The sequence below is a fragment of the Dermacentor variabilis genome, chromosome 9 (assembly GCF_050947875.1).
Source record: "Dermacentor variabilis isolate Ectoservices chromosome 9, ASM5094787v1, whole genome shotgun sequence".
NCBI lineage: Eukaryota > Metazoa > Arthropoda > Arachnida > Ixodida > Ixodidae > Dermacentor > Dermacentor variabilis.
This window is the reverse complement of record NC_134576.1, coordinates 91,309,100-91,360,724: the sequence shown is the minus strand read 5'-3', so window position 1 is coordinate 91,360,724 and position 51,625 is coordinate 91,309,100. Positions and strand designations below refer to the sequence as shown.

Sequence of the window (51,625 nt, the reverse complement as noted above, 5' to 3'; positions counted from 1 at the left end):
AAGTATCAGCTAGGTGTTCAGCCGTTTCCTCCTCCTCTCCACATACACCATATAAGGTTTCTATCCCTCTGTACTTGACTCGGTATGTCAAAGTCCGCAATACGGGCCGCCCTGGCTTCATACAACCATTGGGCTTGCCCTAGAATTCTTGTGGATATTTTCTTTGGCAATTTCCTGCTTGAAAGTTCTGTATGTTCCCAGTGCTAATTTCGTATGCATCCCTATATATATTTTCCATAGACCCTTCTTTGTTTATTTAACCTTTTTCTATAATTCTTGATTTGCCCCCAAGCTGCTGTTCAAATATTTGCTCAACAATTTTGTGGTTCACTTGCACCATTCTGTGTCAACATTCTTCATGTACAAGTAACTGAACACTTTCACAGCCCACCGCTTTCCTGCCATTACTCTCAATCGCTCTTTAAATTCTATCTTGCTGCTAGCTTCCATGGTCTCCAATGATGTCCATCCCAGGTCGGCTTGTACCACCTGATCTGGTGTGTTCCTACCCATGCCATGTTGCTTAATTTCCAACCTTGCTCGAACCTCTGATCTCATGCAGTGCAGAACCACATTGCGCCGAAGGCCAGACTAGGAACCATCAGACCTTTCCAATTCCCTCACACAACTTCATACGTATTGTAATTCCACATTGCCCTATTTTTCATCACAGCTGCATTCCTGCTACCTTTAGTTGTTACCCATTTTTCATGTTCCATTAGGTACCCAACCCAACTGTTTATTCATACACCAAGATATTTGTACTGATCCACTACCTCTAGCTTAATCTCTTGTATCCTACACTTGCCGCTCTGATTATCATTAAAAATCATGACTTCAGATTTTTTGTTACTAAACTTCAAATCGAATCTCTCTCCCGCTTTACCGCAGATGTCCATCAATCCCTGCAAATCTTCCTTGTTGTCGGTACATCAGTCCTGGTAATGCCTGTTCAATCCATTCTCCTTGCTTGAAAAAGGAAAGGTTGGAGCCGAATCTGCTTCTCTCTTAATTTGGTCTCTGATCCTTGTAGATACAACATCCCCATTTTATAAGCACCTTGTTACTTTTATAGATATCTTTTAAAATATTAGTTATTCCATCTTCCACGTCTAGTGTGCCCAGTATGTCCCACAAATCCTTTGGATTACACTGTCATCAGCTCCCAATTGATATCCAGGAATGCCAGCCATAGGAGTCTGTGTTCCTTTTCTGCTATTTTGTCAATGACAATAGATTGTCATCTAACCTCCTTTGTTTCCGGAACCCATTTTGTAGTTCCCCCAGCACCTCCTAGCTCTCCACCAATGCTTGCAGTTGGTCCTTTATGATCTGCATCACCACCCTGTAAATACCTGACGTCACTGCTATGGAACGGTAGTTGTTTTTGTCAGCTTTGTCCCCCTTATTCTTATAGATCATGCTCATTTTGCTTAGTGTCCACCCATCGGGAGCCTTACCGTCCATTATCGTTTTGCTCACTACCTTTCTTAATGTTTGCTTAGATTTTGGGCCCAATGTCTTTATTAACATAATTAAGATGCCATTAGGACCTGTCGACATGCTAATAGGAACCCTCTTCTCTGCCTTTTCGTACCCTAGCTTTCAAGTAGAGCCACTGCACTAACTGGTCTATCCTCGTCTGATAAAGTACATGCAACACTTCTTTGTTCTTTAAATTTTTCTGTCATCCTTGTTTTTACATGCTTCATTGCCTGATCCCCTTCTAGCTGACCACCCTGTGCTGCAATTCTAAACCTCTGCTCTAGGCTAGTCTTATTACTCAAGGAGTTCAGATGTTTCCAACATTTCTCAGCTGCTTTTCTATCCTTTTTTTTAAGTTCTGACAACCACTGGGTACCCTTTCTTACAGTCTTCCCATTGACCAAATGAGATGCTTCCCTTCTACAGTTTAAGTTATCCCATTTTCTGTCTACATCAGCTTCTGGTTCACCCCTCTGCTTAGAATATGTGTTCTCTAGCGGCTTCCTGACATTTTTCTGTGGCCTTCTTAACCAACTCATCCTACTAGCTCTTGGGTTTGCATCTTCTTTCCCATTTGGGCCTGACTTGTAAGTTGGCAAGCTCTAACTCAAATCGCCCAGCTAAATTTGCATATGTCCATTCTGTTTTAGTATTCTCAGAAATTACTTCCTCAATTTGTCAGATTGCTATTTCTAGTCGCTTTTCTGAGTAAAATATCCCACCTAGCTGTTCATCTTGCCTCCTTTCTACTTTCATTTCTCTTATAAAACTCAGCCTGATATGTTTGTGATCACTACCTAGACTTCTGGAGCCATATTCGTGTATGTTCATTACCACTAGCCTATCATACACCCTATGTGACATTAGTGCATAATCTATCGTTGACTGCAGGCTCCATACCTCCCATGTACCTTTCACACTTCTCAGCACTGTTACAGTCATGCCTTTCACACACATCCAGTAGCATGTTGCCTGTTGAGTCTGTGTACCCGTCCATATCTTCGATGTGCACATGCATGTCTCCTAATTTAATTACCTTGCACCCTCCTTCTAGCTTATTAATGTCATCTGGTGTGCATTTTACCATATTTTGTTAACTTTTTGGCATTCGCTCCTGTCCACAGGTATACAAAGTCAAGAAATGTCAACTCCCCTGCCACTTTCCCCTTTTAGGCATAAATGTTCCCTGCATTCCTGTATAACCATTTGCAATTCATGCTTTTATGAATCAATGCTCCAATTTCACTACCACTTTTGCTGACCTTTATCCTACTGCAACATTTCTACGCATAGTCAGGATAGCAGGATGGTTGCTCCATGTCCCTATATACCATCAGCTGCTCTTGCCTTAGCTGCTTTTCTATTCCTTCCCACTTCAGCCCATTCCTGCGACCTTGCATGTTAATACAATGGAATCTCGATAAATGGAAATCGCTTAAACGGAACTGCCTCTTAAACAAAACACCATCCTCATGGTTGGTTGGTTTTGTATTCATGCAATTGTATTCAGCTTTGTATCTCAGTAAATGAAACTCCTGATAAACGGAGCCAATTTTCCTGGTCTTTTGAGGGTTCATTTAAAGAGAATCCACTGTATACCCTATGTTTGAACTAACATGGCACTGGTTCTTACGTCTATTTCTTCTCATACTATGTTCCTTGAATCCTTCAATGTGCGTTAATCTGGTGCCATCTCATAGCCATTGTTGCTGCACTATGCTTTTCTTCTCACACTTTTGTCGTGCCCTCCTCCTCCGCTTTCCGCCACATGGGTCCATTGCGCGCTCCTCCTCTGCCTTCCTCCTCAAGTCTTTCATCCCCTGCTGCGCTCTGCGTTTGCTCTTTCACCCTTCACTGTGCTCGTTAGCTCGGTTACACCGATGTTCGCTGCAGGAATGGGCACCGAAGAGCTGCACTCTAAAAAATTTGAAGGATGCTTAAGCTTTGCCTTTAAGAGTGCAACGCGACAGCATTCCAAGATCCCTGACCGCTTCGCGTGCTTCCCGGAAACTGCAGCTTATGCAACTGTAATGCTTACCAAGAAATGCTGGTGGTGAACGCTACGCACAAAGGCGAGCTTTCTGGTAGAAATGTGGCCTCTTGCGTGGGCCAATCCCGGAGATAGTGCCAAGACACGTCAAAATAGTTACATCATTTTCAGGTTTCTGTTATTGTTTTGCACTTTTAATATTTCAGTTTGAGAAGATTTAGTATCAAAGGCATGCACTGTAGTTTTGGGCTATCATTCTCAAAATTCCGCGGAAGAACTTTGTCAAAAATGTTTGACAAGGTGGAAGCAACTTTAGCGATAGAATCGTGTGGCAATAAACCCACATATACCCCATGTTATATATAGCAAAGCAAGGCATATACATGTATCTAAATACATACAGCAACTTTCGTTCACGGGACACAGAACGCCGATGCCAGATTTTCTGTGACACGGGACCCCTAACAGTATCACGTTAAAAGGCATCAGCTTGTGCAGCATGAATGCAGCAGCCATGAATAAATGCAGATGATGCCAATCTAGCCAATGATATGGCATGCTGCGGGTCACGTGCTTCAGTTGACAAATGAAATAACACTATGGGACTTCTTTCAGAGGCGGAATTTCTTTATAGCCAGTGTGGGGCGGGAAAATGAAGAGAGGCGACTCTTTCAAACGATAGAGAGGTCGCCACACCTGGTCGCCATGAATGGACACCACTGCGGCAGTCTGCGCGTCGTGGCAAAATTGCTTTTTTTTTTCCGCAAATGTCAACTCATATTTAGCTGACACTGGTGCCGAAAATTCACATTACGGCTAAAATTTTTACATACCATGCAATAAATTCGGTGAAATTGTAAAAAATTTGGCACAGACACTTAAAGACTGCTTATGTGTGGGAAATGCAAAAGTATTTTACTGTTTGTAGACCTTACTCATACACTCACGACGTGGTGCCACCTCTTCCCCATTGGCTGCACTGTCGCATGCTTAATGTACTCAGCCAGATGGCTGCAATGTGACGTGTGCAATGATGCACACACTAAGCATGCCTTTAGTCTGCCCGAGCAGTGGGGCTGCCATGGAGTCGGGGAAGTGTGCTCGTCCCACACCCAGACTGAAATGCACCAAATTTTCTTTTCAAATCCATTAATTTATTTTGTTTACAGGAACCCCCCTGAGAAAGTTGATGTCAGTCCGAGCATTTCTGACCTGTCTTTACTCTTTGTGCCATCGCTCATTTTTGGTACCATATTTTAGTGACGCCATCGTATTTTCGTGTAATCGGGCATATAATGCTTTCACATTAACAGTCATTGAAGATTCCAAAAATACCATTTTTAATATATCTATATCTTGGTTTCTAAAGCCTGTCCCCCTCCTTAATCTTAGTCTCATTCTTGTGCTGTTTTCAACAGTCTAAAATTCATCATATGTAGAAATACCAAAATTGATCAATCCATACATGAGCTTGCCCAAAAGTATTGGTGAGCTAGTTGCTTGGCCATTATAGATTCAAAAGCGGTGCACTTGATGAGACATACGAACAAAAGTTAGGCAACATGTTACTTTCTCGTAACATGTGACGCCAAAAGCCTGCTGCACACTTGGTAATCCATTAGGTTATACGATCGGATGGGTCAGACTTCTTGCAAGGCATAACGAGCCACAGTGTGAAGTAAACGTGTGGCAAGCTGTTGTCTGCAAGCTTTGGTCTCCTGTCTACATTGGCGTCTCGCATTGTTGTAATGCTGCTTTTACAATTCAGCTTCTTCGGCTTATTTTCAATGCTTCGCGCACTCGTACCGCGAGTTCAGACTCGCATCCAGCGACTTTTCTCTTCGACTTTACGTTGCATCCTCTTCATTTTGCTTCACTTTGCTGAGCGCTTGAAGCTTCTGCCTTGAGGGGACATGAGCCATTGCATTTTTTGCTTGCTTATGGGGGTATGAGCCTTTGCTTACGATGGTATGATGGATGAATGGATGGAAAAGCTTTATTCAGATCCATTAGGTCGCGCTAGTTTCCTAGCCCGAAGCGGGCTGCTCCCACATTGGGAACAAAATGCTAATCCTCTCGGCCGCTTCGCGGGCCCATTGGACTGCCCATGGCTGTTCTTCTAATGTGAGACTGCGTAGAGCTGCATCCCGCCGCTCTTCAGTGTTGTCTGCCATTGCATTTTTGCTTGCTTACCGGGGTGTATTAGCCATTCAAGATGATGATATTTTTTATACCACTCGATTAGACCCGACACGTTTTAGGTACGAGCCATTGCAACGAACCATTTAAGGCTTTTGCCTTAATAAATCACACACACGTGTGTTTGTGCCTATTATTCGTCTATATCTCAATGTGTGCGCTACCGCTGAATCTATATTCTATTCAGATTAATGGATCTGGGAACAGCATTCGTAGAATCATGTGAGGAAAAAGAGAAATTCTAGACCAGACTGAACAGTATTGTCTAATACAGGTTGATTCATATTTGTCACTTCCTATGAATAGCTTGCCAGGTTGTTCATTCAATTTTCGGTTAGATTTAGCTTGGTCTTCTGGACATCTGGACTGATAAATTGCACACATAATTGTGGAGTTACAAGTCAAATCACAAGGCAATATCTCATATGGCCTGGACTGGAGCATCCACCTGGATCACTAACACTATTTAGAAATGAGAGGTGAAACTCAAATTTCACTGCCTGGATAGGTTACCGAAAAGGAGTAAATGCCGACAACCAGATTATGGCTCATCTTTCTTAATGTTTCAACCATATTTCAACCAATTTAAGCCCTCTCTGTAAATGTCAATAAAAATGAGTTTATAACGTAATAATAGTACTTTTTGTTCAATCAAGATCAAATTTGTAGCACTTTCTTCAGAAGAAATAAGCTGTGTGCAGCCATGCATCTTATATGCAATTGTGAGTGACAGCAGCAGAACGACATATTGCTTGCCTGAAGGCACAATATTCTTTAGCTTTTGCTTTAGTATAATCATCAAAAGAAGGTTGCCTTCAGTATGCAATGTGCATGTAAGAAAAGAGGAAAAATACAGATGTCCGTACAATATGTACTTACTGTGTGTGTGTTTGTGTTTTTTTTTTTCTGGATTCAGTGTCAAGAAACATGAAACAGCGTTGAAGAAATTCTTCATATGCAGTGAAATGACCTCAACGAATTACACGGATGATATAGAGGCTTATGCAAATGTCAACAAGGATCTCTTAAGGCCTCAGACATAGAGCATAACAAAATGATTTTTATTCAGAATGTACAGCTGCTTGTCGTTCTTTAGGAACCCAAATCTAAAATGCACTTAAAGGCAGTACAGTCAGTGTATGGCATAGAACCAAACTAGAGATGCCCATTTCTGGTACCACTTTAAGTATGTACAATACAGTAGAGGCTGGAATGAAGCAACTTAAGTGTTGCTACAAGCTTATCATAAGAACCATACATTCATGGCATCCTCAAAGAACAACAGTACGTGATACAACTGAATACTGGTAAGCGCAATTCCAAGAATGGAATAAAGAATAAAATTTAGTTGCGAGTTAACGCTTGTTCTGTGCTCCTGTGTCTACCTTCTCTCCCGTCTTGGAATTGTGCTTACCGGTATTCAGTTGTTAACCATGAACCAACTAGCCCAGCAACAAATTTTGTTAAGTGCATGAAACATGTTTGCTAAAGTAATGTAAACAATACTGACCTCTCAAACATAAAAAAAAATAGAAAGAATGATTCTAGGTAGGGCTATTGTTACTAAAGCAATGATAATGAATATCGCTTATAGAGTCAGTGAAAAAAACAAATGCCATTCTATGAACGAAGTTCACAAACGGGACATACTATACAATGCAAGAAGGTGTTATGCTCGAACTCAAATAACAGATTTTTGATAGATCCAGAAATGTCCAATCCTTGTGCAGTGGCTGCAACCCCTTAAGTTGATTGAATTGCTTTCTCTAAACACCATGATATGCAAGATAAGTGTAAAGCCATGCATTGCTAACATGCCAGCACAATCATGTAATGTAACAATAACCATGATGCTGAAGGACATTGAACAGAATCATTACATCAGGCCATATCTACCATAATAAATCTTGACTTCTCTCCCTTCATAAAAATCCTAAATAATCAGTATTTCTGTTTTAAAAAAAATTATGCACTTCATGGTATCACTATTGCAAGTGAAAACAGCAAACGCATTTCAGTGTTTCTTGCACGTGTGTTACTTTGGGCACATTAGCATTCTGTGTAGTCACCACAATATCCCAACCACCACGCACTGGTCTTCTCAACAGACATACACAGGCCATAGAAATTATTCAGAAATGTGTGTCCCTGAACTCTTTAAAAAAGAATGTTAAAGCTTACCTCTTTTCCTATCCTAATAATCAATAGGTTGCGTATACTGAATTTTTTATGATCCTAGGGTTCCTTATTTGTACAAATTTTCCTTTAAGATTGTAAAACCTTGTTACTTTTTCGGTTGTTTACTTTGCATAAAACTGTGTTGTGCATGTAACGGTAGTGTATTATGTTCTTTCTGTTGCTACATGCTCTGAGTGCGTGTATTCGAATGCTTGGGTCCCGTCAGGCAGAGCACATATGCCTTTTTCACAACTGCAAGCCCATCAACCGATCATGCGTTGACCAAACGTAGAAAGTATGCATATACATTAGGACATGTCACAATAAAGCTGTATGATGACAAAGTAAACTTACAGGGTCACTCAGGAAAAGACCTTGATAGTATCACTGACAGTATTAATGCCCTTGTAAGGTGAATTAGCCTTCAGGGTTTTATTGTAAGGTTAAACCCTGAGCACATGCACCAATAACACGTGTCACCCCTTACAATGGATGGCCCATATATGCTTGGGAGATATATGACTTTTAGTAAGGTTAACCACAGTGCACAATACAACCGATACGCAATGTTTTCCCTACTTCAGCCATAGCCACAGCTGGGCTACAGTATGTATGTACAGTCAATCCCGGATACATTAAATAATTACATGTATTTATACAGTTGTAACAGTTGTAAAACGCTTTTGAAAATCCCAATGCAAAACTATAGCAATGTATTATGTGTACATTCAACTGCGCTCCACCACAGCGCATTCAATATGTAGAATGTTGCATGGTGAACCTGCAAGTGTTCACTCCTAACGGAGAAGCAATCCTCTTCACGAGTCGTCGGAAATATTCAATGCTGACCCATTTGATATTGAAACGGCACAGCTTTGGCATATGCTGGTAAACAAGAGATTGAATCTGAAGGGCTGTACACGCCATGGTGAATAAAATGAGCCGGATGCTCCTCAGTTTTGCTCGTGACGCATATGGATGGCTCATGCAAACTGCATATGGGCCAGAGCAGATCACCACTGCTTCTAGAACATGAACGGCTTCCCATTCCAATACATGCGCCACAAGAAAATGTGTATGTCACTTGATCTTTTCACCGAGGAGCACCTGGCGTGGGATGCTCAATTGGAGATGCTGCGCCGCTGGGTTTGCCTACTTGTAGACAAGGGCTACAAGCAAGCGGTCTTCTAAGATTCCACAAGTGGCCAAAATAAATCTGACCCCAACCTTCATTTGTGTGGATCTTTACATTACAGATTGAATTAAAAAAAAAAATATTGTGGGGTTGTCCATGCCAGAATCACGATCCGATTATGAGGCACGCCATAGTGGGGACTCCAAAAAGCTGGACCACCTGAGAGGTTCCTTAACGTGCACCTAAATCTCAGTACACAGGCGTACCACACAGACACAAACCCTATTCGCACTTCGTGGAAAGACCACTGCAGCAGTGGCGTGCAAGGCTCGTTGCTGTACGATGCAGGGGACTGTGTTGAACCAATTTCAATCATGCTGGTATGGTTACACATATTTAGAAATGGATTCTTAGTGTTCTGCAAGCTGAAAGCCACTTTGGAAACTAACAGCATGTGTGTAGTGTTGGCAGTCACTGATGCAAGGGCCGAAGAGGAAGGGCTGAGAACGAAGGGAAGCACCGGCTACGAGGTGTCGGAGTGCTCAGCGGCATGCGACAGACGCACGCACTTTTACAGCGGTCGAGAAATGAGGACGACTACTTCGAAAAAGAAGTCGGTTCCAAAATCCGACACGACAGTCTGCCTGGCATGTCCGCATAGGACAATCGACCATCAAACAATGTTTAAACAGTGTTTGTTGGTATTGTAATGAACACACACAGTCAGGCATGCTCATGTGTGGTTTGCAGTACAAGTGGGCCGATGGTAGCACAACACGTGTCAATACAGGCAAACTTGAAATACTTGAAAAGTTCGACATTTTGTCAGTCACACCGTTTCATTGTCGTGGCAAACACTTTCTGAATGTTTCGATCATACACCACGCCTTTGAAAAAAAAAATGTTCATTAGTGCCTTCTACTTCAGCTGGACAACAACAATTGTAAACCAGAATGCTAGAAATATATTGATCAGTAATATAAATGTGGCGAATGAGTTTCTAACTTCATAAATGTGTAAGTTTTTTCCACTATATCTGCGACAGTTGAAAAACACAATGGTTGATTTCGTGTGGAATAACCCAGTATTAATAGATAATAGTTGTTATAAGAACATTGGCACTTGAACTAGGATTCACAATTATGTCAAGCGCAAACTGTGCCATCGATGTATGGATAAATTTACAGAAAAGACAAGAAATTTAGGACATGGTACTGTGTCCTGGTTTTACTTGTACACTTGTTTTTCTTTTTACTACCTTTTACATCATCTGCGGTTTCAAGAAACTTATTTACACAGTCCTGAGTACATTTTAGGCAATCCACCTTCAAAGTAAACCAAGCCTTCAATATTCAGGCATAGGTGTGAAGTTACATTAATTAAAAATTTGCATTAAACTTCCCTTTTGGTAGTCTTACAAGAAACTTCAGGGAGCCAGAAATACTTACCTAATCACTTAATTCTATGAAAATCAATCACTTGATCAACAAAAAAAAAACTGAAAGCTGCCCACCTCTATGTCTTCTTCCCTATGTGACAGGAGAAGTGCCTGGTGAGGTGATCATTCCGCAAAAAGAATGCATTGCAGTGCACGCAGCAAAAGTGACGCTCTCCAATGTGGTTGCAAGGATGCCGTGTCATGTGGGTACTCTGCGTGAATGCTTCCGAGCACAGGTGGCACTAGTAGGGACGCTTGCCAGTGTGGCAGCGCGCATGCGCTTTCAAGTGCCAATTTTGAGCAAATGTGTTTGGGCAGAGGTGGCACTTGAAGGGGCGCTCGCCTGTGTGTATGTGCAGGTGTTGTTTCATGCTGGACTTGTTTTCGGTCTTGTAACTGCACAATCGGCAGGAAAGCATCGAGCCATACGCGTCCAAAAGTGACCGGTGCTGCTCCAGTTGCCCGAGCGAGCGATACAGCGCCGGGTACCCTGCTGGCAAGGAATCTGCATTGTCACAGGGAGCAAGGGAAGGCAAGATGAACAATGTGTCACATACTTGATTGAGCTGGAGTGGTACATCTAGCAATAAAGAGGGACTGCCACACTTCAGGCAAAATTCGTGATTACCTTGTACTACCCAACCCACGTATTACTGTCATGACAACAGCGTACGGATTCTGTACACGTCTAACACAACTTCCTATTCATAACCATCCTTATTACATATGAACCTCTGCTCACAATACATGGCGGTTAGATATGGCATGCAATTTTTATATTATGCTTAAATGATTGAATTATTTTGTATGTGTATCACAGCAATGTGCACTCACCTACTTAACTAAGTGTTACATACTCTCACTGCAAAGTTATACAATGCAGCACAACAAAAGCATCAACTGATATTTGAACACATTAAGCATTCAAAATAAAATATGAATATGAATGAAGGAAATTAAAAGGAAACAAAATGAAAATGTAAGAAAAAGAAGCAACAGCATTTTTATGGATTAGAATGGGACCACATTTGCAGGTGGAAGTGAATACAGCCACATTTCTGTGCATAAAGCTAAGGATTCTTTTGCTCCATTAGTACACTGTAGGCATATTTGCTGATCATTTCAGAGCACTGCATGGGCCATTTTTAATGAATTGAGCCTAGCCCAGTGATGCTAAACCATGCCTGTATGTCGCCTAGGCTTGAAATAAAGGGTATGTGTGGCAATGGGGGGGGGAGGGGGGCGGGGGGGGGGGGGCTTCGATTGTTGCTTGCTCGTTCATTTGCCCTTTGCTTTGAGTTATTTACTTATATTGAAAATCATCAACAATGGTTTCTGCATAATTTCTAGTCTCCAGTATTGTGGAGTTGCAAATAGCATGCCGTGCCTATTACAGGCCAGACTGAGGTCCAAGCCCAACCCAAGCTCAAAAGTAATGGGCCTGGGTGCACATCAACAAATGCACTGCACAGGCCCGTGCCAACAAGGACCCATGCTTTGGTTACAGACTTGCATGGTTTGGTAAGAGACGCTACCACTTTTTAGGCATCACAGTACTTATACCATTCAGCACAGCAAGAGGAACAGCTCATATAGAGAAGGAATGTATAGAAAGAAATGAACATGAAAGAATACAACAGACATGGCAAGAACAAATATTCATAGGTGGGAATGGCCCCTCGTTTGATGGTGGAGGAGAATGGGGCCACATTTCTGTGCATTAAAGAAATCATTGTTTATTTGTACGTGGCACTGCAAACATAGAAATAAATGAAGCTAATTGGTTGATGTTAATTTTATGAATGCACTGATTTGAAATTACAACACAAATAACAGAGACAAACATGGACACAAAAGGTTCCAAGACAAAGCACATAATAAAGTAATGCATCTGCAGTAGTACAAGAATGTCAGGAACACAAAAGTCAAACGTACTTGAAATCAACATTAGCAGAGTAATAAATGGGGCTATGTCTGTGTGCATATGTGTTTTAGTTGTAAACACTGTACACATTTTTCATGTCAATTTTAACTGCACTACTCTGAGAAAGCAAAATGCTACCACAGAGTGCTGAAGATAACTTACCTAGAATTTAGTTTCTCTCAGTTACACAGAAGTGCACTTCATTCAACAGATCTGTGAATACAGGCGCAGTTCCATCCGAAGTGTTACATTGACGAAACTATGGTCTCTACTAGTACTATACACTGCAGTGCTATATTTTATTTGCCGCAATGATTACAACTTCAGACACTGCAATAACCCTGTGCTTTCTTTTCATGATTCCAAACAGACTAATAAGCGAGTCAGCAAATTTGCAGCTTCACTAGTTGAAAACCAACAAAGCAGAGGCAGCATTCAGTAGACACAGTGACATCACCACACCAACATTAAATCCATTATGAATCAAACTGCTATGTCATGTAACAGTGCAAGCAAGTGGATGCCTTCTAAGAAGCTAGTAAGATGGATTTCTGGCAACGTCTGAAGCACACATCTTGAACACTCGACCGATGGACACATCTGTAACAGCACAGAGACCACTGTCAATGCCAGATCAAACAATAACACACTCACACAAACATTTCCCCTTTGTATCCATAAATATATTCTGGCTAAGGACACAGTGCTACACATATTAATAAAATATGATGTCATATACCTAGTAATAAAAATTATTTAATCATGCCAAACATACTTCATAAGGCTAGAATACATTTTTTTTTTCTGAACACAAATTTCTGTCTGCCTACAGCCTCCATCGCAATGGCTTCTCCTCAAAACACTCTGGCCAACTCTCATTATGTGGATTAAATGTGTCACAGGTCAGAACGGTTGAAGGCTTTTTTACAGTAACCTAATGTGATTTCTAGTGAATACTTTGCTCAACACTCCAGAAAAATGGTCCTCAAACCAGAACAAACTGCTGCCGCTGACTTTACAGTATGGTCAAAAGTACTAAGGGTCACTACTGTCCAAAGTGGTTTTAATTAGGACTTCCGTGATTACCTTATTTGTCAAAAAATTCAAAAGAACAAGGTGCACTTGTAATGCACAGGACTGCAACACCAGGTACAACCTATTCGAATGCTTGATTAAACTTGCACACAATGCCTTCTGGAAGGTGCTCTACATCCAGCCAAGCTGGCGTTATCCCTTGCGTTCCAAACTATAACACAACACAAACCAGGGAAAATCCAAACATATATAACAACAACATAACAACAGCCATTAGAAAATACCAGTACACCTAACATTTGACGTTTTAACATGTGCTGCATGCTGAAATAAGACATAGGTTAGCACTGAGGGCATGACCGGTTAAGACATAAGGGCAGACTGGCACTTTCTCATCCTAGTTTACAAGTGGTTAGACGGGCCAGCAAGGCCTACTCAACTGCTCCTGGATTATTTTCACCTGCATTGTAGTTGCACATTTTATTTCATGTATTACTGCTCTTTTTGTTTCTTGTTTTAGTGGGGCCCTCGGAACACTTCTCAAACCACTGCCTTTCTGTTGCAGGTTGCGTAGACAGATGGTTGGAGATGCTTTTCTGTAGGTCAAAGCACAAATATAAAAATATTTAATATGTTAATCATGCACACAAATTTTTACGTTGCTGCCAATCACATCATCGCCCAGTGACGCTCACCAGAATCGTCAACATTATCACTTGCTCCTCCACAATTGGTTAGAAACAAAGTTGCAGCTGCGCAAAATTTAGTTGAGGGCATGCATTTTTTTTCTTGTATTTTGAAATTTCTCAGCTGAATAACTTCAGACTGTCTACACCTAACGCTGCTATTCTTGTTGCATTTATGTCTCCAAATGTTAATCTCCACAACTCTTGACCGAAGAATGGTGGCTTAAAAAAGGTTTGAGGACACATTTATTGCTCTGTACCCATTATCGCACCTTTCTGAAAAGGAAATGTAACCGCATCAATGCTATTTTGTCACTGCTGGTCATGAAATATTTATTTTATAAATATGTCATTACTCCCTTGATGGGAAAGTGTATACAATCTTGTTATATTATGTAACCACTCACGTCTGAGCTTCCAAAATGTAGACGGCAGTATTATTCAAATAAATATGCAAATGAAAAATAAATAAACAGCCAAACAAGCAATTAACGAAATTGTAATGAAGAAAGAGGCAGGAGACCTTCCCAACAAATGCTTGGTTTCATCTTCCCTTCCACATCTTCCTTTCTGCTTTCCTCGCGTTTCCTCTTCACACTCAACCTTGACAGCACATTATGCGAGCTTTTTGATGTTGTGTTTGTGTATTTTCCAAGTCAAGGTGATGTCAATAATTAGCATCTTGGCCCCCAAAAGTGGTTCTGGTGAGTAGCACTGGCTGTTGCAAGTTTGTGTAGTTCTTGTAGACAGTTACACTGTCGGGTCTGCGAAAAAGAAGCAGTAAATCTGGAATACAGCCCTGCGGTTGGTTGCACTGATGCACTGAGCAAGAAGCAAAATTGTCCAAATGACTATTGGTTGTGCTTGCATGTGAAGCGCTTCCCATCATTTGTTACACTGACCCTATGAAAAAAATCAAGATCATTGCTGGTGCCATGAATCCGAGGAGGCAATCTTCTGTGTTGGCGCATGATGTCACAGTTTCTGAAGTCTTGTCAAGTCCACAAACAGCTTACAATGGCAGAAGGTTTCTTCTTTTGGAATGTAGAACTCGTCATCCATGTTGTAGCAACGGTTCCTTTGGATATGGGTGAACTTGTGCTTTAGTAGTGCGGACACTGGTGGAGTAAGGCTCCCCGATGTGCTTCCCTCGCAACATGTTAGGTGTAGAAAAGCTGTCCATGGATAATGGTAATTTCTACATGGATAATTTCTACATACTGTAATATTTATACTATTGCAAACTGTATGAGAACGTTCTCGTGCTGTTTACAATGGAATAAAAATTATATGTACAAATGGTACACGGAAGTAATCCATACATGAGCTTGCCCAGGAGTATTGGTGGGCTAGTTGCTTAGCTATTATTGGTTAAACAGCAGTACACTTGCCGAGACAGACAAACTATAAATCGCAGACACACACATGTATGAAGTCGAGAATATGACGGAAGCCCGTCTGGTCGGGATGATGCAATGATGAAACATAAATATCTATTTTAAACCATTTTGGTCGGTGCCCGGACCTCTTCCTTTGAAGTATACACACATATGTGTATGTGCATTATATTGTTCATCTACGCCTCAACAAGTGTGCTACCATTGAATTGATAATCTATACAGATTAATGGATTTGGGAACAGCATCTATAACAACACATGAGGCACAAGGAAATATATAGACCAGACTGGACAGTACTGTCTAGTATAGGTGGATTCATATTTGTCACTTCCTATGAATAGCTTGCCAGGTTGTTCAGTCAATTTTCAGCTAGATTTAGCTTGATGGCCCTCAAGACATCTGAACTGATAAATTGAACACATAGTTGTGGAGTTAGAAGTCGAATCACAAGGCAATATCTCATGTGGCGTGGACTGGAGAAAATTTGGATCACTAGCGCTATTTAGAAATCAGAAGTGAAACTCAAATGACACTACCTGTACAGGTTACCGAAGAGAAGTAAATGCTGATGACCAGATTCTGGCTCATTTTTCTTAATATTTAAACCAATTTAACGCCTCTCTGTGAAAGTGAGTGAAAATTAGTGCATAATAAGCTGCATATATTTGATCATTTTCTTCTAAGAAGTCGTGCAACTTATAAGCAGCTTTTATTTGTCTGATACATCAAAATTATCTGGTTAGACTACTTTTGCCAGTTGTGCTGTTGCTTTCTTTCTCTAACATGAGTGACAGCAGCAGAGAGCCATTTTACTTGCTTGAAGGAGGAATTTTTTTTTACCTTTTGTTTAAACTATGATCACTGAAGTTGCCTTCAAGTCAATGCACATGTAAAATAAAAAATTAGAAAATAGATTCCCTTACAATATGTGTTTGCTATGTTTGTTCTCTAGATTCAGTGTTAAGCAACATGAAACAGTGTTCAAGAAATTGTTCGTAAGTAATAAAATGACCTCAAGAAATTACATGGATGACATAGAGGCTTACGTAAATGTCAACAAGGCTCTCTTGAAGACAACCTCAGATAATGGAGCACCACCCAATGTGGCTTTCATTCAGAATATACAGGCACTTGTCGTAATTTGGCAACCTAAAACAATAATGCAGTTAAAAGACAGGACAGTCAGTAGATGGTATAAAACACAACTAGAAAGGCCCATTTCAGTACCATTTCAAAAATGTACAATACAGTAGAGGCTAGAATGAAGCCATATAAATGTTGCTACAAACTCATCATGAGAACTATACATTCATGGCATCCTCAAACGACAATATATGACATGTTTTTGCTAAAATAATGTAAACAATACTGACCTCTCAAATATTAGAGAAAAAAAGTGGAAGAGTCATTCCAGGTACAGTTTTCAGTGCTACAGCAACAACAAATTTCACTAATGTGCCTAGTGAAAACAAATGCCATTCAATGAACCAAGTTCATAAGTGGGACATTATATACAATGCAAGAAGGTATCGTGTACTCAAAGCCAGATGACACTTTTTGATGGATCCAGAAACGTCAAATCTTTGAGCAGTAGCTGCAGCCCCTTAAGTTGATTGAATTGTTTTCTCTGAAAACCATGATATTCAAGATAACAAGTGTAAGGCCGTGCATTGCTAACATGCTGGCACAATCATGTAACAATAACTGCAATGTTGAAGGACATTGAAAAGAATCACTATATCAGGCCTTATCTACCATAACAAATCTTGACTTCTCTACTTTCATAAAAATCCTAAATGACCTATATTTCACTAAACCGATGTAAGCTAATTAAATTAAAAAATGCATTTCATGGTATCACCATTGCAAGTGAAAATGCACATATTTCAGTGCTTCATGCATGTGTTACTTCGGACAGATTAGTATTCAGTATAGACGCCACGATATTGGCCAAAGATTCCCCCTTGTTCTACTAAACACTATAATAGCAGGCAAAATGTTGTTGTTTAACTTGCAAGGCATCCATACATCACCTGCTATTTCTTGCTTGTGAGTCACTAGTGAAAGATTTTTGCAGCTGCAAAATTTCCTCTAATGGACTACTATGGCTATAAATCTATCCAGGACACTATGTAAGTATCTTATGTGTGACTGCATGATGACTGAACGTACAGCAGGATGGAAGGCACAGTTAGTCTATGTTTAATGTACAAGCTTGGCTACACCCATCACGCATTGACAAAATGTAGAAAGTACACAGGTCATGTTGCAATAAAGCTGTATAGTGACAAAGTAAACTTACAGGGTTGCTCAGGAAAAGACCTTGATAGTATTACAGCCTATTCAGTCTACACAACAGGAAAAAAACAAGACGTTTTACAAGACATGTTAGGCAAATGCCCATTGAACATGAATTAGTCTTCAGGGCCTGATTGTAAGGCTAAGAGCTCCGGCCCAACTATGACGCGGCCTATTCAACTACATGTAAAATGCAAAAGCATTTTTCTGATATAACCCTTGGAGTCATTTTAATGAAATCTGTTGCACTTGAGAGAGAAAGTTAAATTCTGGTGACTGTTGGAAGCGAAATCTTGATTTAGGGCCTTAATTTTGTTAAAGAGATCTTTAAAAATTTGAAGGTTTGAAATAAATATAAGCACGAAGTCCAACCTGAAGTAGCTGTATTGTTTGTAAGCGACTCGGAGGAGGATTATTTCGATGGCTTTGAATAAACGCAGTCACGTAAGCTAATCAATAGCATTGTTCATGCAATTGGTATAAAATACTTCTGAAAAGTATTGCCTAGACGTTGGAACGCGCTTGCACGCGTGTCAGCACTGCCTACTGCGGGATGCATGCAGAGGCAGGGGCCGGTGCAAGCATGTATTTTTGTCACACTTTCTCTTGACCTGATCCTCAACAAGTTTTTAAATCGCTTGTCAAATGAACAGGTGCATCTTATACACCAGTGTGAGTTATATATGTATTTTTTTTTTTTCAGGAAATACTGCCATTTTGAGGGAAGGGGGGTTGAAACTTACGAAGCTGCGACTTACAGACCGGAAAATATGGTAATGCAGAACAGCTAGAGTTCAGAAACTTTCATCCAGCTTCATGCCATCAGTTAGTATTTTCTTGGCTAGGCAGGCCATGCACTATTGACAGACTAAAATCGCCACACATAGAAGGCAAGTAAACAAAATTAGGTGAAAGTGAGAGGGAAAAAAATTGCATAGACTTCGCAGCCCAGAGTCAACAACCCACGAACACCAGTGATATGACCAAAGGAATGATAACAGAAGCAATGACGAAAACTGGTCTTGGCTGCACAGATTGCAAAGGACTGCTGGATCTTTCCATTCTATTTTTGATCGTGAATGACAGATCGCAGTCATACACCAGCAGGAGTGTGGCTAACGGTGACTAATAGCAGCTAAATCTCTCAGAATCTGCACAAAAGTGCTTACATACATTTATTAAATTTCCTTGCTTCATAAGGTCTTGTTGCAACTGATGTGAAAAAAAAAAGAAAAGTCGTGGCATTTCAAAGCATAATCATGGCTACCCAGTACGCTGTGAATCTTTCAGTGCTGTGGAATCCACATAGCAACCCAATAGCTGTGGTATGCTACCTCATGAGAACCTTTGTGCATTTTCCAGTAAGTCTGAGAAACATATGATGCTGCCATTATTTCACATGAACCATGTGACACCAGTAACCCTGCGCAGTGCCTTGTTCACCAGTCTGCATGTTCACACATCTCGGCAGCTGGTTCCGGCCAGAGCCAACGACCACTACACAGTGTCAAGATTGTGTACCAGCTCTACATATTGTCTATGCATGACATTATAAAATATAACTCACAGCTGTTCAAAGTACCAGTGCCCACTTGCGCATGCCTTGATGAGTAAATGCCAACCAATGTTATGGGGTCTGCTTGCACCCAACCGTAATTCCGATGCTGGACATTTTAAGCTCAAGAACAAACAGTGCTTAATTTACGTATTTAAGCTTGTGAACAGCTTCAGAATGTTATAGCTGCAACAATGGTTAAGCCTGTACTTACTTAATTAATTAATTAATAGGAAAAAGTGTGCAACCTCATAGTCTGCAGTTGGATCATTCCACGCCAAATCAGTGTTTTTCCAAACATCACACATATATCTGAAAAAATTTGAACATGTTTGTTGAAGTTGAAACTTCCCCTCTGTGTTTATTTCTCTTTCAAAACATTTTCAAGCACTTTGGTGACAATTTATTTTTCCTGCCCAGCTGGGATAGAAGGCATCAATCAACATTTTCTTTCAAAGGCATGTTGTATGATCCAGACATTCAGATGGTGTGTATGGCAAAACAGTGTAGTAGCTTGACTGCCAAAAGACTGAATTTTCCAAATATTTAAATAATTCGAATGCTTTTGACACGGGAAAAGCAAGTAAAAGTGTGAATTTTCCTTTTTTTTTTTTAGAGCGCAGAAAAATACAGAAGGCCCAAAAATAAAAATAGAATGGTAGCCTGATTGACAAAGTATAGCCTAAGACTATTTGAAGCTTTGAATGTTTAGCCGATCACCTGAAAGAGAACTGCTGAGTTCAATCTTATTGCAAAAAGCCTCATGTTCAAGGTCAAAAATGTAGCTTTGTTGGTTGGTTTAAAAATATATGCAATACATTATTCGATTTTCTTAATTCATGTGTCAGCACCGGCTTTTCTCCGACATGCGTCCAAGCTGGCTGGCCTGACATGCAGACGACAAAGCTGGCTTTGTCTGACACAGACGACACAGAAGGGGAGTTATGGTCTCGGTTTTATTTCCGAGAGACAAATGATTTAATGTAGTGAGGCGAGTGCTTCATGTGTGCCAAGTGAACCATACAGGCATTGCACATAAAATACCAGGATGTGTTAAATTTTCTCAGGGAGTCCTGCAAAGTTGAAAGGTACATTTCATGCAGTTCATTAGGAGGAATATTTGCACTTAAGTTGCAGGAAATGCAGAAAGAGCATTAATATCGTTTTAAGCATATTAAAAAATAAAAGAAATGCAGTGCAACATACAGGGAGCAGGACACTTTGTACCCTGCTTCCTGGTGCATAAAAACTTTCATAAGACAATGCAAGTAGGAAACACCTTCGTAATTACAACTGCAAGACTAGATGAGCGTGAAGAAAGTTTTCTTGTGTTGCGTGTTACTGCTGCTCAACAGCGTGAACATGCTTGGCCATAAAATTCATATGTGCCGTGTTCAGGCTGGTGTGCTCAGTTGAGGTTAAAGCCCGATTTTCGCATGCATGGAAAAAAAATATATATATATATATATATATATATATATATATATATATATATACACACATATATGAGTTGAGGAAGTGGTGCTTGACATCGCTTATCTTCAAACTGACAAAGAAAGCAAGTCACAATTTGCTGAAATAGTTTATCCGGCTTCTTTTATTAATCATCTCTCCTTGCTAATACATGCTGTCTGCACAGTCCTTGTACACAAACACTTCAAAAATAATACAAATTTGCAATAATACCAAATACCAATAATACCAATAATACAAAAAAATTGCAAGCTCCTGACCTCTAGGTCTTCTTCTCCGCATGACAGGACATGTGTTTGTTGAGATGGTCTTCCCGCGAAAAGGACGCACTGCAGTGCGCGCAGGGGAAGCGACGCTCCACCGTGTGGCAGCGCACATGGCGTGACAGGTGGACACTCTGAGTGAACGCTTCCGGGCACAGCTGGCAACGGTAGGGGCGCTCTCCAGTGTGGGTCCGCAGGTGCTCTTTCAGGTGCCAATTGTGAGTGAAGTCGCTCGGGCAGAGGTGACACTTGAAGGGGCGCTCGCCTGTGTGAATGCGCAGGTGACTTTTCATGGTGGTCCTGTTCTCGGTTTTGTAAGTGCACAGCCGGCAGGAAAGCATCCAGCCATACACGTCCAGAAGCGACCGGTGTGGCTCCAGGGGCCCGAGCGAGTGATACTGTGCTGGGGATCCAGATGGCAAGGAATCTGTATAGTCAGGGAGCACGGGAAGGCAAGACAATGTCTCACATACTTGATGGAGCTGGTGTTGTACATCATGCAATGAAAAAGAGATTGCCACACTTTAGTCAACATATGTGGTGCACTGATTCTGTGCAGGTCTCACACAATTTTCTATAGATAACCACATAAACCTGTACTAACAATACAGGCGGTCAGACTGGGCATGCAATTTTTACATTATGCTTAAATAATTAAATTACTTCGTAGTGCAACACTGCAAAGTGCACTCACCTACTTAACTAAGTGTTACATACTCTCATTGCAAAGTTATACAATGCAGCACAACAAAAGCATCAACTGATATTTGAGCACATGAAACATTCGAAATAAGATATGAATACGAATGAAGGAAATTAATAGGAAACAAAATGAAAATGTAAGAAAGAGAATAAACAGCATTTTTACAGGTTAGAATGGGACCACATTTTTAGGTTGAAGTGAATACAGCCCCATTTCTGTGCATAAAGCTAAGGATTCTTTTGCTCCATTAGTGCACTGTGAAACATTTCATGATCGTTTTAGAGCACTGCATGGGATGTCTTTTTAGGGCTCGAGCCTGGCCAAGCAATTTAAGATAGCCAGGCCCATACGTGGCCTGGGCCTGAAATATGGGGTATGTGTGGTAAAGGGGGGTTGCAACTATTGTTTGCTCGTTCATTCACCTTCTGCTTCTGGCTATTCACTATGACAATCATCGTCAATGGTTCCTGCATAATTTTTAGTCTCCAGTTTTGCAGAGTTGCAAATAACATGTCAGGCCTCTTATGGGCCCGACTTGATGTCCAAGCCCAACCTAAGCTCAAAAGTAGTAGGCCCAGGTGCACATCAACAAATGCACTCCACAGGCCCATGCCAACCAGGACCCATGCTTTGGTGACAGACTAACATGTTTTGGTCACAGACACTACCACTTTTTAGGCATCACAGTAGTTAAACCATGCAGCACAGCAAGAGGAACAAAATTAAATTATGGGGTTTTATGTGCCAAAACCACTTTATGATTACGAGGCACGCCGTAGTGGAGGACTCCGGAAATTTCGACCACCTGGGGTTCTTTAACGTGCACCTAAATCTAAGTACACGGGTGTTTTCGCATTTCGCCCCCATTGAAATGCGGCCGCCGTGGCCGGGATTCGATCCCGCGACCTCGTAGCAAGAGGAACAATCGATATAGAGAATGAACACACAAAAGGAATGAACATGAAAGCATACAACAGACAGGGCAAGAACAAACATTCATAGCAGTGAGAATGGCACCTCGTTTGATGGTGGAGGAGAATACAGCCACATTCCAGTGTATAGGGAAATCATTTATTTGTATATGGCACTGCAAACATAGAAATGAATGAAGCTAGTTGGTTGATGTTAACTTAATGAATGCACTGATTTGAAACTACAACACAAATAACAGAGACAAACGTAGACAACGGTTTACAGGATAAACTACATAATAATGTAATGCATCTGCAGTAGTAGAAGAATGTAAGGAACATAAAAGCCAAATGTACTTGAAGTCAGCATTAGCAGAGTAATAAATGGGGCTATATCTGTGTGCATCTGTCTGTTATAAACACTGTACACCTTTTTCACGTTAACTTTAATCACACAGCACTGAGAAAGCAAAATGCCGCAACAGAGTGCTGAAGGTAACTTACTTACAAAATTATTTTCTCTCAGTGATACATTCACTCAGATGTGTACTCTATTGAACATATTTGTGAAGACGGACAATTTCGTCCCACGTGTTACATTGATGAAACTATAGTCTCTGCTAGTACTACACACTGCAGTGACTTTCTTTATTTACCATGATGATTACAACTTCAGACATTGCAATAAACCTGTGCTTTTTTTTTTTCATGATTCTAAACAGACTAATAAGCCAGACAGCAAATTTGCAGCTTCACTAGTTGGAAACCAACGAAGCAAAGGCAGCATTCAGTAAGCAGACTCACATCACCACCACAAAATTAAATCCATAACGAATCGAACTGCTATGTCATGTAATGGTGCAAGCAAGTGGATGCTTTTCAAGAGGCTGGTGAGATGGATTTTTGGCAAAGTCCAAAGCGCGCATCTTCAACACTTGACCGATGGACACATCTGTAACAGCACAGAGACCACTGTCAATGCCAGATCAAACAATAACACATTCACACAAACATTTCCCCTTTGTATCCATAAACATATTCTGGCTAAGGACACAGTGCTACACATATTAATAAAATATGATGTCATATACCTAGTAATAAAAATTATTTAATCATGCCAAAACCTACTTCCATAAGCTTATAATACTTTCTTCTTAACTGAAATTTCTATCGGCCCAGTCTTTGTCAGAATGGCGCCTGGTTGAAATACTCTTGCCTACTCTCATTCAGTGGATTAAATACGATGGGTGAGGACGATTGAAGGCTTTTTACAGTAACGTAATGTCGCATCTAATGAATACATTGCTCAACACTCAAGAAAAATGCTCCTCAAATGAGCATAAACTGCTGTCACTGACCTTGCAGTCTGGGCAAAAGTACTGAATGTTACTACTCTCCAAATTTATTACAGCGAAAGTGTATATGGCTAGCCAATTCATCCGTCTGTCCGTCTGTTGCCTGTACGCCAAAAACTCCTCCAACACAACTCCATGCGCATGCAAAAAGAAGAGAGAGAGAGGGGGGGGGCACGCGATTGGCTGTGGCAGTACCGAGATCGTTGCTCACCATCGCAGCTCAGCGTGCGCACTGCAGTTTCTCTCTGGCTTCGAAATGGGTAGGCCCATTTCGTGCACTGCCAATTGATGTGGTGCAGGTTTCTCACCTAAGTGCATCAATGTTGCTGCATATTTGTTTTTTTTTTTTTGTTCGTGTTGCGCCATTGAACTATAGGTGAACTGAAGAAAGGAGACTGTGCTCAGTTGCAGGTTGCTCGACCAGTACTGGAAAACATGCAATGTGCAAGAATGCGCATATGTACTTTTCTTTTTACCACGGTAACAGTGTCATCAGCACAGCGGAGTAAGCAGAGTGCATTTACATAGAACGTTTAGACAACCATGAATTGCGAACTTGCACTACGTAGGCACTTCGGGCTCTTACCATTGGCAACAAGGGGTCACATCAATGGCTGAGAGCAATGCAAACAGAAGACCGTGCAAAATTTAGTTGAGGGCATGCATTTCTTTTTCTTGTACTTTGATATTTCTCGGCTGAATAACTTTGGACTGTGTACACCTAATGCTGCCATTCTTGTTGCATTTATGTCTCCAAATGTCTAATACACAACACGTGACCGAATGATGGCTTACGAAGTGTTCGAGGGCCCCCTTAATGCCCTGCACCCTTTGTAGCACCTGACAGGAAACGCTATTTTGTCACTGCTGTTCATGACAAATTTAATTTATTTATGCGTTTGTTACAACTCCTTTGAACGGAAAATGTATGAATTTTGACTTCTGATTATGTAAGTGCTTTCCTCAAAGTATTTTTTATGTTGTGTTTATGCATATTGGAAGTCAAGGTGATGTCAACATTGAGCATCTTGGTCCTCAAAAGTGGTTCTGGTGGGTAGCAGTGGCTGTTTGCAAGTTTCTTGTAGTTCTGATGGGTAACAATGGCTGTTTGCAAGTTTCTCATAGTTCTTGTAGAGAGTTATATTGCCGCTTTTGGGAAAAAGCAGCAGTAAATCTAGGAAACAGCCCCATAGTTAGTTGCAATGATGCGTTGCACAAGAAGCAAAATTGTCTACATGACCATCGATTGTGTTTGCGTAAGAAGGTCTTTGTCACCATTTGTTACAATGAACCTATGAAAAAATCAAGATGGACATTGCTGGTGCAATGGTACTGTAGAGGCAATCTTCTGTGAGCTACCGACATCTTTGTTTTCAAGGTCTTGTCAAATGCGCAGGCAGTTTACAATGGCAGAAGGTTTCTTCTTTTGGAATGCAGAATTTGTCATCCATGTCACATTGTGGCAACGGTTCCTTCACATATGGGTGAACTTGTGCTTTAGTAGTGTGGACACTGGTTAAGTGAGCCTCCCCAATGTGATTCAGTCATTAAAGAACATCAACATGTTAGGTGTAGAAGAGCTGTCCATGGATAATGGTGGGCCTAAGTGTGTTGTTTGGACATGAACTGAGGCATGGGTGGAGCTAACAGATAAGCAATATCTTGTGGGCAAGGCAGCAAGCACTCAAGAATTACTACTGGGAATTTCTGCGAGTTAATGCCTTTTTGAAGCTGTCTGGCATAGGTAAGGTAGGCTTGGACTGACCAGGATATGAAAACACAACAGATATTCACACTGAAAACTCGGCACTTTGAAAACAGAGGCAACCATCGTTTAAACAAAAGCTCTCCCTAGTGCTACAAGAGTTCTACAGCCCAAGCCTATGCCCACTAAACTAAAACAGAAAAGGCAGGACAACAAGGAAGGAAGGAATCGAGCATGAGGCCCAATGCAGACAGTGCTTGTCACACACACTTCTGCACCAATCTACTCATGGCCATTTGGACAAGCCAGCGCTATTCACACCTGAATGCTTTGCACAAATTATCAAAAGATTTTAAAGTTGCTTTAAAGAGAATACCAAGAAATGCTGGCCACAAACACACACTTTATATGACACAATCCTTATTCAACAGTAATGTTGATGAATGCTATGTACACACATTAAAGGGACTGACAACTGATTTTTAAGGACCTCGTTTTTCATGATGCAACGCAAAGTTCACCCTCGGTAGTTTTTACACCTGCAGCGGTTATTTCCAAAAGCACATGGATATTTTGCAAATGTCCATGTGCTTCTATCCATAAGCCTCTAAAATACAAGAGTCCCTTGTCCAGAAATGCTTAGAAGTGAGAGCAATGCTGATAGCCCGTGTCGCAAACTGTGAAAGCCGTCCACTGCTCTGCTTTCACAGGAGAAAGCGCAACTGTGGTTAACCACCTACATTTTGACCTTTTCAACCACTTTTAAAAATAAAAAGCTGGTACAGCTTTGCAATGTTGCTGCAGACCTTTCTTATGTTTGTACCCCATTTTTTCCCATTTACACACCTACGTCATGGCTGGCTGGCCCCATCGCATTATTCTGTCGATAGACGAGCCAAACCAAGTTATCCAAAATGAAGCCAAAGGCAGTTACACTTTTCTACTCACTACAAACAGAGGCCTATCTGCACACTGTAAGTTAGAAAAGCTTATAACAGAAAAAAAAATGTACTGAATTTTACTACTAATAAAAAAGACCAGGAACGACGTACACTAATAGAAGGTCACGTGACAGGCCTCTTATGCGTCTTCATGTTTTTGCCGTGTGGGGCACCAAGGATAATTTTCATGACCTTTAGTGAAGAATTTAAAATATAAATCCAGGTTTAATGAGAAAGAAAATGGCTCATTTTAACCAATACGATAGGCACTCTTTCCCTCAGCGGGGTTATCTTGGTTCATGTTTTGAGTGGTTGTCTGTCCCTTTCGCACACTACCTGCAGTCATTCAAATGCAGGCAGCAGAGTGGGTAGCTTTTGCATAACATAACAAAAAGCAAAGTGTTTGAAACTGTATGACGAAGTCTGATGTACATGTGCAGACAAAAGTAATTAGAACAGTGAAGGTTGGACCGAACTGTATCTCAGTGCCCTCTAGCATCCTTTTCGTGAAGCTAAAAAGCACATTACGCATGCGTGCAGGCCAGCATTCAGTCAGCTAACAACTGGCAGTGAGATACACATATTAATGTGTTCTCTACCAACTGGGAGAAAGAAAACAATAAAGCACCTGTAAATGAATAAGATAAAAATTGTAGCGATCGGCAGTCACAGAAGGGGGGGGGGGGGGTAGTTGTTGCCTGCAACTGCAATTTCCGTCGCACGTGACCGAAATAGCACTTCCACTACAATGTCATCGCATCATGCAAGAGAGACTTCGCTCTCTTACACAAGGGGCACTAAGGACTGTGCCGCTGTCAAGCATGGGTCAGGAAGTCTGTTTGGTGGCCTAACTGCAACATGCATGTTGAGCACTTGTGATCTAATGTGCTAAATGTGCTGAGACTTGAGTGTAGCATTCAGCGCCTGTGATGCCCACTCTTATACCCAACAGGCCGTGGCAGCGCCTTGGCATTGATATGCTCCAATTGAGAGGGTGTGATTATGTCCTGATCATCATTCCTGGTTCCTCGAAGTGATCTTTAAGCGTTCAACCATGGCTCAGGCAGTCATCTCAGCAATCAAGAGCTGCATTGCCCACTTTGGTGTCCCGAACATTGTGCAGACCAACAACATACCGCTGTTTATGTCCAACAATTTCGCAGAGTATGCGCAGCCAAAGGTACCTCCAGAGTAATGGAGAGGCAGAGCGCATGGTGAAAGACCTCCTCTCCAAAAGCCCCGATCCCTCAACCACATCTTGCTGTCTTACTGTGACATGCCTGTTCACAACAGCACTTCTCCTGCTCAAGCCCTGATGGGTAGGAAACTGCTAACTCGCCTTCCAAGACTACCGGAACAACTGGTGTGTCATTGCCCAGTCACGCAGGTTTCAAGAAGGACTTTTCAACCAAGACACGGCAAGCAACAGACTACTATCTCTTTCATGCATCAGGCCCACTGGTTTTACTGAAGCCAGGAGACAATGTGTGGGTCACTCACACTGGCTGCCATGGTCATATGCTCTTACCAGCTCAGCATCCACGGTCTTACCTTGTGAAGACGCCCATAGAGAGGTGTCCTCCAGGATAACCGTCGACATCTGGTACCCCAAACTAACCAAGGGACTTGAGGATCAGAACTACCAGAAGCGAGTCCAGCCCAACTGCATACCCGGCTTGTCCCTTCTGAAGTCGTGTCAGCTGCAGTAAGTACTGTTGCGGACAGAGGAGACATAGCAAAAAAATGGCAATGCACACTCGCAGCAGTCGTACAGTGAAGCCGCCACAACAATTTGGACTTGTAGAGACCTCCCTCATGATATGTAAAATGGGAGGGAGGGAAGGAGGAGGGTGATGTAGAGGTCACTATACTTGTGAGCGTTGCACACAGCGGCCATAAGGGGGCACCACAAAAGGCTGGGGCACGATATATAAGAGCCTTCAGAGAAGAAACAAAGGTTCTTTGATTTCCGTACGCTTCTATGCTTCGTCCCTCGCTTCCAGGACTGAACGTGCACATACAGGGAAAAAAATAAAGACAATGTGCCCACACATTGCAAGGTTAGCGTAACATAAGATTTAGAATACCTAACACTGAATTAATGCTAGCCCAGTGTTCCAACCCACAGCTATTACATTTATCACTACAGCTGTAATAAATCTGCAGCAATATATTTGTGAGCTCAAAAGGTAGCCCATTCTCACATGCAGAATCTATGAAAACCCATGTTCTTTACCAGCACTTGTGGTAAAGAAAGAGACGCATTGAGATGTCGTTAGATTTTATATCATTATCAGCATCAGCCCATTTGTGCATGGCTGATGAGATTTCTACATTTGCCTCTGCTGTATGCCGGCCAAATACATCATACGCCTGCAACTTCCTTAATTATAAACATAAACAAAAACAGCAGGAAGGCGAGAGACTTGCTATCGTGCGCTAAATGGCTCGTTTTCGCGCTGCTTACGCCTCCGCACGTTAGTGCGGGAATAAATGCATTGGTTACACACTTTCCTACTTATCAAGGCTATAACAGGAAATGTCGTATTCGCAATTTATATGGGATCAAAATTGGACAATATTGTGCACCGAAATCTAATGAGCATTCCATTTATCATAACAAATAAGTTGCGTGCCTCTAATCCACGACAATGATCCCTGAAAAAAAAAAAAAAAATCCGCCTCCGTTCAATTTGCCAAAGTGGATGAAAAGAGAAGCTGTTGCCGGCGTTACCACGACTACAAGCGGCGTACATGACGCTCGCACGCACGTGTCACGAAGTGCAGCACATATCCTCATTCTTTTAGGCCCTCCGCCAAGTGCAGGCGAAATATTGACTTAAACGAATGTTTAAGAATAAAATGCGTAAGAAAAATGCGTAAAGTACGTGTTATGCACGACCTGCACTCATGATAGCATCGGATTGTAATTCGAATATACGAGAAACATAATTCTGTTACTCGGAAACTCAAACACAGAGCCTTCCAGCTGCCGTTTCACCGTGTTTGGCCAGCGAAGCTATGCATCACCTGAACCGATAGACCAATGTGACGTAGCCTTTAACTGGGTCCTGCCGAGCCTGAACACGACGCCACCGCAGGAACCACCGTGTTCTGCCTAGCCACAGCACGACGCCGCTGTGCATATTCACGCTGCTGTTCCTGTCGCCGCTCATCTTGTTCACGCTGCTTTTTCGGAGTCTTAACTATGTGTGGCCTTTCCATTGCGCTATTGCAACACAAATGAAATCAGTTGCTAGGCGGGTTATTCTTTTACATAAAAAAGTGTAGTTACGTCACTCCCTGCTTAGTATGCTACAGTTGCCGCTTCCCGCGGCTTTCCGGCAACTGCAGCTTATACAACAGTAATCATCACCCGTAAGCGCGTGCGCATGACTTGCGGCCAACGCCATGGCCATAGAATAAAGAACCAACGCCGCGCGCGAAGGCAAGCGCATGCGAGCGCAACAAACGTTTTGTGTGTGTGTATGTGCGTGTGTGTGTTTTTTTTTTTGAGGTAGTGACTACAGTAACGGGGCCCGGTACTTTAACATCTGCACTATAGAGACGGGGCCCGGCACTTTATCATCAGCACTACAGTGACGGGGCCCGTCGCTTTAACATCAGCACTACAGTGACGGGGCACTGTAACAACAACACTGTAGCGAAGGTGCCGTCACTATAACTACAGTGTATTAGAATTTATAACGGTGCCGGTATTGGGGGCGAGCATAGTTTACTACAAAAATTGGGGTGAGGACTTACGGAGTCGCCATCTGTCGGAAGCGCCTCACTTCCGCAGTCCGAGGGATAACGCGGCGCTCTCCGCATAGGGTTTGCCATCGGCGCTAAATAAACATACTACGCCGAAGCTCTCCTGGACATTTTTTTGCAAGTGCTCTTGAAATGACAGTATCATCTTACCTTTAATATAATAATCTTGGACAAACAGAAGGCACAGAATGGTTTACAGACGCTATCTCTTTACATACTCCGTACGGCAAGCTGGGACACTGCGCGCAGTCGCCGCGATCGATTCCCCCGAACCGGTTTCTTGCGCTAAAGGTAACAATCGCGGAGAAAACTATGTGAAATATGTTATTATAGTGGGCCGTCTGTATAACCAAATGGAGCTTCACAGAATGAAGCTTCAATGCAGCGACCGCAAGGGTTCGCGGTGACCGATGCGCGTCTGCATGCATGTCCGCGCACCATGTTTCGCTTTCGCTGCAGAGCGTTTTCGCACCGTGCCGTGGGCTTTATGCCGCAGTATATGAGCATTTGACCGTACGCAAGCAACCATTGTTGCATGTAGTATATACTATCAGAGCTGTTCAAAAATAAATTCGTTATATCTACAGACTTCGACGTATACGGAGACTTCTGTGCCATCGCTAGGATTCGATCAGTTTTCTTTTTCTTTTCTTCTACAGTCTTCGAAGCTTCAATATCATTATTTCTCAAGTTGCATCGCATTGGATGCTTATCGGTCTTCTAAGCGAGCAATTACCCGCTGCTTCTTTTTCTTAATCCAGTACAGTATTCATTGTCTGGTGCTACACAAGCTCTGGTGCTACACAAGCAACATATATGCCATGTTTTGTTTTTTTAATGCGCTTTGTACCGTTCCCTTTCAATTCCAGTAAACTTTCTTTATTTATTATCATCATCATAGGTGTTACAGTGCATACATACGCAAAAGACTGTTGGACCCCTGCAATAGCCGAAGGCTAGTGGATGGGTCCGGATGCGAAATATAATACACATTCGGTACAAGCATAGGAGGATCAATGCAGAGGATGAATGCAACACATTATCCCATTAAAAACATAAAAAAATGAATTTTTTTACAGCATGCATAAAAATTATCACCAGTTACATAAATTGTCGAACCGCAAAGAAGAGAATGCCAAGCAAGAATACGGGCACCAAATCAGTGGTTTATAGCTAATAAATATGATTGTAGTGCTTTGCCGCCAAAATTATGTGCTGTTTTTGGAGGGTATGTTCCATGTCTCCAAAGGCTATCAGGGGACACAAGATTGGTGAAGAAGAAAGTCGCCCCTGAGAAAGTTCCTTCAGCAGTTCTGGACGACAGAGTTGAGATAGGTGAAACCCGGAACTATTTCACCGATGATGGGTGGGCCGCGCTCACTGCGACAATTACTCAGAAGTTTGTGGACATGTAGTGCATGTCGACAAAGAGTTCATGACAACGCTATTGGGTGTGACGCGTGCCTGAAGTGGCTGCACTTTAAATGTGTCTGTCACATCTACGCCAAAAAGTAAGGTGTGGTTTTGTCGGAATTGTGCGAAATTTTCAAAATTATGCAAAGTTTTCTCAATATGGGCGTGTTCTGATTGCGCTAATCAAAGTCCCATTACCATTATTTTGTTTTCTATAGAATTTTATATGTGATGGGCGAATATGTTGACACAAAGGAATAACCCTTAGCTTTGCATGAAATGCTCTTGTTTTCTTGGGAAACGTTTTATGTGACAAGAAATGGAGCATGCATTTTTCGCGATTTCACAAAGTTCCGTGTCCGGGGCCCTCCTGCATGCAAAATATTTTTTTCTCATGCTTGAGTATTTTCTCATGTAAGCCTAACAACGTATTATGTAAAACACTAAGTAATATTTATTTTGTTGTCTGCTTATTCTGGGAAAAATTCCTAAACATTTCTCTACCCGCTACGAAAAAGCCACTTTTCAGCTCAACCTTCACGCAGGATGTATCGAGAATTGATCACTGAAAAAATATTAATGCGCAACAAAAATGTGTCGTGTATGCAGGAGGGCCCCAAACATGGAACTTAGCGAAATCGCAAAAACGCTATTCTCCACCTTCTGTCATATACGATTATGGTCATGGGACCTTGATTACAGTTCTTATATCAACATGTCCATATATATGTTCGTATTTTTGTCATATGTCAATGTGGTTAAAGAGCCGGACCCCGTCTCTCTAGCGTCTCTTCGTCTCTACAGTGGTGCAGATATTAAAGTGTCGGGCCCCCTCACTGTAGTGTAGATGTTAAAGTACCGGGCCCCGTCACTGTATTGCAGATGTTAAAGTACCGGGCCCCGTCACTGTTGCATACTGTAGTCACTACCTTAAAAAAGAGGTATCCACTGCAGAATGAAGGTGACGAAGGCCTCTCCCTGCAATTGCCAGTTACCTTTGTCCTGCGCCACCCGATTCCAATTTGCGCCTGTGAATTTTCTGCACTTCCCTTCTCATGGCACCCATTCTGTAACCCTAATGGTCCACAGGTTATACCTACAATAATAATAACCTATCCATTACATGGTCTGCCCAGCTCCATTTTTTTCTCTCAATGCCAATTAGAATATCGTCTATCCCCATTTGCTCTTTGATCCACATCACTTTCTTCCTGTCTCTTAATTTTATGCTCAACATTCTTCATTCCATCGCTCTTTGCGCAGTCCTTAACTTGTTCTCGAGCTTCTTTATCAACCTCCAATTTTCTGCCCCACATGTTAGCACCGGTAGAATGCATTGATTGTACACCTTTCTTGGGCCACTTTTCTCTGGTAAAAAAGTGGTAAGCTTCCAGTCATAATCTGACAATGTCTGCCATATGCACTCCAACCCATTTTTATTCTCTAATTTCCCTTCTCATGATTCAGATTCCCTGTGAGTAATTCACTTAGGCAAAGATACTCCTTCGCAGACTATAGAGGCCGACTGGTGACCCTGAACTCATTCCCTTGCCAGGCTATTGATCAGATGGAAAGCACACTCTGTGCAAATGAAAGGCGTGAGTTTGAATGACACTGAACAGTTTCCAGATCCATTTATACTGAAAGGCGACTCGTTTCAGTACTTGGAAAGATTGGTTTCGCTTTGTAGACGATCACAAGTAAGAATACAGGACAGGCGCAAACTAACAGCTGAGGTTTATTCGAAGAAAACACTTAAATATCAGACCATGCCAGCGCAGGCGCATCAGGGTATCAGCAGACGAAAAGAAGAAAAAATGCATGGGTAAATGACGTTGCTCCCGGTTTATAATTGATCTTATTATAATTTATCTTTATAACGTCATTTACCCATGCATTGCTTAGATCATAAATGCAGGCCTCTGCTCAACCAGGTTAAGATCCTGCGCAAGTGCAATAACGAAAAAGCACGAGAACTTCTAGAGGCATATTGTATAAAAAAGAAGGGACAAGCATGCATCAGTGACACATCGGTCATGCTTTACAATAGGGAGGCACGTTTCCTAGATAATATGTTTAGCTGAGTCATACCATTGGTTTTTTCTGATTTTGTGTTTTTTTTCTTCTTTTCTGCTGCTGATACCCTGATGCTGCTGATACCCTGCGCTGGCATGGTCTGATCTTTAAGTGTTTTCTTCGAATAAACCTCAGTTGTTAGTTTGCGCCTGTCCTGTCTTCTTACTTGTGATCGTCTACAAAGCGCAACCAATCTTTCCAAATACGATGAACCAACTTGCCCAACAACGCATTCTGCTAAACTTCGTTTTAGTACGGATTCCTAGCACAGCAGTGCAGAGTAAGGGAGCGCATGTCTCCGAGTAAAGGAGCGAGAAGGGAAGGCTCCCTCCTTGATGCTGCGCTGATGGCCCCGCTTATCTAAATGGCCTTGTACTGTCTGAAGGAGCAAAATTTAAGGTGGAGAGAAAGCAATTAGCTCGCTTCCACAAAGACGGCAGGTGTGTTTGCCAGTTTCGTGCCTAACAACAAGGTAGAAGTGAGGGGTGCTTTACTTGTCGTGGACAGAGATGGTCGCCGCAGCAGCCTAAAAAGTTCTATGTGCCGAAAAATCTCTGTCGAGAGTGCTACGTGGAAGGGGGGGTTGCACCCCCCTCCCCCGACCTGCTACTGAGTTTAACCACACATTTACTTTGGAAGACCAGCACCAGAAGCACCGTTGGGACATTCGATCCTGCCTCTCCTACACCCTATGCCCCTGACTCACTAGTCTGGCTTTAAGTACCTGTTGCCAGCCCTGGACTTTCACCCAAGCTCATCTCCAAGTACCAGGGTCCCTAACATGTGGTCCATCAAATGTCTCCGGTGAATTATACAATAGAACCCCTTGAGCCACCTTTGGATAAGTGGCAACGCGAAAACGTGCATATCACTGCCGCTGGCTAAAGCCTTACTACAGAATACCTGCTTTACTTCCTTACTTCAATGGCAGCATTGAGGCCCAACCACTGGCATGCGTCGGCAACCTTCGGCTTGCGCCAATGTATCAAGTGTGTATAAAGCGTCGGTCGTGAACAGGGTGATGTGTGGTGATGCGCAGAGATTTTACCAACTACTCTAGCAGCGTCTCGTGCACCGCGTGGCTCCCCAGACTTCACATCTGCACGAAAGTGACGTCACTTAAATACATTTTAAAACTTCTGCCAATGTGACTACTGCCGATGCGTAAAGGTGAGGAAATGTGCCTTCTGGAATCAAATAGACCTTGTGTGCTATATACATACCGGTGATGAGTGCCCTGGAGATCCAATGTGGCCGAGCCTCTGCATGCAGCTGGTGGAGAGGCCAGACCCCCATTATCAGGGCTTTTAGTGAGTTTCTGTAGACTCAAGAGATCTTGGTCAGGTCTCCAGGTGCCGCATTTCCAGCTTCGAAAAGTGGGTGGGCAAAGCAAATACAAGCAAATGCTTCGAAATTCGAAGCATTTTGCTTGTATTTGCAGGCTTCTTTCACACTCAGAAAAACGCTGTTATGTTGCAGGTATTGAGCAAAAGAAAGCTGTATTGAGAGTTTTTCATGTTGCTTTACAATTTTTTCCTTGACACTTTTAATCTGACTACAATAGTTGACTGATTATGTAATTAGCCAGAATGCAAAAAATAATCTGAGTATCTCGAAGTGATGGAAAACATTACCTTGATTCTATCCAGTTGCATGGCATTTGCATATTGTTAAAGTTTGGCTTAAGCTACGTGGGACACCCTGTACATGCTCAAGCTAGGAAGCATAATTATATCAAATGTGAATCACATCATAAGCACAATTGTTGTGTTGCTAATTTTACTCCTTCTTCCCCAACGTGGAATGTGGAACAAGTTACCGATGTGTGTTGTGGAACATACTGATCTGTCTCAATTCAAACAAACTCTGGACGGCTATCTGTGCGAGTGCGCCGCCTGGTTCCAATGTATTCTGTGTTTGTGATTACTCCACGTTTTTTTTCTTTTATATTTCTCCATAACCCTCTCTGTAAGGACCCTTGCAAGAGGGTTGACAGTATTTTTAAATAAATAAAATAAATAAAGATGGGCAAATACATATGGCCCCATCTGTATCACACATTTCTGCTTTCTTTGCTAAGTTCCTATGTTATGAATTAAGAAAGTAAACGCAAGGTGTACTTTAGGAGGAATTATGTTTCCAATGAAGATTTCAATCCCAGGAATGCTTACTTCCACTACTGCAGCCATGTTTTAGGCCAAGCCACACTCGAAATATGCCGAACCTTCCATTTCCGAGCACAGCCATCAAGTTACAGCACCCTTTAAGAATATCTCGAGGATGGTGGGACCGTATTTCCCTCTAGGCCATATCCTAAGAAACCGCATGGGTGAGGGAGTCAGAAGCCTTTCGCTGCAGCGGAAAAAAAAGTACCTGCTGCCACAAAATATAAATCAACTGGTTTATGTATAGGAAACTGTGCGCTGTTGATGTTCAGAGCTTCTTTTTCGAATGATGAGACATGTGGCGGACGAGGTGCCCCTTGTGTGCAAAGGATGCACTGCAGTGCACGCAGGGAAAGGGACGCTCTCTGGTGTGGTAGCACAGATGGCGTGTAAGGTGGCTACTCTGCGTAAATGCTTCCGGGCACAGATGGCACTGGTAGGGGCGCTCGCCCGTATGGCTGAGCAGGTGATGCTTCAGGTGGCATTTCTGAGTGTACGTGTTTGGGCAGAGGTGGCACTTGAAGGGGCGCTCGCCTGTGTGTGGGCACAGGCGGTTTTGCACGTTCGTCCTATACTTGGTCTTGTAAGGGCCCAGCTGGCAGGAATGTTGCTGGGCACTCACGGACAGGAGAGGCTGATCCTGCGCCAGGGACCCTGATGGCAAGGAAGCTGCAAAGCCCCAGGGAGCTTCTTAAAGCGATGCACAACAATGTGTCACACACTTGAAACGGACAGCACGACACCTGGCATTCAAAAAGAAGGATCACAGCAGTTGCAGGTGAAGTATGCAATAACCTCGGACTATCCAACTCATTAATTACAATTGAAGCAACTGTGCACTGACAAGGTAGATGTCTCACACGAGTTCTTTTCCATCTCTATATATGTTTGTTACATCAAAAAGTGCTAATAATTAATAACATTGATGGGGGAAAACTAACATTGCTTATTTTTATTGCTTATAGCAAGGCATTTGATTATTTAAGTCATCAAATTTTAATAAATGAACCAGAGGGATATGGTGTCCGTGGCGTGGCAAGTCAGTTGTTTCAATCTTATCTGTCTGCAGGGATGCAGTGTGTTGCTATCGAAAAAGACTGCTCTTCCTATAGGGAAATTAAATCAGGAGTGCCCCAGGGTAGCGTTTTGGGCCCAATTTTGTTTAATATCTATGTAAATTATATTGCCGAAATAGTAGGTGAAGCATCCATTGCACTATACACCGACGATACGAGCCTGCTTGTCTCTGGCAATGATCTTGATGATCTGCTACAGAGATGTTGGAGATCTTGCAGTATCCTTCGCAATTTGTCGAATTTGTCTTATAATAACGCTCTAACAATTAATAGCTCCAAATCAAAGGCCATGTTATTCAAGACAAGAGGCAGGCAGTCTCATTTAAATCAAGAATTATTCTTGGATGATGTGCCCATTGAAACTTTGACCAAATATAAAGTATTGGGCATTACGTTTCCAAAGATATGAACTCGACATATCACATTGAACTAGTTATGAAATCATTGTCACCTGCCGCAGGTGTATTATCCCATTGCTGTCATTTTTTTCCGGGGAAAGTAAGGTCGCAGATATAATATGCCTTGTTTGAATCGCATCTGAATTATTGTGCGCTTGTGGGCTACCACCACGAAACGTAATCTTCAAGCACTTCAACTTCAAAAACAAGCACTTCGACATGTAGCGAATGTACCTTATTTTCTTTCTACTGTGCAACTTTTTTATAAATATAACATAATACGAGTAACTAACCTTTATGAATACGGGCTACTGTATTATTTTTTTCTTCGGCTCCGAAAATTGTAAAACCTTTTTAAAACATGCGTCACGACTTGAATGTGAAAGAAGTGATGCGCGCACCCGCAGCGAAGGCAGGTGGTTAGTACCATACAGGTGCGCAAATCATCTTATGCAGTTGCTAAAAAACACACTACCTTCACTGTTAAATTTGGGAAATAAAATGTTATCATAAGTAGCTCAACTCGAAAACAAATTAGAGCGTATTTTATAAACTTATTTTTTGAAATGTGATCTTTATAATTAATGTAAATGTGACCCATTGTAACTACATCCTAATAGATCAGTGTTTCATATGTTGACTCACTGCTGCCATGCGACGGGCTTCAGGCACATTCAAGCTGTATGTCACAGCTTTTCACCTGGAGGACCCTCAACAAAGTTTGTTGGAAATAAAATACTTGATTCTGAACTATCTTCAATACATACAAACCCCTGATCGCAACACAAAGAGGTAGGATTTGGCATGCAATTTAGATACTATGTCTAAACAGTCAGAATTACCTTGAATACTTAAATGTGCATTAGCACTCGCCTATTAAACCAAGCATTACACATTTTTTTTTTCATATAAAAGGATTTATTCAATGCAGCCCAACAAAAGCATCAACTGATGTTTGAAAACATGAATGATATATGCACATGAAAGAAATTAGTATAGAAGAGCATGAAAAACATGTGAAACTAAAGAAAAAGGATAAACACCGCATTTGGGCCCTTTATTGGGCGAACCGGTGCCCAAAAAGACAGGCTACACTCAAAGCACAATGATAGTGGCAAACACACTCGGTGATCGGTGAAACCTGATCAGCGGGGTCAAGCGTGTTGGCTATTAACATGAGTCATTGAATGTTCCAGATTAACTGCTGGTTCCTGCGTGTCTTCCGAGAGTATTACACAATTCGCTTCGCGCACGCAGTTAGATGACACAAGTTTCGGTGGCAACAGACAGCAGACTTCCCACACTAAGCAATAACATTTGTTAGATGGTGAAAAGCAGTCACCTGAGAAAGACAAACAAGCACAGGTGTCAAGAGGATTAGCTTATGCTCGACCACAAGCTTGATGTTTTAAGGTCGCGAACAAACGGTGATAAAACATTGCACTGCAGCTTGTGAACAGCTTGACAACATTACAACTGCTATAATGGATTAGCCTGTACAAAAACAATGTGTAATATGTCAGTCTAGCTGTATTATTAAACAAGAGGTTGTTATTAAAACAGAAGAACTTGATCTCGGAAGCACAAGTATTATAACAAATGTGAACATTATCTCCAACGTGGTGATAAGTTTGTAAGAAACAACACATTTGGCACATACATCTGTATCCCGGTCTGAATTAGACCTATTTCTTTGCTAACTTCTTTCATTATATGTAATTTAGATAAATTTATTCTCACAGTTACTAACACATTTTAGGCCAATCCTCATTCATATATGATATGCTGCAGCAGAGATGTGAAGTCACATGAAGGCACTTTTTTTAGGAAACCAGATACCTCTCAATGTAGTTTTGTAGTCACCTACTGCCATTAAAGAATCGATCAATTAGTTAATCTACAAAGAAAGCTGCAAGCCCCAGACCGTTAGGGCTTCTTCCCTGCATGACAGGACATGTGGCCGGAGAGGCTGCTTTGCTGCGAGAAGGATGCGCTGCAGTGCACACACGAAAAGGGACGCTCTCCCCTGTGGCAGCGCATATGCCGTGTCAGGTGGTCACTCTGAGTGTATGCCTCTGGGCACAGGGGGCACTTGAAGGGGCGCTCGCCTGTGTGTGTGCACAGGTGTGTCCTCATGCGGGACTTGCGCTTGGTCTCGTAAGGGCACAGCCGGCAGGAATGCAGCCCGCCATGCACTGACACGAGAGATTGGTACTGCTCCAGGGACCCTGATGGCAAGAGACCCGCAGAGTTGCAAGTGGGCACAGGAAAACAATGCGAACAATGCGCCTTATGTCTGACAGAACTAATGTGCGAAACCTGGCAATGAAGAAGAATGACCCTACTTGTAATCAAAATGCATGATAATCTTGGACTAGCCAACCCACGTATTGCCGCCGTGGCACCAGTGAACTGACGCAGTACATGTCTCACACAAGTTCCTACTTCTCTGTTGACCCTTCTTACGAAGAAGAAGAGAAATGAGATTGCACTTTTGGCAGCGTGTCGTGCATTACCTCAGCGAAAATGCATGAATATGGAATAATTACATCTTCCACTCTGCTTCTGTGCGACCAGCTGCCAGAAATGCAACTGGGTTTTTGCTAACGTACTATGCTCCATTCGTAATGAAAAATATGAATTGGTGGAATGAATAATATAGCTGGCTGTAAGAACTGTAACTAGCATATTAAGGAACGAAATGAATCTGTGTGTCCAAGTTCACGGGCCACAGCTACCTAAGGACTGCCCATGTTGCTGGCTCTTCGTGATACACGGCTTCCCTAGAGGGTAAAAAAAATTCACTCATCTGCCAGCATTGTAGCACTAACCTCCAAGGAAAGAACTTCAGCTCTGGAGAGTCTGCACAAATGAGTACTGCTCATTATACGGTGACAAAGGGAGTAACACCGCTTGGCATATAGCAAGTTTCTCGCACATTACCTACAATCACCCCAACTTGCATGCAAACTTACGCTCACCCTATTGCCCACGTATCAAGATTAAGTGAATGGGCACACACTTGAATCAATGTGCCAAAGCATGGGTGACGACAACTACACCAACATCACACTAATGTTCGAAGCTGAATGTTTCACAACCATCCACACAGTAAGCGAGTGACTAGTGATAACACATATTTGTTACAAGCTATTACAACATACAGAACATCTACATTACAAGCCTTGAGCCCAGCAAGAACAAATCTATTGCAGCTGAGCACACCCACGAGCGATCAGGCAGAAAATCAACAATCCGATAGTGACTGCCCGGGGAACATTACTGAGTCACAAGCGCAACAAGCTGCTGCTTAAAAGTACAGTCGACTCTCGTTACAACGGACCCTGATAATCCGACAAAAATTGTCCGTTTTATTCAAAGTCAGTAATATCCGAAATAACTCACTTCTGAAACTTTCGTCGCAATGTCTAAAAACTTTATTGCAAAGCGTGAGTGATGAACTTCCAAAGTAAAACACAAACAAAAAAGTCGCAGTTTCGCCTGAAAGGCGAAGCATTGATTGCGATCTCAAAATAGGCAAGGCAAGTGCAGCAGCAGCAGCGAGCGAATTGACCTTTGTGCTGTCTCTCACTTCAACGTGAGCTAAACGTCAAAAGCATAGCACATATGGAGGTACCGGCATTGGGCGCACTTGGTCCACATCGCAGATCGCTTTCAAGATACATCCCCCCCCATCGTGCCTCGCACGCAAACGAAGGTGGCACATTCCCACCCTGCCTTCTTCCCTCGCGGGAGCGATATTGAGCCGCGATCGTCGGCTGACCCTCGCAAGTCAGTTGTCAGTCCGTGTAGACGGCTGAAAGTATGTTTTACATGCCCAATTCTGCAAAAAAATTGCCGCTAATATTGTCTGCTGTAACCTATAATCCATTCGGTCCATTAAAAGCCAACTTCGTTGCAATAAAATAGGTAGAACAAGCTAAGGCTGACATACGGTCTGTCGTATCCGAAAGTCTGTTATATGTGTGTCCGTAGTAATGAGCTTAGACTGTAATTACAAAATAAAGAATGAAGAGCTAAATACACCGATACAGATTGAATTCATAAGTGGAAAGTTAGGATAGCTTGGAATACATTTTGAGCCCTGTTTTTAATACACGCACCGTATAAGCTGCTCGTGCCGTTTGGACGGAGTGTAACGAGCACCGAAAGCGCTTACATGTTCTTTGAAGCTGTAGCCAAAGTTTTGCGTGTCATCCACCCTGTCAACTTTTTTATATCTGCCAAAACAGAGGTTTGCAGAGACATATTGGCGTCATGTAGATTCATTGTAAACACAGAAACAACAGAGGCAGCTGAGGCAAGCAATGAACATGTCACCACGTGATCAAACATGGCAACACCCAAGGTATCACCGTGAAAATGGTCAATACATATGTAACTATCCTGAATAAGTACTAACTCTTGCTGGCAATACATGTACGCTGGATTTGGCATGCCATTTTGATATTATGTTCAAATAGTCAACTTACTTTGCATATGTAAAACTGCATTACGGGCGCCCTTTGACCTTCCCATGCCCTTGCGCAAAAAACACCATTGTTCCACACTACATTATGCACTCATCCATTAAGCTAAGTATTACATGCTTTTTTGCACATAACTTATACAGTGTAACACACACACAAAAAAAAAAACAACATCAACTGACATTTGAACACATGAAGCATATGAAATTAAAGATGAATATGAATGAAGGAATGTATTATAAAAAAAAGGTGAAATTACAAAGAAGTATGAAAAGAACATTTCTAAAGGCTAATTGGCTATCATGTCGAGGAGAATACAGCCACATTTCTGTAAATTAAAGAGAGGATTCTCTCTTTCTACTAGTGCAATGCAAGCATTTTCCATAATTCATTTCCATGATCCTTTTACATTTATCAGCAAAAGCAAAACGAAACTACAAAAACGCTCAAGGTGTCCACCATTTGGTCTGTGATTGACAAAACCACATACGCAAACTATTCAACAGAGCTCTGAAAACAGCTACAATTCCCTGCTAGCGTATTTGCAGTCTTTTTTTCTTTACCTTGATAATTACATATCAGTCGGTGCAACAAGACATTATTGTTTTTTACGAGTTGAGTAGAATGATAGGTTAGCAAACGAATTGGCCATTACACTTGGCGCAGAGAAGTGAACAGCATTGGTGGCAAAACGTAAGCATTCATATATTCGTTATAACATAAATAAATCCTATGTCAAATTGCTACGTTGAGTAAATGAGAAAACAAATGGATGCTTTCGGAGGAGACACTGGAGAGCTTGTTTCCTCGTAAAGTCCAAGCAACACAACTTCTTGTATGTTATGTAGGAGTCATGGACACGTCTGTAACAATACAGAGGTAAGTGTCAAAGCAAGCACAAACAATAGCAACACAGACAAACTTTTTCCCATTCTAGCGACAAACACATTTAAGCCGGGGGCACAGTGCTACAATTAATATATGAAGACTTCATATATGTATTACGAACAATAATTCATGGATTCATGCCAAGCGTACTTCATAAGACTGGAATATATTTTTGCAATGCAAGCCTACTGCTGTTTCAAACACAAATTTCTATCCACCCATAGTCTTGATCAACATGGCTCATTCTCCAAACACCAAGCGTCCCAATGCCTCTGGCAATGCTGATTCAGCCCATCAAAAGTTGCAATGGTTACCACTGGTGCCACTGAAGGCAACATTGATGTCCCACTCCTTAGGAGACACACTGGTACTCAAAGAAGAATAAACTGCTGTGACTGAGCTCGCAGCCTGCACAGAAACACTTATCCATGTCACTGTTATTCAATTTTTATTTCTGTTAGGACTTCTGATTTATTTCATATGTCAAAAACTTGCATTTAGAAAGATAACTTGTCATGTTCAAATGCAGGAGACTACAGCACCAGTTGCAGCCTATGCGAAAGCTTCTTGTATTAGCTGGTATTAACTATCACACTATGCTTGTTAAAAGATGCTCTGTATGCATCACAATACCACACAAGAATTACTTTTCACGGCCAAAGCACGGCACAATGTGATGCACAGCATGTCCGATCATGTGCAGGTGTTACTGTCACAACGTGGGAAAGCTAGTCATGAGGACACACCTGTAGCATAGGGAGTGATGAAATATACAGGTTTACAGAGAACAAAATCCCTGGCAAAGCCCTTCAATTCACGCAGGTTGCAACATTGCTACAGTATGTTTCATTGGCTCGGGCCCAACTTAAATGCACCACATCTGTTATTTGTTCCACTTGACCATATTCTATTAAAGTCTAGTGTGCACGCAACAGTTCTAAGTTGGTCAGAATACCCTAGCTGTGGCTTAAACCACTATTATTGACGATGCATTGCTTGGTGTCTTAAATATAGTTTATCACTATCGCTGCTATGTCTAATTCTTGTTATCCTGCGTGTATTTTCCATAGTGGTTTATTATGCTTATGTCGATGTAAAACAGATTCACCAATCGATGTGAGAGCATTTTTTCAGCCCAATTACCTCTAAACTTGCAATGATAACTTTAGTAAGCATGCTAGAAAATAAACCCAAAAGGCTTCTCATTGACTCCATTTTGCTGAATGTAACATTTTCTTCAGAAGAGAACAGGCCGCACTATGATAACCAGCTTGAGTGTACATGAAACACCTTCCAATCATAGTCCTACTCTTGAAATTGGTAGTCGACATGCAAGAGCTCTCGTGTGGTTTCACATTCAGGCGTAAAAATATGCACCCACAAATGTTAAGACCTGCTTTTCTGAAAGGAGCATGAAGGCTGTATACAATAGAATCTCGATAAACAGACCTTTAAGAAACTGGATAATGATGTTCCAATTAGCAAGTGTACCGCTTGCCGAGAAACAGGTGCAGTAACATATGTCATAGGCTCTCTTAAATCTGTTAGATATGTCAAGCATATATATGTAAATATAGCAGCAAATTAATTCCATGGTTTGGGCAAAGTAGACAACTACTGGATTGACTAGGCTATGCTAGTTTCTGTTTTGAGGAGGCACAAATGAGATATCAAAACTTAGCTCTTACTACTTCAGCCAGTCGGCAAATAACATGCAGTCATATAGTTGAAATTCAAAGAACCAAATGGTACACTGTTGGCCATTCGAAATTTAGGCCCTACTTGACACACCAGTAACATTTTGTTTTCCATGGTCAAAATATTCAACATTACTTAAAGTGGAGTGGACAACGCGAACGAAAAAAAGGCACTTCTCCCAGTCATGAATGTCTGAGAATTTCAAAATTATTGTCGGATCCAGAAATGTTGCAGAGGCTCTATATGAATTTATTGTCAGAAATTATTGTCAGATCCAGAAATGTTGTGGAGGCTCTATATGAAGGCTAGCCTTTGCTTCGTGTTGTCGACAAATTCGACTTCGCCCTGCCATCTGCTAGCCGCCTGGTTAGCTCAGATGGTAGAGCGGCTGCCCCGGAAAGGCGGTGGTCCCGGGTTTGAGTCCCGGGCCAGGACGAATCTTTCTTTAACTATGAGGCTTTTCTTTCGAGGAACCCGTATGGGTTTCCTTTGTAGCAACTGCTACGAACGGGTGGATGTCTGATTTTCCCTTTATTTATTACTTCTCTCCACCTTGCGGGTTTCCACAGAACTACTACGTCAGGCTCTATATATATAGAGATCAGCCGATTTGGTACCACTGTGTAACATTACATGGACCACAAGTTAAGACCATACTGAACAGCTCCCTTTGATATAACTTAATTTAGGTTTCACTTCTGATGAATAAGTCACCAAGTTCTTCAGTCAATTGTCGCAGAATTTCAGTTTCCTGGCCCTCAAGATAACTGAATCCATAAATTGGATACATACTGTATTTACTTGTGTAATGCTCATGCTCATATTTGTCAGAGTTTTATTTAGTGCAGGCCTTGCATGAGGCAGGTTCATTGCCACTCACTGATGCCTCAAACTGTGATCACTGCTATGAAAAATAATGCAAACCCAGGAGGTTGACTATGAACACATTTACAGTCGTTGACCAGTTGCCTGAACACTGACAGTAATACAAATATCTCCAAATAATCAGGCACGAAGAATACTAATTGCGATAGTAAGATTCATTAAGCTTTTTTTTATGACATTGAAACCACAGAAAGTTTGTTTACAGACATTCACCGAGTGTTTGTTGTGCTGCATTACGGTAAACGTTACTTGAAATGCAGTGATGCCCGCGGCTGCAGGTGCATTTCAACCATTTCATTTTCATCCATCACTAAGTCCGATTTGCACGACGGGTTGTTGTGAAGTACAGATACCGCACACTACCTTGACTCCGCAACTATGTCACTCTAGGTTGTGCTTTGCAAAAAACTTGGGAGCTTTATTCATGCCCACACGTGAGCTTCCACCGTTCTGTCCGCAAAGCTCCCACAAGAACTTGGTTGGCTTTTGTTATAAATGTTGTCTGAGTGCCCCCACAAAAACAAGCTCTGCTACACACCCTCAGCCGCTGCTTGAGCTTATGGACATACTCTTCTGTGACGCTTAGTAAAACAATTATTTCCAAAATTTTGCACTCCAAATTAGGTGTAGGGGCCTTACACAATACTGCAATTGTGCAGTTAGAAGTCAAATCGCTATGAAATATTTTGTGTTTCCTGGACTGGAGCATCCATTTGAGTTCGGTAACATTTTTTAAAGATAGAAATGCAAATCAAATGTCACTGCCTGGACAGGCCACTGAAAAGGAGTCAATGCTGACAAGTGGATTCTGGCTGCCTTATTCATATTTTATATTCAGTAAAGATTGAATTTTTAACACTTGCTTAAAAAAAATTATCCCGCATATAAGGAGCCATTTCTGAGGAAGCCGTGCCGTAGAGAGTTTTCGATTTCTCTGATAAACCAGATTCATCGGGTTATAGCGCTTTTGCCAGTTGTTAGCAGTTCTGGCACATTTCTTCTGAAATGATTGACATTGTACTTGCCTGAGCGCAAGCCTTTTTTTTTTCCTTGTGTTTATATTATGATAATCAGAAAAGTTGCTTTAAAAAGAAATCCAGAACTTAATGCAATCAAAGATAGTATAATATGTTTCTAAATTTAAATAGAGTATGACATGAAACAGCATTTAAAATATTTTTAAGCACCTAAACAACATTAAGAAATTATGCAGATGATAGTGGGGCTTAGTAAAATGCCAACATGACTTTCTTGAATATGACCACAGATGATGCAGTGTCATGACTTTTATTCTGAACAGACAACTACTCGTCCTCCTATCGCACTCACAATAGGAAGCAGATATCTTCCACCTAGGTCCTTCATTGCCTACTACCTCAATGGTACATACAGTGTGTGGTGCCTTTACTGCACATGGATTTTTGTAGTTTGACTAGGCTACACCTACTACAGTATAGCAGTAGCACCTACTAGCAGTATACACCTACTAGTAACGTACAGCTACACACTCATTAAAATGCACTAAAAGACAGTACACTCATTGTACGGCATAAACAAAAAATCAGGAAGGCCCATCTCTTGGGCCACTCCAAAGTTATACAACAGAAACCGGAACGAAGCATATTATGGTTGCTAGAAACACAACATAAGCACCATACATGCAAGACACATTAACACAAGTACATGAAACATTTTTACAAAACCAACATAAACATTACAGACCTCCTAAACATTAAATAGATTAGAATTGGGAGTGATACTAAGTACATTGTTCAGTACTATGGTAATGACAATGAATATCCCTAATGCGCAAAGTGAAAAAAAAAATGCAATTCAAGGAACCAATGCAGGCTGGAATGAAGCAGACGATGGTTGTTAGAAACACAGCATAAGAGCCACACATTCATGGGCACATTAACACAAGAAAAGTATACGAAACATGTTTACAAATCCAACATAAACATTGACCTCCCAAAAATATAAAAAGTTGCAATGGAGAGTGACACTAGGTACATCATTCAGTACCACGGTAATGACAATTAATGAATATCACTAATGTGCAAAGTGAAAACAAATGCAGTTCAAGGAACTAAGTTAGCAATTGGGAAATAACACACAATGCAACAAAGTATCATACTTGAAGTCAGACAACACAGTCTTTTGATGGATCCAGAAACATCCCATCTTTGTGCAGTAGCTGCGACCCCTTGGATTCACTTAATCACTTTTTCTTAACACGATAAAATTCAAGACAACAAATGCAAAACCATGCACTCCTAACATGCCAGCACAATAGTGTAACAATAACTGTAATGTCAAAGGACACTGAAGAGAACCACTATATCTGACCATATCTACCATGACAAATCACCCTGACTTCTCGTTCATGATAATAATTTGAACAAACCGCTATTTCAGGTAATTCAATGTAAGCTAATCAAAGAAGGAAATGCACTTCATGGTGCGACAATTGCAAGTGGGAACAACAGGTATGTTTCAGTGTTTCTTGCACCTGTTACTTGGCCAAATTAGCATATGGTCTAGTCAGCACAATTTTAGCCACCGATCCCCACTTGTCCTGCTAAGTATCTGCCAAACCATTAACGATTAAACGAGCAAAGCATCCGCACTACAAGGGCTCTTTCTTGCTTGTGTGCCACTCGTAAGAAAGTTCCGAGAAGTAGGTGTAAAAATTCCTCTCGTAAACAACTTTTTCTATAGGCTTTCTCAACCAGGCAAAAAAAAAAGTATAGTTCATAAAAGCTTATTAGGTCAAATGGAAAGCTATAAGACTATGAAGGACACTATGCAAGTGTGCTATGTGTTATTGCACGAGGACTGAAAGCAAGGTGGTATAGAGGGCGCAACTAGATTATGTTCACACTGTAAACCTGGGTTCACCCCCCATTGCGCACAGACAAAACATATAAAGTACACATATACTCTGGCCATAGCCAAATAAATCTTTATAATGACAAATTAAATCTATGAGGTGTCTTAGGAGAAACACCTCTACAGTATAAAACCTGAGTAACCTTGACCTTCATTCTACTCAACAGGAAAAAAAGGCGGTTTACAAGACAGGTTAGGCAGATAAAGAAGTATTCTTCAAGGCTCGGTTCCAAATTTAAGCTGCCAGTACATGCACTGATATAATGTATCACACCTGTTTGGCAGGCTGCGGAGAGAATGTCTGTGGCAGCAAGTTTTGAGGCAGGTCGTGCCCTGGTAGCTATTGCAACTCTAGCTGTAGCTTCAGCTATGGTCATGGTTGTGGTCCTGCTTGTCGCCTTTGCCAAAGCTGTGTATGCAGCTGTGGAAGCTTGGTGGGCATGCACTTGGACTCTTTGAATGAACCAGTGCTCAGACGTGGTCTGGAAGCTGCAAAAGCATTGGCTGTACCTGCGTGAAACGTCCAGTTGGCAGCGTTTTACACATGCCAGAACGTAACACCAACAGAAACTTTAAGTGCTAGGCAAAGCACAGACTTTTTCCCACAGCTGATAGAAGTCTTTTTCAACACCTTTGTGAAAACTGAGATGGTTTTCATTACAACATACTTGCTTCTGAAAAACACACAGACACATTCGTCATGAATATGTGCTTGCAAGATTGTCAATACTGACATAACAATAAATGTATGCTACCTGGATATTCACTCGTATTCCTAAAACTTGCAAAGAGTTGTGTAGTTAACACACTGATCATTCTTGTTATTAGCAAACACCCAAACATCAGTAAATGAATGAATAAATGCTCTGAGCAAAGCAGTTTTGTGAACACAGGCCTTGATTTTCCGTAATATCTATTGCCACATATTCAACTTCTAATTAAAGAAGGTATACAAGCAGAACAGACTTAAGAAACTTTCCTGCATTTTCAGGAGCAGCAAGAAGTAAGCTGCTCATTTCGAAGGAAAAAAGGAATTACCCTTCTATAAGCATGTAAATTGTTCTTAACGAGAGACAAGTGGTAAAGTAATAAGTGATTTTAAATATTGTTTATAATTACCCTGCACATGCTGCATTTGTTTGTTGTTATCCTGCACAGAAAAGTTGCATTTCACAGCCTTCCAACAATTAATGCAAGCTGTCTGATCATACCTCATCACAAAGGTAATACAAGCCACATCAACGTCATCAGACGCCATTAAATAAAAATTAGGTTCTATTCATGAGAAGCAAATGCAAGCACCTGGTACAGCAAGCAATTTCAACACTAGAAGCATGTAGAAAAAATACCAGGATGTTACTGAAGTTTCGGGCAAGTACCGGCCTCCCTCGGAGTGAAGGCCGAAACGACAGTAAAATCCTGGAGATCCAGTGATTCAACATTTCACTGTGTGTGTGTGTATATATATATATATATATATATATATATATATATATATATATATGTGTGTGTGTGTGTGTGTGTGTGTGTGTGTGTGTGTGTGTGTGTGTGTGTGTGTGTGTGTGTGTGTAGACACACACACACAGTGAAACCCCGTTAAACTTTAGTTGGCCGGAGCTTGGAAAAAGTACGCACTAAACGGTAGTCACCGTAGTACTGCTTAACCGAAATAGCATGAGACCGCCCTCTTACCTGTCAAAAACGGAAGAGAGAGTGCGATGAAAGAGGAAAAAGCGTGCAGTATTTATTTACTTTGCGCGACAAAAGTGTGATTTTCCTTTGATGCCGCGGCGGCCTAGCAGCGACGACAGCGGCCTCAAACTTACTGAAGCTGCGAGCGAGCTTTTCAACCAGCCCCCTCTTCTCGACAAGCACTCGCATTGCAGATTCCTCGTTAGTGTTGCATATTATCCGTGCGTGGGCGCGGTAGCGTTGCAGAAGTTGCGGGGCACCTTTCCAATGCGGGGTGCTGTTCTCGTCGCGACGATTGCATTCATGACGCTGACGTAACTCGCAGCTTCTGCCACTGTCGGGCCTGAATCGCCCGTGCTGTCGCTTTCCGTGTCATCCTTATCACTATCCCTAGGCGACACTTCGGCAAAACAGAGGCAACGATGGCGAAAAGTCGAACCTCGCAGCCGACATCTCTTCGCGGTCGCAGCAGCACTGCCGAGCAACTTCTTCACATTCCAAATGCCAGACACCGTAGTCAACAGTAGACCCATGTCGCGCGTGTCAGCGCCGACTTCTTCGTGTCACCTTCGACAGCACGAACGGTATCTAATTTTTCTTCTATGCTGAGCACCCGGAGTCTTTTATATCCGAGCTTCGGCATGACGTGCGAGTCCTCTCTAACACCACAGAACACCTATCCTTACACGACGCCACAACGCCAACGCTCTCAGCCATAGAATCTCTCAGCTCTCTGGGACGGCCATAGAATAAAGAACCAACTTCGACGGCCATAGGAACGGCGCCGAAGTGATGTTGATGTTGATGTGGCTTCACGCGCAAACGCACAGGACGCTTGGAGGCCGTTGTTCAGATCTCTGAGGCTTGTTGTTCTGCCGGGCCGCCCGATGGAGACGAAGCACCGCCGTATTTGTGCGACGAAAAGTGAAAACACTACGTGTTAACCGGCACGTACGCAATAAGCTGGTACGGTTTATGCGGATACAAAACACATTATGTTCAATGGCCGCTGAGTCGGGGATTTGGCTTTACTTCAAAAACGAAACTACTGTTTAAGCAGGTGTAAGGTTTAACGAGGTTATATATATATATATATACATATATATGGAGTTTCGCACTACATTACCTAGAGGGAAATCTGGCGCTGCAGCGCTGTGGTATGCATGGGAATGCCGGTATATATATATGAGTACGTGTGCGTGAGCGCACGCTGTACTGGTCACCGGCCTATGAGGAGCCCTCACCACTCCACTGAACGGAATTAAAGCCCTAGCACTGCTATGGTGGAGCAATTGGTTCTTTATTATATGAGTAGAGCCCCTCCCTCCACTCTCAACGAAAATATTTTAACAGCCATGTTGATCTGCTTGACCCCGACATCGTCACGGCCATGAAAGATGGGATGAAGGTGAAAATTGACAAAAGCAGCACCGGTAAAGAGCCTGGAGAATAACCAAGATTTCGCAGCTGACCTTCCCGCGAACCTCTTTGTGGTATTATTGTC

General features: G+C 41.9%; 2 protein-coding genes across 10 annotated transcripts; both read right to left on the bottom strand.

The window, feature by feature from the left end:
* Positions 1 to 10,853: 10,853 nt before the first annotated feature.
* On the bottom strand, positions 10,854 to 30,752 carry LOC142557122 (uncharacterized). Of its 6 annotated transcripts, none has more exons than XM_075668756.1 (4): positions 29,705 to 30,168; positions 28,226 to 28,386; positions 21,057 to 21,486; positions 10,854 to 10,930 (listed from the first exon to the last, which is right to left on the bottom strand). In XM_075668756.1, exons 2-3 carry the CDS (start codon positions 28,272 to 28,274, stop codon positions 21,059 to 21,061), a joined length of 477 nt encoding a protein of 158 aa, XP_075524871.1. In that variant the 5' UTR covers positions 28,275 to 28,386; positions 29,705 to 30,168; the 3' UTR covers positions 10,854 to 10,930; positions 21,057 to 21,058. The 6 variants fall into 6 exon arrangements, 2 of the variants coding, with proteins under 2 accessions (XP_075524871.1, XP_075524870.1); XR_012822719.1 differs by lacking the exons at positions 10,854 to 10,930; positions 29,705 to 30,168 and adding exons at positions 23,478 to 23,625; positions 30,599 to 30,752 and having other exon boundaries at positions 20,887 to 21,486; XR_012822720.1 differs by lacking the exon at positions 10,854 to 10,930 and adding an exon at positions 23,478 to 23,625 and having other exon boundaries at positions 20,887 to 21,541; positions 29,705 to 30,175.
* A 4,497-nt stretch (positions 30,753 to 35,249) lies between these two features.
* Positions 35,250 to 51,158, bottom strand: LOC142557119 (uncharacterized). Of its 4 annotated transcripts, XM_075668740.1 has the most exons (4): positions 50,561 to 51,141; positions 48,704 to 48,939; positions 39,478 to 39,804; positions 36,651 to 36,771 (listed from the first exon to the last, which is right to left on the bottom strand). In XM_075668740.1, exons 1-3 carry the CDS (start codon positions 50,572 to 50,574, stop codon positions 39,503 to 39,505), a joined length of 552 nt encoding a protein of 183 aa, XP_075524855.1. In that variant the 5' UTR covers positions 50,575 to 51,141; the 3' UTR covers positions 36,651 to 36,771; positions 39,478 to 39,502. The 4 variants fall into 4 exon arrangements, with proteins under 4 accessions (XP_075524851.1, XP_075524855.1, XP_075524852.1 ...); XM_075668736.1 differs by lacking the exon at positions 39,478 to 39,804 and having other exon boundaries at positions 35,250 to 36,771; positions 50,561 to 51,096; XM_075668737.1 differs by lacking the exon at positions 36,651 to 36,771 and having other exon boundaries at positions 36,792 to 39,804; positions 50,561 to 51,139.
* Positions 51,159 to 51,625: the final 467 nt, after the last annotated feature.

Excerpts from the sequence above, each read along its gene's own strand:
- LOC142557122 (XM_075668756.1), bottom strand. The coding sequence starts at position 28,274 with ATGTCGACGGTTATCCTGGAGGACACCTCTCTATGGGCGTCTTCACAA. Across the intron at positions 21,487-28,225 it reads TCTATGGGCGTCTTCACAAG|ATTCCTTGCCATCTGGATCC; the intron begins GTAAGACCGTGG and ends CTGACTATACAG.
- LOC142557119 (XM_075668736.1), bottom strand. Across the intron at positions 36,772-48,703 it reads CTCCGCAGCCTGCCAAACAG|CTTCCTTGCCATCAGGGTCC; the intron begins GTGTGATACATT and ends GGGGCTTTGCAG.